The following is a 72,089-nucleotide window of genomic DNA, read 5'->3' as shown; positions in this document are numbered from 1 at the left end:
CACGAATGTTCGATTGAATTGGATCAAGGGTAGGCATGAAATGGACCTAGTTACTTTCGTAACAGATGCTGGCAGCAGCAGTGTCATGAGATTGAAAAATCACTAAAAATAGTGGGAGTGGAATTAATTGATGAATAAATTATGTAATCGAAGCTCGATGAGTCTGCTTTCATGAGGAAGTAACGAAAAGATCATATGGGCAGTATATTAAGAGATAATCAGATTTTAGTGGGACAGGGCCAGAACGGTTTCTGGATTCCCTGCTCCGACTTTGGAAATTCATTATAAATTAACCAGAGATAATTAGGGGTCTTACCATATATGTGCAGATTCCTCTCTGAGTCTAGTTTTCATAGAAACAAACGGAAACAGTATTGAAGCGCCGTGCAGGGAGATATCCCAGTCGTAATGGGCAAAGGTCAGTGTAGTCGGCCCCTGCAACTTGGGGGACTTTGACTAATAAACTGTACTAATTGGCCAAACCAAAAATTCTAGAAAAAAATACATAGATGGGCACTTGAGTCTAGTTTCTGGGAAAAATTACGAAACTGATTTTCGAGTTACGAAACTCAAGATATGATTTTTAAAGCGGCTAGTACACAGATTGGGCAGTGTCTGGAAAATAAATTTTGTAAGGGGTTAAAGCCAGTTAACACCTCGTGTTCGACTCCGGTGTCGGTTTCGGGTTCGGGGTGTTACATTTTATTGGTATCAGAGCTATGGTTTAGTCGGTTCTAGGACTACCATAGCACGTATGAGTCTAGCTATACATGCCATAATGTTAATGTTTAAAAGGGTGATGACTTCTGACGGTTGAAATGTTTTTGTCTTGATTAGTAAATGGATCCCGGTGAAGAAAGAACCCTAGCGGATGACGTTGAGAGCGTAGCGGCTGCTCCTGCACAAGGGACGCCGCCTGTTGAACCTCAGTCATCTGCGAATAATCAAGGTGAGGGGGCTAAACAAGCCTTCTTTACCATGATGAATGAGTGGGTCGCGCAATATGCCCGAGCCAACCCGGCTGTCCAACAATTCCCAAATTTGAATAATCCACCCCAAGAGCCTGTAAGGCCATCAGTCACTGATCCTGTGAGGCTGAGTAAGCCACCTGTAGACTTGATTAGGAAGCGTGGGGCCGAGGAGTTCAAGGCCATAGTAACTGATGATGCCGAAAGGGCCGAGTTCTGGCTTGATAACACCATTCGGGTGTTCGATGAATTGTCATGCACACCCGATGAATGTCTAAAATGTGCTGTATCTTTGTTGCGAGACTCAGCCTACTATTGGTGGAGGACCTTGATTTCCATAGTCCCGAACGAGCGAGTAACTTGGGACTTCTTTCAAACGGAATTCGGGAAGAAATTTATTAGCCAACGGTTCATTGACCAGAAGCGTAAGGAGTTCTTGGAACTCAAGCAAGGCCGTATGACGGTATCTGAATACGAACATGAATTCGTAAGACTTAGTAGGTATGCCCGGGAGTGTGTAGCTGATGAGGTTGCTATGTGCAAAAGATTCGAGGAAGGATTGAATGAAGATTTAAAGCTACTAACGGGTATTTTGGAAATAAAGGAATTCGTAACACTAGTCGAACGAGCCTGCAAGGCGGAGGAACTTGGAAAGGAGAAGAGGAAGGCTGAATTTGAAGCTAGAGATTATCGTAAAAGATCGACGGGTAAAGCTCCGTTCTCAGCTGTAAAGAAGTTCAGGGAGGACATTAATAAGTCGAGGGAGACTGCGGGAATTTCCATCAGGGCAAGACCATCGATGGGCTCCCGAGCTACTTCGGTAGCTAGTGTGGGCAATAATCGTCACGAGAAACCTGAATGTCCCCAATGTGGAAGACGACACCTAGGTGAATGTTGGGGCAAGTCTACTAACAGGGCCTGTTACGGATGTGGTTCGAAGGACCACTTCATTAGAGATTGCACGGAGCTGGATGAGAAGAATAAGATTCAAGGTGCAAGACCTAGTGGAGTGACATCTAGAGGTAGACCACCGAGAATATTAGGAGGCAGGGGTGGTAGTCAGAGGGGGGCCTCTGATACGGCCGATCGCGCCGAGAACCGTACTCCTGCTAGAGCATATGCCATTCGCGCACGAGAGGAGGCATCCTCCCCCGACGTCATCACTGGTACCTTCACTCTCTTTGATACTAATGTGATTGCATTGATTGACCCTGGTTCTACTCATTCATATGTATGCGAAACCTTAGCAACCAGTAAGACTCTACCTGTTGAGTCTACTGAGCTCGTAATTCGAGTATCAAACCCTTTGGGTCAATGCGTACTTGTTGATAAAGTGTGTAAGAGATGCCCTCTAATAATCCGAGAATCCTGTTTTCCGGCTGATTTGATGCTTTTGCCGTTCGACGAGTTTGATGTTATTCTTGGTTTGGATTGGTTAACCGCGCATGATGCGGTTGTGAATTGCAAAAGCAAGACTATCGATTTGAGGTGCGCAAATAACGAAATAATCCGAGTTAAGTCTGCGGACTTAAGGGGGTTGCCAGCTGTAATATCAGCAATGTTGGCCCAGAAATATGTAAGGAAAGGGTACGAAGCATACCTCGCGTATGTACTTGATGACAAGGAGTTAGAAAAGAAACCCGAATCGGTGCCGGTGGTCTGTGAATACCCGGATGTTTTTCCTGAAGAGTTACCGGGTTTGCCACCTGTTCGGGAGGTAGAGTTTGGTATTGAGCTTGTACCTGGAACTACGCCTATTTCGATCGCTCCGTATCGTATGGCACTAACCGAGTTAAAAGAGTTGAAAGCTCAGTTGCAAGAATTGACGGATAGAGGTTTCGCTCGACCGAGTTTCTCACCTTGGGGTGCACCAGTATTGTTCGTGAAAAAGAAGGACGGAACCATGAGGTTGTGCATTGATTATCGTCAACTGAATAAAGTGACGATAAAGAATAAATATCCGTTGCCGCGTATTGATGATCTGTTCGATCAATTAAAGGGGGCATCGGTGTTTTCAAAGATAGATTTGAGATCGGGTTATTATCAGTTGCGGATTCGAGATTCGGACGTACCCAAAACTGCTTTCAGAACGAGGTACGGTCACTATGAGTTCTTAGTGATGCCGTTTGGGCTCACTAATGCCCCTGCGGTGTTTATGGATTTGATGAATCGGATCTTTAGGCCGTATTTGGATCGGTTCGTAGTTGTGTTTATTGATGACATCTTGGTCTATTCAAGAGATGAGGCCGAACATGCTGAGCATCTGAGGCTAGTGTTGCAAATTTTGCGGGATAAGCAGTTATATGCTAAGTTCAGTAAGTGTGAGTTCTGGCTAAGAGAGGTTAGCTTCTTGGGTCATGAGGTATCCGCATCGGGTATTCGGGTTGACCCGAGCAAAATTTCAGCCATACTTAACTGGAAGCCTCCGAGAAATGTTACCGAAGTCTGGAGCTTTCTAGGGCTCGCCGGGTATTACCGACGATTTGTCAAAGGGTTCTCGATGATAGCCACACCAATGACGAAGCTACTTCAGAAGGATGTTAAGTTCGAATGGACGGAGAAATGTCAGAAAAGCTTCGATCAACTGAAAACTCATCTGACTGAAGCTCCAATTTTGGTGCAACCCGAATCGGGTAAGGAGTTTGTCGTTTATAGTGACGCATCCCTACTCGGGTTGGGTTGCGTATTGATGCAAGAAGGTCGAGTTGTGGCCTATGCGTCGAGACAATTGAAGCCACACGAGAGAAATTATCCGACCCATGATCTCGAACTAGCCGCCATTGTGTTTGCATTGAAAATATGGCGACATTATTTGTTTGGTGAGAAGTGCCATGTGTTTTCGGATCACAAAAGTCTCAAATATTTGATGACTCAACGGGACTTGAATCTGCGACAAAGACGTTGGCTTGAATTGTTGAAAGATTACGAGCTTGTCATTGATTACCACCCGGGAAAGGCTAATGTGGTTGCGGACGCCTTAAGCCGGAAATCACTGTTTGCTTTGCGAGCGATGAATGTACACTTGTCTGTTCTACCTGACAATGTGTTAGTAGCTGAATTAAAAGCCAAACCATTATTGACTCATCAAATTCGTGAAGCTCAGAAAGTCGATGATGAATTGGTTGCAAAACGAGCTGAGTGTGTTCCGAACAAGGAATCGGAGTTTCAGATTGATGATGATGGTTGTTTGAGGTTTAGAATTCGTTTGTGCGTTCCAAGGAATTCGGAACTCATTCCGATGATCCTGAACGAAGCCCATTGTAGCCGAATGTCAATTCACCCAGGGAGCACGAAAATGTACAACGACTTGAAACGTCGGTTTTGGTGGCATGGTATGAAGCGAGACATCTCCGACTTTGTTTCGAGATGTTTAATATGTCAACAAGTGAAAGCGGAACATCAAGTGCCTTCAGGGTTACTTCAGCCGATCATGATACCCGAGTGGAAATGGGACCGAGTCACAATGGACTTTGTGTCCGGATTGCCATTGTCCGCAAGTAAGAAGGATGCGATTTGGGTTGTTGTTGATAGGCTGACTAAGTCGGCTCACTTTATCCCCGTGCGTACGGATTTTTCATTGGATAAACTAGCCGAATTGTATGTTTCTCAGATTGTGAGATTACATGGAGTACCTATTTCTATCGTGTCGGATAGAGATCCGAGATTCACCTCGCGATTTTGGAAGAAATTGCAAGAAGCTTTGGGTACCCAGCTGCATTTTAGCACCGCTTTTCATCCCCAAACCGATGGTCAATCCGAGCGGATAATTCAGATACTCGAGGATATGCTGAGATGCTGCATCCTTGAGTTTAGTGGTTCATGGGAACGGTATGTACCTTTGATTGAATTCGCTTACAACAATAGTTTTCAATCAAGTATTAAGATGGCACCTTACGAGGCTTTGTACGGTCGTAAATGCCGTACACCATTGTTTTGGACCGAGCTCGGTGAAAGTAAAATTTTCGGAGTTGATTTGATTAAAGATGCCGAACAGAAAGTAAAAGTAATCTGTGAAAGTCTGAAGGTAGCCACAGATCGTCAGAAATCGTATGCGGATCTGAAACGGAAGGACATTGAATATCAGGTGGGAGATAAAGTGTTCCTTAAAGTTTCGCCTTGGAAAAAGGTACTTAGGTTTGGCCGTAAAGGCAAGTTGAGCCCGAGATTCATTGGGCCGTACGAAATCTCTGAACGAGTGGGGCCGGTTGCATATAGATTGATTTTGCCCCCTGAACTTGAAAGGATACACGATGTCTTTCATGTTTCGATGCTTCGACGCTATAGGTCTGATCCTTCGCACATAATTAGTCCGTCGGAGGTTGAAATTCAGGCTGATATGAGCTATGAAGAAGAACCGATTCATATCCTAACTCGTGAAGTGAAGGAGTTGCGAAACAAAAGGGTTCCGTTAGTGAAGGTGTTATGGCTCAAACATGGGATTGAGGAAGCTACTTGGGAAACTGAGAGCTCGATGAAAGAACGATACCCAAACCTATTTACCGGTAAGATTTTCGGGGACGAAAATTTCTTAAGTGGGGGAGAGTTGTAACAGCCCAAAATTTACCCTAGTCGGGAAGTGGTTTCGGGACCACAAAACCGAGTTACAAGAAAATTTATTTTTTTTTAATTTTAATTGCATAGATTAAATGTGGTAGTGTATGTGTGGAAATAACAAAGGCCTAAAATTAGCCTTAGGAATGTGGATTTTCATGAAAGGACTTAGTTGAGAAATTTAGAAAAGATGATAGATAAATTGAAAGGATTAAATAATAACAAGGTGAGAAAGTTTGGGTTTGCATGTCAAGGTGCCCAATTCTTGATAGGTGGCCGGCCAAGCATGGTTCCCTTCCTCCAAGTTTATGATGATTATTATTTAATATTGGTAAGTGGAGTAGGAAATAAAAGAAATGAATTAAAAAGAAAAGAAAGGATGAATAAAATAAGGGAGGAAGGAGGAGTGTTCATCCTTTTCCTTACCACAATAGCCGAACCTAAAGAAAGAAAAGAAGAGAAGAAGGTGAAGCAAAGGCATTCGGCCTTTTGAATGAAAAGGAGGTTAGTAAATTTTGTTAAATTTTCTTTGGAGATAATAGTTGTTTGGGTTAATCATCACGTTTTTCTTACCTAGCCATACTAAAATTTCGAACTTAGAGTGTTGGATGGAGCTTTCGGTTATGGTATGTGTGAGAAGAACTTGATTCTTTCTTACCTTTAAGTTTTGATGGATCAAGAAAACAAAAGGTTGTTGATGAAAGAAATTAATGTGTTAAGAGATTATATGAAACTTATTCATGTTTATATATGTTATATGCAACGAAAATGGTTGATGATTTTGGAGGTGATTAGCTTGAATCGGCCACGGTATATCCATAAACACGATCTATGCTTGTTATGTTACTCATGGTTAAAACAATTCGGCTATGACATTCGGCCATGGATGGTTGTATTTCTTTGATGTTGTTTTTGATGCTTTAGGGCATTGAGGGTTGATTATAGATGAGGTGAGTTTCTTGATTTAAAATTTGATGGATGTTAAGCTAATTGGGCAACCAAAGGTTCAATATTTTTGTTATGAGGTCATATGTGCATTTCGGCCATGGTCTTTGCTTGAATATGAGATTTGTAATGTGATTTTCCTAAATTGTCTATGAATTTGGTTGTTGATTTCATGGTAATGGTATATTGAATCCATGAGAATTTAGTAAGGTTGCATTCGGCAACTTACTTGAAATTAAAAATCGATGTCTAAGCTTAGGTGATTTCGATGATGATATATGTGTATATACATAAGTATATTTAGTTGATTCGGCTTTGGTAGTTGCATGAGATTATTAGCCGAATATACTAACATACATATACAAGTGAGATTGGATTGTAAATATTTAGCAAGGTGGTTAAACTAGTTAAATTATTGATATAGCTCAAGGAGCTAAAGGAGGTGAATCGAGCAAAGGCAAAGAAAAGGTTATCGAGTAGCCGAGTTGGAACCGTCTTACCCAACACGAGGTAAGTCATTAAGCATGTAGTGGGTAGTATTTCAAATGGTCATAATGTGTATGTATTGATGCTGATTGGAATGAATAAATATACATATATATATGCATGTACGTATGTGATGATGAAATTGTTGAATGAAAGAGAAGAGGTAAGATGTAATGAGTTGTTGATCTCGGCACTAAACGTGCGGGATAACCATTTATGACCATGAGATTGGCGCTAAGTGCGCGGGATTAAATTGTACAGCACTAAGTGTGCGATTTGACTATGTTGCACTAAGTGTGCGAAATGAATATGATGCACTAAGTGTGCGAATTGACCATGCGGCACTAAGTGTGCGAGTTTGACTATGTAGCACTAAGTGTGCGATTTGATTATGTAGCACTAAGTGTGCGAGTTGATTATATAGCACTGAGTGTGCGGACTCGATATACATTCGTGAATCATTATGGACACTATGTGTGCGACATTATTGAGTCGATCGCGGACAGCGGATCGGGTAAGTGTCTCGAGTACGTGGCTAATAGGTGCTATGCTTATACTTGGTGTTGAGCTCGGTAAGTTCGAACCTATGTGACAAATATACTTGAAGTCACGTACATAAAATTTATCGTAGGATGGGTGAAAGGCCGTATAGTCGTTTGGTTGTAACGAAAATAAATCGATTTATGAAATTGCTTCAATGTCCTATTGATGAGTATATAGAATGTGAATGCATGAATTGATATGAAATTGAATTGATAAGTTGGAGGAACTATGGTATGGTTCGGTATGGATGGAGTAAATTGTCTCGCTCCATTTTGTTTCCTCTTGTGATAATGTTGTTGATAGATGGTAGTGCATTGCTTATGACTTACTGAGTTATAAACTCACTCGATGTTTCCTTGTCACCCACTATAGGTTGCTTGGACTCATCTATTTTTGCGGGGTCGGGCCGTCGTTGAAGTCATCACACCGGATAGCAAGTTTTGGTACTTTCTTCTTAGTGTGTTTAGAAGATCATTTTGGCATGTATAAGCTAGTACGTTGTGTTTGAATTATGGCATGTAAACTTTAAGCCATGCGAAAATGGCACGAATGTTCGATTGAATTGGATCAAGGGTAGGCATGAAATGGACCTAGTTACTTTCGTAACAGATGCTGGCAGCAGCAGTGTCATGAGATTGAAAAATCACTAAAAATAGTGGGAGTGGAATTAATTGATGAATAAATTATGTAATCGAAGCTCGATGAGTCTGCTTTCATGAGGAAGTAACGAAAAGATCATATGGGCAGTATATTAAGAGATAATCAGATTTTAGTGGGACAGGGCCAGAACGGTTTCTGGATTCCCTGCTCCGACTTTGGAAATTCATTATAAATTAACCAGAGGTAATTAGGGGTCGTACCATATATGTGCAGATTCCTCTCTGAGTCTAGTTTTCATAGAAACAAACAGAAACAGTATTGAAGCCCCGTGCAGGGAGATATCCGAGTCGTAATGGGCAAAGGTCAGTGTAGTCGACCCCTGCAACTTGGGGGACTTTGACTAATAAACTGTACTAATTGGCCCAACCAAAAATTCTAGAAAAAAATACATAGATGGGAACATGAGTCTAGTTTCTGGGAAAAATTACGAAACTGATTTTCGAGTTACGAAACTCAAGATATGATTTTTAAAGCGGCTAGTACACAGATTGGGCAGTGTCTGGAAAATAAATTTTGTAAGGGGTTAAAGCCAGTTAACACCTCGTGTTCGACTCCGGTGTCGGTTTCGGGTTCGGGGTGTTACAAACCCTTTCCCGACCATCCTAGCCGAGACCTTCAGGTCCCTGAATAGTTGTCGAAGAAAAGGGGAGGGACGATTTATCGGATGCGCGCAGTTGCTCAATGTTTGGATTTTGAGTCACTTCTGGAAGGTAGAGCGCACTCCGTTCCACATGTTTTCTAAAACATTCTCCCCGCTAGAAGCTTACCTCAAGAAAGAATGGCCGAAGGAAGTCACCGAGCAACATTGGGTATCAGTTTTTCAGAATCTTCGCGCCAAGAATATAACATGGAGAGCACCCTGGATCCGTCCTTCAGTTCTGCTATACAAATGTGGAAGCCAAGATTGGGTACCTCTACTCGGGTTATGGGGAGGAGTTGGATATGCCCCGCTGTTAGTCCAAAGGTAGTTTTATTCGCGATAATTCCTCCCCGCAACTGGAGGATTAGCACAGTTCGAGTTCGCTTTCGCGGGTGAAGGATATATGAAGAGAGTCCGAGACACTGCAAAGTATTGGAAGGAAATTCATTTCATGGAATTAGCTTTGTATGCTGATACCCTTACCCAAGATTACGACATATGGAGGAAGCAACGGGTAAATAGTCAGCAAATCTCATCAACAAACTACACCATCCAGAATCCTTTATCGGAGGAAACGCCGTCTGAGCTAGAAATGGCAAGACAAGAATTCAAACGAGAAAAGGCCAAGATGTCTCGGGACCTTAGTGCCCTTCAAGAAGAAAACTATCAACTGAAGATTGAAATTCAGGTTGAAAGGTCCAGGACTGAAAAAGTACAAAAAGAAGCCGAGATTGTGAGAAACGACTTGAGGGACCTTCATTTGGAAAACAAGAAATTAAGAAACACTATAAAGAATAGCGGGTTGGGCAAGTCGACAGCAGAATGGAAGGAAGAAATTAGCAATATCAAGGGAGGAATGGAGTTTTGGAAGGGAAAAGCAAAGAAAGAGGAAGAAAAGGCTGCGCGCGCTGTAATAGAGTTAAGAATGAAGAACGCCGAGTATGAAATAGTGGCTGCAAAATTGGCAAATAGTCAGTCTGAACATCAAGAATTAAAAAGGAAAACACGAGATCTAGAAAATGTGCTGCAATCTCGTCAACAACAATTAGATAACCTCTTGAAGGCTCTAGAAGAAAAGAGTGAGCAGTACGATAGGGACATTCACGCGTATGAAGGAACTCTCAAAGAAAAAGAAATGCAACTTGACTTTTTGATCAATGAAATTCGTAAAGCGGCTATGCAAGTTGTTCAATTATCAGATGAAGCCGAAGTTCTCAGTTGCCAATTCCCTCCGAGCCAAAGATCGAGCATATCAGAGTTTTTAGAGCAAGTGAAGAAGCAAGGCAATGTGGCTAGGAAATTTGTGTAACTGTTTGAAAAATGAGAACTTTGTGTAATAGACTATGTTGATAAATGAAATACCTAAATATGGGGCTATCTTGAAATCTACACCAATTTCTTGCATTTCATTCATAACTAACATTCATTTGACATTCATGCATCAATTCATTCATTGCATATCCCATACTCGTTCGCTGAGGTTAAAACGTACAATTCGCAGTTGCAAGACTTCAAGACTGGAACCACGTCATCCGTATAAAACGCACCGACAAGCTTGAGTAATGGAGAATGAATTCAATGAGAGAATTGAAAGGATGGAAAGGGCTCAAAAGGAATTACAAGAGCAACTGGCCAAATCGCAACAAGAGACGAGAGACCTAATGGTGAGAACTCGAGAGGAATCTCTCGAGCAAAGAGATCAGATGGCTAAAATGATGGAGATGATGACCACTTTGGTCAAAGGAAAGGGACCTATGCAGAGTCCCGAAGTCGTAGAGCCACCTCATACAAGAGCTAATCAAGACCCACTTTATCCCCCGGGATTTACTCCACCTCATGTCCACGCAATGCAACGAGGATACCCCCAAAGGGAACCTACAGGCCTAGAACAACATCCTGCTCCACCCACTAATTTGGGGCAAGGAATGTTAGCATCGAACCCAGAGGCTAGTCCTGCCAATCCACTAGTTCCAGATCTGGATGACCCAGCAGAGGTAGCCAAGTTGAAATTGGATAACCATAATGCAAAATATAGAAGTCTAGAGGAAAGACTCAAAGCAATAGAAGGCACTGAAGTCTTCTCCGCACTAGGTGCCAAGGAACTCAGTTTGGTACCTGATCTAATTTTGCCCCCGAAGTTCAAAGTGCCTGATTTTGAGAAGTATGATGGGACAAGGTGCCCAAAAGCACATCTCATTATGTTCTGTCGAAAAATGACCGGTTATGTGAACGAGGATAAACTACTCATACATTGCTTTCAAGATAGTCTAACAGGGACAGCTCTTCGGTGGTACAATCAACTTAGTAGAGAAAAGATTCGATCCTGGAAGGACTTGGCGTCAGCATTTTGCGAACAGTACAAGCATGTATCGGATATGGTGCCAGACCGTATGACCTTGCAAATGATGGAGAAAAAGCCATCAGAGACCTTTAGACAGTATGCGCAGAGATGGAGAGACGTCTCAGCTCAAGTGGAACCCCCACTAGCAAAAACGGAGATAACCGTTCTCTTTATCAATACTTTGAAGGCACCGTTTTATGACAAATTGGTGGGAAGTGCCACGAAAGATTTCGCGGATATTGTAATATCCGGTGAACTCATAGAGAATGCCGTCAAGAGCGGTAGAATGGAAGGACCAGAAGGCTCAAGAAAAGCAGCACCCTTAAGGAAGAAAGAGCCAGAAGCCCACATGGTGGGAACTAGGAGTCGTTACATTCCCAATTCGTATCCTAACCAACCCCGACCTCGAAATTATCCACCCCCGAATTCCTATTATCCCCCTCAAACCCCTTACTACCAAGCACCACATCCGTCCTACCCCGTATACGCCACGAACAACCAAAGACCCGTCACCACTTTCCCACAAAACACGGTACCCGCCCAAAGCCAATCAAGGCATAATCCCGAATGACCGCAATTTACCCCCATCCCTGTGTCGTATGGGGAATTGTACCCAAAACTTTTAGAAAAACAGCTAATTTCTCCCCATTACATGGCACCCCTTAAACCTCCATACCAAAGTGGTACGATCCAAACGCTAGTTATGCATACCACGCAGGGAACCAAGGGCACTCTACTGAGAACTGTCTCGCTTTCAAAAGGAGAGTTCAAGGACTCATTGACGCGGGTATCCTACGATTCGATAGTGCTAGTAACGCCACGGGGAACCCGTTCCCTAACCATACCGAAGGGAATGTGAGCACAGTGGGGAAAGAGGATGAATGGAAGGTCAGAAGATGTGTATCAGAAATAAGGACGCCTCTACAGAAAATCTGGGAGGTATTGGTTAAGAAAGGATTGCTCTGTCACTCTGATAGAATTTTTGGAGAAGAAGGTCAAAGTTTTTGCAATTTTCATAGGATTGTTGGACATGACATTCAGTCATGTGAGGACTTTAAAAGGTTACTTCAAGACCGGATGGATAATAAGGAGATCAAGGTCCTTAACAAGAGTGAAGATGCCAACGAAAGAGAAGTATGCGTCTCTGATAGCCAATCATCAGGGCCCCCTTATAGTGCTGATCGACCGTTGGTAATTTATTACGACGCGATGAGAGAGCCATTGAAACCACAGATGGTAATTGAAGTACCATCTCCTTTCCCGTATAAGGACAACAAAACAGTACCGTGGAAATATGATGTTAATATCGTTACACCGAAAGTTGAAAAGTCCAAAGCCATAACTGAAGATGTTGGGGAGGTAGGTCATTTTACTCGAAGTGGACGATGCTATTCTAAAGAAGTTGAACCGGTAAAGAAAAGTAGTGACTCGAAGCAAAAAGGGAAAGCAGTGATGTACGAGGTCGAAGTCGAGCAAGAAATTCCACCCGTGCAAGAAACTAAAAAGCCTGTGAATGAGGAAGAAGCTCAAGAATTCTTGAAATTTATTAAGCACAGCGAATATAGTGTGGTGGAACAATTGAGCAAGTAGCCAGCACGAATCTCAGTTCTATCTCTACTGTTAAATTCAGAGCCACATCGAAATGCTTTATTGAAAGTGTTAAATCAAGCTTACGTGGCCAACAACATATCTGTCAAAAAGCTTGATAGGTGGGTAAACAATCTGAATGCGGACAACTTCATCTCTTTTAGTGATGATGAGATACCGCCAAATGGTAGGGCTCGGAGAAAGCGCTGCATATCACGACCCGCTGCAAGGGCTACATAATACCGAACGTACTCATCGATAATGGGTTAGCAATAAATCTTATGCCATTGGCTACACTTTCCAGAATACCTATGGATTTTTCCTACTTAAAGCCCTATCATTCCATGGTAAGGGCATTCGACGGGACGAAGCGCGAAGTCATGGGAAAGATCGAAATCCCTTTGGAAGTGGGCCCCTACATCTATGAGATTGAATTCTAAGTCATGGACATTACACCCTCTTATAACTGCCTTTTGGGAAGACCTTGGATTCATTCCGCTGGAGCAGTCCCATCATCCCTCCATCAAAAGGTGAAATTCATCATGGATGGCTGTTTGGTCACAGTCGAGGGCGAAGAAGACATCGTCGCATCTATCTCTGCTGATGCGCCATACCTGGAAGTAAGCAAGGGCGCAGTGGAATGTTCCTTTCGATCCCTTGAATTCATCAATGCCACTTTCGTCGCTGAGGGAAATAGAATTCCGATGCCAAAACTGTCGAGAAATACCAGAATGGGTGTCAAGATGACCGTAGGAAGGGGAGCTCGTGCGAGAAGAGGTTTAGGGAGACATCTGCAAGGAATAGTGAGGGCTTTAAAGCTAGTGCACCACAAGGCCCGATACGGTTTGGGGTTCCAGCCTGACATGAGCCAAAGAAGAAGACAGTGGAAGAAGGATCAAAAGAGAAGAATTGCAAGAACTTTGGGCCGAGAACCAGAATGGGAACCAATAGAGTATCCTCCTTTGTCAAAAACATTTACATCTGCGGGAATGATGTACCCTGGACAAGATGATCCACAAAACATGCTGGGATTAATTGAAAGGGATTTTCAGAATGTCAGTATAAATGTCATTGACAAAGAAGCTGGTGCAAGTAAAGATGTCTCGAGGATACGCCCTTGCCCTCCTGGTTTCATGTTGAACAATTGGATTGCTGAGGAGCTTCTTGTAGTTTATAAGCCTTCAGAGTAATGCTAAACATCAACCTTCTATTGTGTCCTTAGATATAATAGAATTCTTTTGTAAAAGTTTGCATTCACTCTTTATCGTTTAAATGAATATCAATGAAGATGCATTTTGTCACGATTTTTCGCATTATCACTAATTTCATAATCATTTTCTCATCCTTACATTTGCCTCATTGCCATGACATAACATTTGTTTGTTGTTCCCAATACTTGGATGTCCCCCTATAGCTTCCTTTTCCATTCAACTTTCAGGTGCTCAGATATTGACGACATGAATAAGCCCGTTACGAATCTTGAAATTGATTTTGAGAAGGCTGTTTGCTTAAGAGAATTTGAAGCCGAAGAAAATGCTGAAGATTATGTCTCGTCTCCTGAATTGTTAAGGATGGTGGAACAAGAGGATAAACAGATTCTGCCTCATGAAGAATCTGTGGAAATAATAAATTTGGGCACTGAAGAGAGGAAACAAGAAGTGAAGATTGGGACTTCTATTTCAGAAAGTACCAGGCATAGTTTGATCACTTTACTCCGCGAATACAAAGATATTTTCGCGTGGTCATGCCAGGACATGCCAGGGCTAGATGAAGATTTAGTGGTCCATAAGCTCCCATTAAAGCCAGAATGCAAGCCCATCCAGCAAAAATTAAGACGGATGAGGCCCGAAATGCTGTTGAAAATAAAAGAGGAAGTCAAGAAGCAATTTGACGCTGGCTTCCTACAAGCCTCCAAATATCCAGAATGGGTGGCTAACATAGTCCCGGTACCAAAGAAAGATGGAAAAGTACGAATGTGCGTGGATTACCGTGACCTGAATTGAGCAAGCCCAAAAGATAATTTTCCCTTGCCACATATTGACACGTTGGTGGACAACACAGCAAAACATTCATTGTTTTCTTTCATGGATGGATTCTCAGGGTATAATCAGATCAAGATGGCCCCTGAGGATATGGAGAAAACTACCTTCATAACAATGTGGGGAACGTTCTGCTACAAGGTGATGCCATTCGGGTTAAAGAATGCTGGGGCAACATATCAGAGGGCTATGGTGACATTATTCCATGACATGATGCATAAGGAAATAGAGGTCCACGTCGATGATATGATTGCTAAATCTCGAGGAGAAGAAGAACATGTAATGAATCTCAAGAAGTTGTTCGAAAGGCTGAGAAAGTTTCAGCTAAAGCTTAATCCAGCCAAATGTACATTCGGGGCTACCTCGGGAAAATTGCTAGGCTTCATTGTTAGTGAAAGAGGTATCGAAGTTGATCTAGATAAAATAAAAGCCATCCAAGAATTACCTCCCCCGCGCACACAAAAGGAAGTCAGGGGATTTTTAGGGAGGTTGAATTACATTGCTCGATTCATTGCTCAACTTACCAACCAATGCGACCCAATTTTTCGACTCCTTCGAAAACATAACCCGGGAGAATGGAACGAGGAGTGCCAAGTGGCCTTCGATAAGATAAAATGGTATCTGTCTAATCCTCCTGTACTAGTACCACCGACCCCTGAAAAACCCTTAATTTTGTACCTGACCGTGTTTGAAAACTCAATGGGTTGCGTACTGGGGCAACATGATGAGTCAGGGAGAAAAGAAAAGGCGATCTACTACCTCAGCAAAAAGTTCACTGAATATGAGGCAAAATATTCGTCCATTGAGAAATATTGTTGCGCTCTGGTTTGGGTAGCTCGGAGACTCAGACAATATATGTTGTATCACACGACATGGCTAATTTCAAAGCTGGACCCAATAAAATACATGATGGAATCGCCGGCACTATCAGGAAGAATGGCACGATGGCAGATCCTCCTTTCGGAATATGACATTGCCTATGTAAGTCAGAAGTCGATAAAAGGGAGCGCAATAGCTGACTTCTTAGCAACTCGAACGATAGAGGAATATGAGCCTTTAAGATTCGATTTCCCAGACGAAGACTTAATGTGCATCACAAAAATAGAATCCGAGTCATCAAAAGAGAAGTCATGGAAGATGTGCTTTGATGGTGCGTCAAATGCTTTAGGGCATGGAATTGGAGCAATCCTGGTATCACCAGACGGGAATCATTATCCGTTCACTGCAAGACTGAACTTCTTCTGTACCAATAATATCGCAGAATATGAGGCCTGTATCATGGGGCTTCGTGTAGCTATCGAACGAAACATCGAGATCTTGGAGGTGTACGGGGACTCAGCTCTAGTGATTTACCAAATTCGTGGAGAATGGGAAGTGAGGGACTCAAAATTGATTAAGTACAGCGATTTAGTGGCTGGATTGATCAAGGAATTTAAAGAAATAACTTTTCATTACTTCCCACGAGAAGAGAACCAACTGGCTGATGCCCTAGCCACTTTGGCTTCAATGTTCAAAGCAAGTAGAGAAGCAGAAATAATACCCCTCAAAATGAGCATATACGAGGTCCCTGCACACTGCTGTAGCATTGAGAAAGAAGTAGACGGACGGCCTTGGTTCCATGATATCTTAGAATATATCAAGAATCAAAGGTATCCCGAACAAGCGAATGAGAACGATAAAAGAACAATTAGAAGAATGGCAGCGGGATTTGTTCTTGATGGGGATATCCTGTATAAAAGAGGAAAGGATCAGATGCTTTTGAGATGTGTGGATGATGTTGAAGCCAGAAAAATACTTGAAGAGGTCCATGAGGGAATTTGCGGAACGCATGCCAATGGTTTCAATATGGCCAGAAAGATCATGAGACTCGGTTATTATTGGCTGACAATGGAAAGTGACTGCATCAATTTTGCCAGAAAATGCCACAAATGTCAAATCTACGGTGATAAAATTCATGTAGCCCCTTCACCCCTTCATGTAATAACTTCTCCGTGGCCTTTTTCTATGTGGGGCATAGATGTCATAGGGCCAATTTCTCCAAAAGCTTCAAATGGACATCGATTCATTTTTGTGGTTATCGATTACTTCACAAAATAGATTGAAGCCGCTTCGTTTGCCAACGTGACGAAGACTGCAGTGTGCAAGTTTTTGAAAAAGGAAATCATTTGCCGATATGGTTTGCCTGAAAGAATCATCTCAGATAATGCCACGAATCTGAACAATAAGATGATGAAAGAAGTGTGCGAGCAGTTCCAAATAAAGCATCATAATTCCTCACCCTATCGCCCAAAGATGAACGGGGCTGTTGAAGCAGCTAACAAGAACATTAAGAGGATCATGGGGAAAATGACTGAGACATATAAAGATTGGCACGAGAAACTTCCATTTGCTTTGTTTGCATATCGCACATCTGTGCGAACATCTACGGGAGCAACTCCTTTCTCTCTAGTCTATGGAATGGAAGCTGTGCTACCTATCGAGGTTGAGATCCCCTCTCTGCGAGTATTGATGGAATCAAAGTTAGAAGAATCAGAATGGGTTCGAGCTCGATATGATCAGTTGAACCTCATTGAAGAAAAACGTCTAAGGGCAATTTGTCATGGGCAAATGTACCAAAAGAGAATGATCGCAGCCCATGACAAGAAGGTACGACCAAGAGAGTTCCATGAAGGAGAACTCGTTCTGAGAAAGATTCTCCCAATACAAAAAGACCTGCGAGGAAAATGGGCACCAAATTGGGAAGGACCATACGTTGTAAAAAAGGCATTCTCAGGAGGAGCTTTAATCCTTACCGAGATGGATGGGAAGGAGTTACCGAATTCGGTGAATTCAGATGCGGTGAAGAAATATCATGCTTAAGATGAAAACCCGAAAAGGGCATCTTAAAAAAAACACATAAAAAAGGTTGAATTTAAAAAAAAAAGAAAGAACAAAAAAAAAGAAAAAGGGGGATCAGGGCGAAAACCCGAAAAGGGCGTCTTGATTAGTACAAAAAGATTAGGATGAAAACCCGAGAGGGCGTCCTAATGAAACAAACCTGGCGGTCGAACGATAGGTCAAGTAGTGAGACTACAGTATTTGAAGCACTTCTGAAAGCTCGAAATTTTCTACGCAAGAAGCCATGCTCGAAAAGATTATTGATTGAGGAACGTGGAAGAGTTCATGTGTTGAATATCTAGAGCATTTGTATCCGTTGAATACGACCTTTTCTTTCTTTTTGACATTTTTACTCTCATTGGTTAACTTTCTTTGTTTGCCACATTTGAAATAAAGGAATATGAGATATCCTTTTTGTCCCTACCTGACCATTTTCATGCATCTAATTATGTGTTTATTTAATGATAAATGGTGAAATGACATACTCTAAACAAAAGAAATGTCAAGCATTACCCGGATAAGAATTTGATAAGTGCAAGATCTTCAAAGCAAGAACAAAGTTTAACCAAGGGCAAAAGGGTGATATCTGAGAAACGTCGATTACTCGTAAAGCTCGAAGACAGGTATGAGGCCTGAAGAGAAGGTTGAGAATCAAAGCGATGAACGCAGATCCTCAACAATCATGGCGAAAATGACATACGACCAATATGCTTAAGGAGCACTGCATAATCATGTAGGCATAAAGGCATTTAAGACAAACATGTGCATATCATGATGACATCATGCATGGCATATACAGGTAATCCAGTAAAGCAAGAAATCTTGAATGAGAGTCGTACTGAATCAAAGGAAAAGACACCCGAGTTCTACCAAAGGACTGGTTTTGGTATTTTGATGTTTAATATTCATGCTTTCCAAGGAAAATCAACTCATATTGCGAGAAATGAGTTGAGCCTCAAGACACGTTGAGGTAATTTCAATTTCTGTTTTCAAAATTCAACTCATATTGCGAGAAATGAGTTGAGCCTCAAGACACGTTGAGGTATTTTCAATTTTTGCTTTTCAAAATTCAACTCATATTGCGAGAAATGAGTTGAGCCTCAAGACACGTTGAGGTATTTTCAATTTCTACTTTTCAAAATTCAACTCATATTACGAGAAATGAGTTGAGCCTCAAGACACGTTGAGGTAATTTCAATTTCTGTTTTCAAAACTCAACTCATATTGCGAGAAATGAGTTGAGCCTCAAGACACGTTGAGGTATTTTCAATTTCTGTTTTTCAAAATTCAACTCATATTGCGAGAAATGAGTTGAGCCTCAAGACACGTTGAGATAATTTCAATTTCTGTTTTCAAAACTCAACTCTTATTGCGAGAAATGAGTTGAGCCTCAAGACACGTTGAGGTATTTTCAATTTCTGCTTTTCAAAATTCAATTCATATTACGAGAAATGAGTTGAGCCTCAAGACACATTGAGGTAATTTCAATTTCTGTTTTCAAAATTCAACCCATATTACGAGAAATGAGTTGAGCCTCAAGACACATTGAGGTATTTTCAATTTCTGCTTTTCAAAATTCAACTCATATTGCGAGACATGAGTTGAGCCTCGGGACACGCTGAGGTAATTTCAATTTCTGTTGTCAAAACAATCAACTCATATTGCGAAAAGTGAGTTGAGCCTCAGTTCACATGTTGAGGTATCTTTAGTTTTTGTTTTTAAAGAGTCAATTCATATTGCGAGAAATGAGTTGGGCTCAAGATCACATGCCAAGTAAGAATAAAGAATTGAAGTTGATGAAAGACACCAGACTTGGTCTCCCTAAAACTATAGTGGAACCGGTCAAAAATTGCAAGTCTTGTCTCCCTGAGGTCGCAGTGGAACTGATCGAGGATATCAAGTCTTGTCTCGCTAGAGTTACAAAAGAGAAGATCACGAATCTCATCTCACTGAAGTGATGAAAGAGCAGATTGAAGCTGCAGATCTTATCTTTATGAAGCTACATGGAAGCAGATCAAAGCCACAAATCACATATCTTTGAAGTTACATTGGAATAGATCGAAGCTACAAGGCATATGTCAGAGGATGTAGTGGATTGAATCTAAAGCTACAAGATGCAGTGGACTGGAAGAAGATTATCTGAACTAGAAGAGCACCAATGAAGTCAAGACCCAGCAAGACCAGGCAAAATTGGCCTTTCATTATGTCTTTGCTCCATTCTCGTTACACGACAATGAGCAAAGAGGGGCAGCTGTACAGGCCAATTTTGGGCCACCCCCAAAACCCAACAACTAAACCCAAAACCCAACTAACCTAGCCCAATACCCTAAACCAACCTAGCCCAATCCTAAAACTACCTGAGCCCAATTTACAAACCCTAACAACCCAAGCCCACTATCTAAAATTTTCAGCAGCAAACCCTAGCCACCAAAGTCTTCAGCCGCTCTCCCCTCTTCAGCCTCCTCTACTCCTCTGACACCAGCACCATCCCTGGTCACCCCATACCTAGCCATCGCCCATGCTTCTGCCAACACCATCACACACTCCCACCAACCCCTCCATACCCTGCAAAGACAGAAGCAGACCAAACAGAATGGGACAAAAGATAAATAATATTTTCCTAGTTTTATAGTCGGCTATAAAGCTGAGAAATAAACATTTGTAAAGGGGGGGATTCAATATACAAAAATTGTATCACGAATTTTGGCAAATCAAAAGCAAAAAAAAGCACATAAAAAAGGTTGAATTTTATTTCCTTTTTTTTGTTTCTTTATTTTTTATTTTCATTTTTTTGTTCAAAAAATCAGTTTTAAAACAAAAAAAATAAAAAAGGTAAAAAGGGGACTTACCTGAACTTCGGAGCCGCGACATCGGAGCCCTACTCCGTCGTTGAAATCGGCTCTCAAAAAGGAAAATGGGGGTCTCTCCCTTCAGATTTTCGGGCTAAGAAAATAGGGCCTTCAGGCGCCCCCAAAATCGGGGTCAAAAGCCCCCATTCAAGCAACCCCGACCACCACTTACGGTGGCTCCATGGCGGCGGCAATGATGGGTATAAACCCTAGCAAAAGGGGAAATGAGGGAGAGAGAGCCAAGAAACTCTCTGTTTTTTTTTGCTTTTCAAAATGGGGGCTGGAAACACAAAATAAAAAAAGGGTTTTAAGTTATTTGAAAAAAAAGGCCTGCACTTTAACCCGTTTAACAGGCCTAATATGTGCTTTTTAATTGAAAATGAGGGAATTGTACATTAGGTCCTTCTCATTTGCGCAAACATTCAATCATGCCACATTTATTTCACTTCCTTTTTAATTTGGCTTTAAAACTTACGCATATTAGCAATTCGGTCCCATTTCTTTTTATTTTATTATTTTCACCCCGAATTTCTGTCTAGAGTTCAAATTAGCCCCTTTTCGTCCTTTTCTTTTATATTTTATTTTATTATTTGATATTATGGTATTATAATTGTATTTTATTTTCTTGCATATTATTTGATATTATTATTATCACCTTCATTCCATTATTATTATTGCTATTGCTATGTTTTTGTTGTTCATATTTTTATTATTAGTATATTGTTATTCCTTAGTTTATTATTATTATATCATTTTTTATGTATCTATCTACATTATTATTATTATTATTATTATTATTATTATTATTATTATTATTATTATTATTATTATTATTATTTTTGAACACATCATGCATTTTAAATTATTACCAATTTTAAATATTTTATATATATCATTTCATTTAATCATCATATGTAGTATTTATTTTTAGATTCTTATACGTATCTTGGTATTTTAGATTATTACATGTATACCTATATATATATCTTTTATTTAAACATTTTTCTATGCATTATCTTACATCAAATTTCTTTTTTCTTACGTTATTCTTTCTAAATATTTTATATGTCATTTGAACTAAATTCTCTTTTTAAAATTTTTATATATTACTTAGTTATATTATTTTATATGAAAATTATTTTGAACTCTTTTATTATTTATTGTAAACCTTTATTATTATTAATTTTAAGACTATATAGGTATTTATTAAAAAAAATTCATAAATATTATTTTGGATTTATATATATTTTTATTTTTGAACAATATTTTAAATTTTTCTTTTACACATTTTAAGCTCTTTGGTAAATTATTTTAAAGTGTTCTTGTTATTTATTTTTTTGTATTATTCATCTTATTTCATTTAACATATTGTTTATTTGAAGTTTGCTTTATATAGGTTACTTTATTTTATGCCCGAAATATTATATATATTATTATTACTAAATGTACTTTATATTTATTCATGTTTGGTTTTATTTCTCTTTCAAATATTATTATTACTGTTTTGCTACTGCTCTAGTATTATGTTAACATTTTTCATTGATAATGTCATTGTTTGCTTCTTTGATTTATTCTTATTTCATGAATATCTTTTATGTTTTAATTACTAATCAAGGCAATATATTGATTTAACATTAAGTCATTGAGTTCATCGCTATGTTGGGTGAACATCAATTGACTCGTGTTAAAACGATATACCCTTCTCAAAAACCGGAGTAAACTAAAATTTCTCGTTTTTTTCGGATCATAACTAAACTTTACATTGAATTCGCATTTTTGAAAATTAAGACAACATGTGTTTATGATATGCCAATTTTTGGGCGTCGCGAGGGTGCTAATACCTTCCTCGCGCGTAACCGACTCCCGAACCCTAATTTTCCTCTGGCTTTTAACGTAGACCTAAATCCAGCCTTCCTTTTGTTTTAAAAAAAATGAATCTAATAGGTGTCCGATCACACCTAGGAAAAGGATCGGTGGCGACTCCCTCTTTATTTTAAAATCAAACTTCAGTTTTCAAACTTTTTCACTAGATTGCCACAATTAGCGACCCCAAACCAAAATTTTTACGTCGCTACATAAGGTATGAGTTTATGTCATTTTTTTTTTGAAAACTTGTGAAATTGAGTTTGTATCTTAGTTCTATCTTAAACCATGAGTTATTCTCTTAGATTTTTTTTTATGGAAGCATGTACGGTTTTGTATAGAAAATCCTATGTTTGAAATTTGTTGTTAGAAAAGGGATTAAGAGTACTTAATAGACTCCATGAGGTTAAATTTCATATGAATAGGAAATTGTGAACTTAATTTATGAGCTAGATGCAATCCCTTATAAACCCCACATTGAATTTCGATTTTGGTCAAAGAATGTGTATTCGGCCAAGTTCTTGATGAGTTAAATTTGATTGCTTGAAGCTTTAATTTGTAATTAGTCATTAGGTGAGTTTTAAACATGTCAAAGTTGATAAATTGGGGGTTTAAATGGCTTGTTTATATTGTTAAGTTGGTTATGGTGATTTCATCAAATGATGGTTATTAATGATTTTGATAAATTGACCAAAGTGTAATGATAAGTGTGAATTATATTTGACACGTTGCTCATGATTTTGTTGATTCGGTTATGTCATGTATTTAATGGTGGTGGTATAATGTTTGTGCATTATATGCTAAAATGACTTTAGGCTAAAGTGGTTATTGTGTAACTATTTATATATTTTTATTATGATAGCCGAATGTAACATAAATAAGGATGTGAATAAATTGTAGTTTCAGAGGTTGTTAATGAAGACATGAGTGTGGAAGCATTCGGTCAAAGAAGAATGGTTGTATGAAAGTAAGATTATAAATGTAGTAGTGCCTTGTAAAGTGCGTAAATTACATGACTTTGATAAGTGTTGCTTGTGTTTTGAGACTTATCAATGTTTTTTTTAAATGTGCCGAATGTGATTTTTTTTGAATAATAGAGATGTGATAAGTTGAATTTGTTTAATTAAGCTCAAGGACAAAAAGGGGCACAAATTTCGGATAAGGGAAAGAGAAAGTAGCTGAATAGTCGATTCGTGATAATTCGATAACATCCGAGGTAAGTTTTAAGTGATTAAACGTTGAGTAAATTCAATTATAATAGGACATGATGAGTTGATTTAATAAGATATGATGTGGCCATGATATGTTCTAAGCTCAAATGGTAAGTTCTTAAGTGTTTGAGCTTGGGAATTTAAGGGTAATTTGAAATAGTCTGCTTAGGACAGCAGCAGTAACGTGACTTTAGAAAATCACCATAAATTTATGGATTTGAATTAGAGGCTGAATGAGACATGAAATTAAAGATTAATGAGTCTAGTTTCTTATAAAAGAAACCGTGAAAGCAAAGGAATTTTCGATAATGAGATACTTAAAGTTGTGTGAGACAGCGCAGAATGACACTGTAATCCTCTGTTCTGTTTTTAGAAAATCATTATAAATTGTACAAAAATGGTTATAAGATAAAATTTATATGCTTAGACTCCTTAATGAGTCTAGTTTCAAATGAAATCAAATACAACACATTTTGAATTCTGAAAAATGAGAAATTTGATTCGTAGTGAAGAGTGGTCAGATTAGTCAAACAGTGAAACAGGGGAAACTTTAAGAAAAATCTGGTATTGATTGGCCAAACCTAAAATTCTGGAAATTTTATGGATGGAAGATATACGAGTCTATATTCAGGAAAAATTAACGGAAAGTGATTTGGAGTTTTGTGGCTCCAGTTATAAATAATTTAGTGACTATTGCTCAGGAAAAACAGCTTGTGCTGAATTTGAGATTGTGTTGTAAACCTTGATAAACTTGTTTTAGTTGCTCATAAGCTATTGATTAAACCCATACGTGAATTCTAAATTGTGATATTGGAAAATGATAGATGTAGATTCAGCCAAGACAGTATGTATACGTGAAAGTATATGTGGTATGTGAAGTATATTTGGATAATTGTGATGTGAATACATGAAAATCTATATTTTGATTTAGGATTCTATGTGATGGATGTGAACATGCATATATGAGATAAGGCCTAATGGCCGATGTGATGAATGTGAAAGTGTATATACATGTGATAAGGCCTAATGGCCGATGTGATGAATGTGAAAGTGTATATATGTGATAAGGCCTAATGGCCGATGTGATGAATGTGAAAGTGTATATATGTGACAGGGCCGAGTGGCCAACGTGATGGATGTGAAAGTGTATAAATGTGATAAGTCCCGAAGGGCATTTGTGTCAGTACTATATCCGGGTTAAAACCCCGCAGGCTTTATGCGAGAATATTATCACTGATTAATGTCCGTAAGCTTCGTGCTCGTACTATATCCGAGCTCTAAAGACCCGATGACTACGTGTGGGGATTTTGTCCGGGTAAGACCCGATGACTACGTGTGGGGATTTTATCCGGGTAAGACCCGATGACTACGTGTGGGGATTTTGTCCGGGTAAGACCCGATAACTTCGTGTGGAGATTATGTCCGGGTAAGACTTCGTAATAAGAATTGCTTATAAATATATTCAATGCGAAAGGTTAAACAGGTATGTACTCCAAGTTTATATGTGAGCTTGATTTGCACTAAATCATAAGGTAGTTATGTGATGCATACGAGAGCAATCTATGAGACTATTCCTATGATTATGTGACATCGGATCAGTGTGAGAGGTTATGTGAAATCATACGATATATCTATGTCACATGAGCTTACTTTTATGTGAAAGTTTATCTGCCTATTGTATATGATGAGATGTGCATATTCGGTAAAGGGATGGTATGCCCGAAGGAAGAGTGAAATAAAAATACGAACAACTATGTTATAATTTGATTGTTATCTGTTGACACTGCTTAAAACTTACTAAGCATTGTAATGCTTACTCCGTTTACTCTATTTCCTCTGTTTTATAGATCTCATTTGGAAGCTACAGGCTCGGGGATCATCAGCAACTAGTCACACTATCACTATCCATTGTTTGGTACTGCTACGTTTTGGATTATCTTATGGCATGTATAGAATAGACTAGTGGCGGAAGAATATTTTTGGTTAATGTATATAAGCCATGCGAAATTGGCATCTTTCGAATGTTTACTTAGAGAAGTTTAAATTTTATCCCTGGTTGTGCTTAGTACTTATTTAAATGAATGATCTTTATTTCCAGAAAAAGTTCAAAATTTTACTGTTCTGACATGAGTTACAAGTCCGGTAATGCCCCTTACCTATTCCGGCGACGGTTACGGGATAGGGGTGTTACATAAGTTCTAACTTTTTGTCAATTAATTATAAATTTATTTAGTCACAAAGTCATTCCACTAAAGTATCGCGACAGCTCTCCCTAATTATATAACATTACGAAAGTTATTTAATAAGTGTTCATCCAATAACCTTGTCAAAAGTGTATTACTTTCATAGGATATCCTTAATCTCTTTGAGATAAATCTGTTCTCCCAATATGATCCTAATTTACCTCATGGTAACCATTACATCTTCCTTCATGAAAAGTCAATGACTATCAAAAAGTAATTAAGTCATTTATCACAAAGACAAACAACTCATGACCTCATTTGTTTTTCATTTATCATGTACCCATTTGCTGGGCTATGGACTCCACTATTTTGAATGATGCTACATACTACAGAAGTCGTATACTCAACGCACAAAGTTTAGGTTCATCTACTAATACAAGTTGTATTTTCATATTACGATCCGATCACATAATACCGCTTATTATTAGTTAAACATTAGATAACTAGTGAGTCAATATTTGCTTTAATTTTTCTTTGCATGCAAAAACATTGAAGACAATATACAGAGGGTATTAATGTAATTAATGGATGTTATTATTAAACTAATTTGTTTGAAAAATATAAGTATACAAAATGAATATACTACACTTAGGCACTAGATCCAACATTCCTCACATCACTTATGGAATCCTCAAGTTGGGAAACCCTACCTTCTAAAGTTGATAACATATCTCTCGATCTGCTCGCTTTCCTGCCCCCTCGGGTCTCTCTAGGCTCAATCTGATTATTTACTCTCGTTATCTCAACCAGCGCCTTACCGAACACTAGCTCCTGGTACCAATTGTCACAAGGGTAGAACTTTAATCTCGTAAATTGCATGACCTTGGGCAGAAACTTATCTTCAAATCCGCCTAAGTCAACTTAACTCTTGAAAGTGAGAATTCACAAAGGAAATTCTCTAAAGCATCGGAGTAAAGCGGAAGCAAACTCAAAGCGGCAAAACAACGAAAGAACTAAAACAGCCATAAGAAAGCAATGCACATTATCTGTTTAAGTAAATGCTATCAAATATATTCAGTAAATCTGAATTGAATAAATACAAATGAGGAGGGAGGCCTCAATTTATAGTTGAGCTCCCCTAGATCCATTGGTATAGATTAAATTACATCAACAACTGAGATTCATGCCTATCTACAACATGAGAGTTCTAAGGGATTTAAACACTATACAATCTTATTCCTTAGGATTACAAAATATTCTCTATGGTAGCTCTAGTTTTACTGGACCTACTAAAGCTTCAAGTAGATAGGCTTTGTCATATATTCTACGAAATGAATCAGTTTAAGTGGGTCAAATGAGCCCCAATTAATCAATTGACTTCTATAAGACGATCTGTATACATTCATCATGGGCTTTGATTCGCTGCTCATGACACTTTGACATGAGATTAAGGAGAGAATATAAATTGCCTTGCCTTGCCTTAGTATTGTTTCATTTAACTTAAAATTGTTATTAAACTTTATTACGTGGATTTTGTTTTTAACTATATAAGTTTCATTCAGGCTTTTAAAACATTAACTTTACTTGAATTTATTTTTTAAAATTAAAATTAAAATTAATATAAAAGAAGTCTTAAATAGTAAATAAGTCGAATAGGATGTTGAAAAAAATACATTTTCTTTATTGAAGTTTGACCTCTAACCCTTAAACAAGTATAAATATTATATAAAATATTATGATTATAAACCTATAAAACTTTTTCCAAATAATATTATTAACGTTGCATATGTAAAAAAAATTATTATTTCAAAAAATTATATATGTTTGGAGAAAAGTAAATCATGTTGAAATATAATTTTATTAAATATTGTAATTATTTAATTTTTTTTCTTTCATAAGAATAAAAATATTAATTCAAAAATGAATGTAAATATGTACTTCACTAATTAAAAAGGTAATTTGATAAAATCAAGCTAATAATAAGATTAGACTTTTAAAATGAGAATCACGAGAGTTAAAATGATCTTAATCATTAGATCAAAATAAATAGTTCTAAGCCTTAGATTAATCAATTTGGGTATTAAGGATATTTTTTTTATTGAAAAAATTGGCCAACCATTTCATTTTAAAAATTTTGGAATGTTTCTTTTATTTGATTTCAAGTACTCAAAGAATTTCAAGCATATTCCCAAAAATTATAGAATGAAATGGTTGACAAAATTTTTAATTAAAAATAAGTACCAAATACTTAAATTGATTAATCTGAATAACCCTAATCTGATCTCGTACTTTCCATTCTAATATTTTTGCTCCCAAAAAGAAATTAAATCTAAAATCCTAACATAAACTATGAAAAGAAAAAAAAGAATTAATTTTATTTTAATAAGGTAAGATAAATACAAAATCTAATGTTTAAAACCATTTATTTTGATCTAATAGTTAAGTTAATTTTGGTTCTTATTTTAAAAGTTTTTACTATAGTTATCATCATAATTAACTAATGAAATTAACAATTAACTTTCATCAAATTAATCTTAAAACTCAAAAACAAAATCATAACTGTCTAACAAATTAAACAAATTCACAATTTATATTAAATAAATTTTATTAACAAAATAATAAAATTTAAATTTAATAATATTAACAATTATTTTCCATCAACCCCAATCAATTAAACTCTAAAATGTTAACAGCATTATCTCACCGTACTAATATGTAAAACTTTTGTGCTATCAGTGAATAAAAAAAATACAAATACCATATTAAATAAAAATGTAAAACTCAAATACGAAATAACCTATTAATCCTACCATAAAAATAATTATCTTTTACTGGATTTCGCCGACAATAAATAAAATAAAAAAGGCACACGTGGCTGTTTTTTGTTGGACATTGACATGTAAAATATGACTATGTAGTTTCTGATTTGACATATTTCTGGCTGATTCCTGCCCCTAAAATTGGCCCAACAAGGTTCTCACACGTTTAGTTCTTTTGCCCTCACGAAACGGCGTAGCTTTTGTATATATCTTCAAACCATGCGTACACTGAAATAGCTTCCTCTCCACTTCAATAAAAAAGTTCAATTTCTTTATACAGGAGTGAGTAATACGCTTTTAATCAAATTAATTTGTTTTATTTTATAAGAAATTTCAACAAGAAAAAGTGAAAAAAAAAACTTTATTCAGCCTTAAATAAAGTAGCAACAACTTTTATTAAAATAAAATCATTGTAATCTTTAGCTAGTTTGAAATATTTTTGTCATTTTATAAAATATTTTTTAACTAACAAAGATTAAAGTCAATAAACCTCAATAATTTTTAAAAAAAATATGTCGTCATTATTTCAATTGCATCATTTTTTATAGTAATAATATTTTTTTTAAAAATATATGTCGTCATTATTTCATATATTTGTAGTGATAATATTTTATTAAAAATATGTCGTCATTATTTCACAATGTCCTTGAAATTAAAGTGATGTAAGGTAAATGTAATTTTTATGGTATTTTAGTTGTATTGGAGTGGAAATTTCGTTAAAAGAAAAGGAAATTCAAAAATTTCATTTTAAAAATAAGAAAATTATTTAATACGGAGTTTTTGAATTTTGCTAACAAAGTTTAAAGGACCATATATTTCTATAATAAAAAATACATGTGACCATAAAGCCAGAAGTGAAGATATTTCACTAAAAAAATATCGAATATGGTTGTCTATTATTTAGATAAAACTTTGGTTGAATAAGAAATACTTGCCATAAATTCTAAATCATTAATTATATATATAAATATTATAACAACTTTATTTTTCAAATTTTCTTCCAATATAAATTATATTCATAATATTACAAATATATTATATTTAAAAATTTTAAAATATATCTTTTAAATATTGTCTCATTGATAATTTTAATTAATATGTTATTATTTAAATAATAATTTTATAAAATACACCAATAAATTATACATCGAAATAGAAAACTAATATATATAATATGAAAAAGGCATAAACGTGCGTACTGATGACAAGTGGCGCATCTCCTTTTTCTATTTAATTTCTATAGTTTTTCATTATTAATTAAATTAGTTTGTATTCTCGTACAGTGCACACGGGTCAATTGTATATATTAAATTTATAATATTTTTATAATATTAGTTTTTCAAATTTTTTTAATAAATTTCTTCAAAATATCGTTAATAAATTAAAAAATTAATATAATTACAAATTATATTTAAAAATATTTAACTAATTTAACATAATTTATATTAATGTTATTTAATTTTAAAAATATCTAATATTAAAATAATATCAAATTTCATCATGATCTGAATATTAATACTAATATATTTTAATTTAAATAATATTATTAATAATTTCTGGTACATTATTTATTTATATATTATTAAATTAAATTGTTTGAATCTCAAAATTGTTAATATTCTATTTTTTTTCGTAATTTTATATTTATCTTTACCCTATTCAAGAATGTAATTAGGTTTTATTTTTTTTATAATTTTATATTTATCTTTGCTAAGAATCATAAAAAAAATTCAACATTTAGTATTATTTTATAAGTTTTGTTTTCATCACCAAAAAGTTTAATTTTCACTATTATTTGATATGCTAAATTTTTATTATTCGATTTTTTAATTTATTATTATATTTTTATTATTTGATATTAGTAGTATTCTTCTTTTGTGAAGTTGGGAGAAGGAACGGAAGTCAAAATGCTTCTATCTGTATTATTAATAAAATTTTTGATTAAGTTGATATCACGAGTCAATCGAACACTAATTCAATGATAAATTTATAAAAAAAGACTTTTCGTATTTAAAATAAGTTATATTATTCAATAGTACTTTAGTTAATTTAATTAAAAAATAAAAATATATGTATTATGAGATTTGAACCCATGTCAATTACATTGAAAAAATATACAAGTCAATCAGGCACCAGCTCAATTACGAATTTGCAAAAAAGACCTTTCGTATTTAAAATAAGTTATATTATTCGAAGGTTCTTTAGTCACTTTAATTAAAAAATAAAAATATATGTATTATGAGATTTGAACTATGCCAATTACATTAAAAAAAAAACTCAACCAAAACTTTATTTTAATTTATGTTTGCATTTTAATTTAATTATGCACACTCTATTGCCTCCATCAATTGTACCTATACTGGCTATTAATAAAATCCTTGATTAAGTTGGTGTCATGAGTCAATCGAGCACCAACTCAATTTGGAAATTACAAAAATGACCTTACAAATTTAACATAAATTATATTATTTGAAGACACTTTAGTCCTTTTAATTAAAAATAAAAATGCGTGTATTGTGGAATTTGAACTCATGCTAATTACATTAGAAAAGTTTTAAATTTATCATTTAACCAAGACTTGATTTTGGCTTACTTATACATTTTAATTTCATTATGCACATTTTAATGGTATATTTATACTATTAATAAAATTCCCAAGTTGGTATCACGAGTCAATCAAGCACTAACTCGAACAAAAAATGACCTTCTGAATTTAAAATAAGCTAAATTGTTCGGGGGACTTTAATATTTTTAATAAAAAAATAAAAATGTGTATTGTGGGATTTAAACCAATGCTAATTATATTAAAAAAAAACTTTAAATTTATCATCTAACCTAGACTTTATTTTAGTTTACTTATACCTTTTAATTTTATTATGTACATTTTAATTGTATATCTATATTATTAATAAAATCCCTAAGTTGGTGTGGTGAGTCAATTGGGCATCAACTCAATTAGAAAATTATAAAAATAACATTTCATATTAAAATAAGTTATATTAATAGAGGGCATTTTACTTTTTCTTTTATAAAAATATAATTTGAACTCATTCTAATTTCATTTGAAAAAACTTTAAAATTATAATAAGTTATAGTTTTTAATTAGGACTCCATTTATTGTAACTTTTATTAAAAATTTAAGCCAAAGTAGAAGATAATTTTTTAGGGAAAAGTATAAGAATTGAGTATAATACACGAAAACTTTGAAATTAAAAAGGAAAAAGAAAAAGAAATTGTTACTCTATAATATTTATTTATTTATTAGAGCAATATAAATTATTCAATGAAATTTACCTGGGATAGTTAAAAACTGTAATGTAACAGTTTGTTACCCTTTTAACCGTCCTTCCATTCCCAAACAAAGCATCCTTTTCCTCTCAAAATCTTCCCCTCACCCTCACTGATTTTCTCTTTTACAAATTACATATAAAAATCAAAATCAATAGGAAACAACAACAATATACATCGTCCTCAATACTTCAAACCCCATCCTTTTTAATTTTGAATTTCCTCAAATTTAATTCGATTTGGATCATCATCTCCTTATCTCCGATTCATTCTTTTTTGAATTTTATTTCGTTAATTCCGATTCAGTTTTATCGAACCGGTTGTTCCTTTTAGGATCGGTAACGTAAAACGGATTTCTAGTGCGGGAATGGAAAGATTGGTAAACGATTGCAAAGCAAAGAGAGTTTGAGAAATCAAAGGATGCCAGGATTAGCGCAAAGGAATGAGCAATATAATAATGCCTCATTTGGGTTTTGGTCTAAGCAAAATGACGTTGTTAGCTACAATCAGCTCCAGAAGGTATCCGATTTTAATTTTCTTCGCTTTATTATCTTTTTTTCGGGTTGTATTTTTTTTTGTTTTTATTGAATTGGGATTGGATTGTATCAAATTTTTTGGATTGGGTTTTTGTTTATGTTGGACGGGTAGTTTAAGTTTTGATTGGATCTTAGTTGGTTGGATTTTTAATTCTTTTTTATTGTTTACTAGATCCAGTTTATGGAATTAATTTAATTTTGTTTATGTGCCAATTTTCATTCTAGTAATCTATTTGTTGTTTCATGAAATCTGTCTTTTGCTTAGAAACGCTGTCCATTAGTTACCTAATTTTGTTTAGAGCCGAGGCACTTAAATTTTAGTGCTGTTCCTGGTTTTGAATTGAGTAATGGAAGAAATAGAATCTAGAAGTTTGATTATTAACTTCATCACTGTGGATTTTCTTTTTACGCTTTGTTGAGCTCAATGTGGCTTCCGGCTGCTGTCAATGTTCGATTTTATCTTTTTGGCTGTAAAACGAAAGTGATTGAAGAATTGGGAATTCCAGAAACGGTGCTTTTTTTTTTCCTATTAGCAAATTAGGATGGAGCACCCAAATGGTTAGAATGTGAAACTTCAATTCTGAATCACAGGTTGAGTCCTTGTGCCTGGTGGAGGCATGGTCTATGGCATAAGTTAGAGCTACCTCTTTGTGTAACCCAATACCTAGCCTTGTCTGCACTATGCTCTCCACGGTCCATATTTTGCAGAAAAAAGAGGGGTAGTATTGATTATGCAATTTAATAATGGATATGATTTATAAATATGTGATTTATTGATTTTATTTTCTGATATATTACTAAGAGCTTTGATTTTGTTTTGTAGTTCTGGAGTGAGCTGTCAATGCAAGCTCGGCAGAAGCTCCTTAGAATTGATAAACAAACACTCTTTGAGCGAGCTCGCAAGAACATTTACTGCTCCAGATGTAATGGGCTGTTGCTTGAAGGTTTTTTGCAGATTGTCATGTATGGAAAATCCTTGCAGCAGGAGGGAGTAGCTGGTAACCTTCATTACAACAGGTCAGGAGCCTCAAAAAAGGGAACTGGTGGCGGATTGAATTTGACAAACGGGACACAAGATGAAATTCAAGATCCATCTGTCCATCCTTGGGGAGGTTTGACAACGACTCGCAATGGTTCACTGACACTTCTTGACTGCTATTTGTGCCCAAAGTCATTTAAGGGTCTACAAAATGTTTGTATTGATCAGATTGTTTTCTCTGACTATTTTTTCCCCTTTCTTCTAGTTTTTGATGTTTTAATTGAATCAGGTGTTTGATAGTGCACGTGCAAGGGAGCGGGAGCGTGAATTGCTTTATCCTGATGCTTGTGGTGGGGGAGGTCGGGGTTGGATAAGCCAAGGAATTGCTAGTTATGGAAGAGGACATGGAACAAGAGAAACATGTGCACTGCACACTGCCAGGCTTTCTTGTGACACCTTGGTGGATTTCTGGTCAGCTCTTGGAGAAGAAACTCGGCAATCTCTTTTAAGAATGAAGGAAGAAGATTTTATTGAGAGGCTTATGTACAGGTGTGTTTATGGCTCTTCTTTACGGTTGAATGTGTTTCATTTTCTATATTGTTCAGCTGGCAAACGGTATGAAGTCAGATGATAATTGATGAAGAGGTTCTCATTGGAGCTAGAAAAATAAGACTGATGGTGGGAATGTCAGAACTATAGAGGACAAAATTTTTGTTTGATGATCTTAAAGACATGAAAGTTTCAGTTGTGAGCCATTCAAGCTTTTGATATTCTGTGTTCTCCTAATTGATGACTGGAGCACTGTGAAGTAAATTCAATTTTGGAGCCTCTGATTTCCTAGATAAGAGAGTTAAGTTTTTAAACGTGTATAATTATTGAAATAAAACTAGTACTCCTCGAAGCATGTGTTGAGCTTTAGCAGTTCGGTTTTATGCATTCTTAATGGCTTTTGTGCACTATACGAAACCTTTCAAGGTCCAGAAAGCACAACCTTGACGATTCATCCATTCGTTTTGCTAACTTTGGAGGATGGTTAATCCTATTTTTTAAATCAAGATACTAAGTCGGCCAAAAATTTTATATATTGAAGGAGATCAAAGAAAATTCTACGATCTTTCAGAGAATAAAACATCTTGATCTTAGAACCAAGATTTATGAACAGTTGATCTGTCTTTGTTTTTGCCCCCAATCTAGTTATCATTTTTCCTTCCTTCTTCTGAATAGTCAACTGTAGGCTGTCCAGTTCTTTATCAGAGGAGAATTAAGGATTTGATGAAATTGATGGACTCTTTTCCTTGTTAAAATAAATTCAAAATAGAACCTTGCTATCTAGAGATTGTGAGAAGACATGGAGACTGTTTTTTTATTTTGAAGTTATCCCAAATATGTCTGATTTGTTTCAATGTTGGTGTTTCCAAGTGATTCTTATGGAAGATGAACGGGGAGGGTGAGTTGGAGTTTGAAATCCCTGAAACGATGGGTAGTGGAAGATGTGCATACACTGTTTGCATCAGTTATCTCCAGTGGATTGCTGGCATGCTTATTACCCCTCTTGTTACTTCTTCAATTCAGTAAATATTTGCTGTTAGGATGGAGTCAAATATTTCTGTCTTCTTGTCAGGTTTGACAGCAAGAGGTTTTGCAGAGATTGCAGAAGAAACGTTATCCGTGAGTTCAAGGAGCTGAAGGAGCTAAAACGCATGCGTAGAGAACCTCGATGCACTAGTTGGTTTTGTGTTGCAGATACAGCTTTTCTGTATGAGGTGCTTCATTCATATCTTTAACCTTTTAGTGCACTGACTACTATATTATACTACAATATGTTCATCTTTTGATTTACTTGTTCATAATGATGTATGACTAAACTTTTTCTTTACTACTACCCAGGTATCTCATGACACAGTCAAGGCTGATTGGCGCCAAACTTTTGCTGACACTATTGGAACTTACCATCATTTTGAATGGGCAGTTGGAACTGGGGAAGGAAAATCAGATATTAGGGAATTTGAAAATGTTGGCATGAATGGAAGTGTTCGAGTCCGTGGTTTGGATCTTGATGGCTTGAGTTCGTGTTATATTACCCTGAGGGCCTGGAAATTGGATGGCCGCTGCTCTGAACTTTCTGTAAAAGCCCATGCACTTAAGGGCCAACAATGTGTGCATTGCAGGCTTGTAGTTGGAGATGGTTATGTCACAATCACAAGAGGTGAAAATATTAGAAGGTTTTTTGAGCATGCTGAAGAGGTCGAGGAAGAAGAGGTATTTCAAACTTTGTTAGGCTTAGGAAAAAAATTGTTTGGATATTAGAGATGTTGAAACTTTGACTCATTTCTTCAGGATGATGATTCCATGGACAAGGATGGAAATGAGATCGATGGTGAATGCTTCCGTCCTCAAAAGCATGCGAAGAGTCCTGAACTTGCTCGAGAGTTTCTTCTTGATGCTGCTACTGTTATATTTAAGGAACAGGCATGTTCCGAACCATTCTCCTTTCTTATGCCTTAAAGTCTTGCAATATTGCTGCTCTTCTTTTCAAATATTAACATAAAAACATTGTCTGTTTAGAAGAATGTAATAGTGAGGAAGTTAACAAAAATCTGGTTCATATAAATAAGCTAATGTTGTCAATTAGGGCTAGCTATCAATCATAATTCATCCAATTGTTTCTCAAAAGAATATTGTTTGAAATATTTTCTGTTGGCTCTTGCTTTTTAGAGGAGCAGGGCTAATGATAGATGAAAAATTGTCTTCAGTTAAACTTCATGATTGATAAGCAAATGCTTTGAACTTGATGTTCAGAAAGCACCTATATGAGTGATAAATAAAGTTGGGAAGATTGTAATTACTTTGAAAAGTATTACCATCGGATGTTCATCACAGTATAGCTACTCTACTGGAGTGAAGAATGCAATTAGTTTGTTGTGTAAGCAATGATATCATAAAAAAAGTATGATTGTATTAAGCCAAACTTGCTCCATGTTGTTAAGCTTGCTTGGGGACAAATTCTAATATGATATCTTGTTAGTTTTGTTGAATTGTAAAACAAGTCCCATGCAGGTGTTCAACCTTATTCTTGTTTGCTCACATTCATGTTAATACAGAGGTGGTAGCACACTTATTACTTGTGGAAATCAAATTTTCTGGGAATAATTAATAGAGATTCCTCTTTCTAAGGAATTATAAGCAATTGTTGTCTAAAGGAGCAAATGCACACTAGAGGTTTTGATCATTTGGAAAAACACCATGGGATGCATGGTGTGGAAGTGCGAGTTGATCCTAGTTTCACAGTGAACTGCTAATTTTAAGTGAGGTCATCTTCAATCAAGGATAATGAATTTAGATTTAAGGCTACATATTTTGGTCATTTATTTTGATATAGGTGATTGCCATATTTCACAAACTTTAAAGAAATGGTTTGCTTATATATGTGATTAAGAAGAGTTTTGAAAGACCTTTAAAATAACTGAATCAAAGAGTCAAAATGAGTTTATGTTGAACATTCTAAAGCTTGGTAGGAATAAACTTGGATTTTTTTTGGTGGTTCTTGTGGGTAGTGGCACAGCAATCATACAGGTCAAATTGCTTCAGTTGTTTGCCTTTTGCATATTTGCTAAATTTATGTTACAAATTTTAACAACGATTTACCCATTTTGATTTTCAGGTTGAAAAGGCTTTTAGGGAAGGAACAGCACGCCAGAATGCACACAGTATCTTTGTTTGCCTTGCAATAAAGCTGCTGGAAGAACGAATTCATGTTGCATGCAAGGAAATTATTACGTTGGAAAAGCAGGTCAGAATAATTGGGATATGCTTTCCTTTCTGCATATTAGTAGATATAGGGGACTATTCTTTTGATATTGATAAGTATTACCAACACTAAATGATTCTACAGATGAAGCTTCTCGAAGAAGAAGAGAAGGAAAAGCGTGAAGAAGAAGAACAAAGGGAGAGGAAAAGAACAAAAGAACGAGAGAAAAAGCTCAGGAGAAAGGAGAGACTGAAAGGAAAAGAAAGAGAGAGAGAGAAAAAATGTGCGGACTCAAGCGTTACTCCTGATTTCTCAAAGGAAGTATCTTCACCCAATACTAAGGTTGAAGAAAATATTTCTATTAATTGCAGAGACTCGGTGTGCGAGACGAGTGATATAATTGTGTCTACACTTGGTTCTCCAGATGATCAAGGAGAACAGTTTTTAGATGGGCATTTGGCATCAAGTTTGCAAAATCACTCATTTGATGGTCCTGATGGAGAAGGTACAAAGGTAAAAGATGGGAATGGCTCTTTTCCAACAGAACAATCAAAATTTTCTCGACGGAGATTGAAATTTTGCAAGGATGGTCAATTTGATACATCTCTGAAATGGTCCGATCGGCGTCGATTTCCTGTTGTGTCAGAAAGTGCTCCTGTTAATAGATCTGAAGCTAGATATAAAAGTGAAAACTTTGAGGCTCCTTCAAGGAGCATCAATGGACCAAATAAGCAATTAAGGATAAACAGTGCAAAGTCCAATGGTCGGAATTGTGATGTTAAGTATCCTGAAAAGTTTCAGTGTCCAAACAGCCGGAGTGACAGATATGACATCTACTCTTGCAGCTGCGGCCAACACAACGAGTACAGAGCCAAAATTGAGCCATATGTTTCTGTGACAGGAGTAGGCCAAGAAGCCAAGGCTGTAAGCAAGTCAAAATCTGCATTAGATATGTCCAAGCAAGTCTATCGTGGTAACAAGTATAATCAACAAGAGTACATGCATGAAGACTGTGGAAGGCTAAAAAATAAAATTATTGCAGGAAACAATCCTTCCAGTCGAGATTCACTTAATTCCAATAAAGTTTGGGAGCCCACAGAAGTCCAGAGAAATTACCCCCGGACCAACTCTGATACGGATATTACTCTGAGGTCATCTACTTACAACAAAGGAGCTGGACTTGATAATGACTTTGTTAAGTCATCCGGTGAGACATGCACAAGTGAAGCTAGTGTAAATTTTGGTGAAATCGGTCATGAGCATAGCAAGGTTAACACATCAAGCACCAGCCTTGCAACAAATGAGAACTGTGATGTTGAAGCACAGGATAAATGCTCTTCACTGAATGCTGCATCCGAGGATGTTGAAGTTCGTCCTAATAGAAACTCTACCTTGAATGAAATTTCTCATTCTATGATAAGCAGCAGTTCTAGTTCTGATAACTGCTATTCATGCTTTAGTGAAGGAGATAGCAATACCTGCTCTTCAAATAATGGAAACTTAGAATCTTCATCATCAGATTCTGAAGAGGCCAGTCAACAATCAGATGGGAGAGATACTTCAATCTGCGTTCAAAATGGTTTCTCTGAGTGTCAGGTGAAGGGAATTGATAAAAAAGAGGATGTCAATGGAAGCGTTGCTTTGGAAAGCGAGGCATTGTTTGGACATTCACCTGATGGGAGAGATTCTTCAGTCTGCATTCAAGATGGCTTCTCCGAGTGTCAGGTTAAAGGAATCGAAAAAAAACAGGATGTCAATGGGGAGGTTGCTTTGGAATACCAGGCATTGTTTGGGCATTCACCAGACTGTAGAGGTAACAAAGTTTCTGGAAATCCACTGACAACTGTTGCAATTTCAGATAATGAAAAATCGACTGCTGTTATGAGTTCTCAACATCAAGGCACGTTTACATCAGTCCATAACCAACCTATACAGTTCCCAGTATATCAAGCTCCTTCAACCATGGGTTACTACCATCAGAACCCCGTTTCTTGGTCAGCAACACCAGCCAATGGATTAATGCCTTTCCCTCCAAACCCCTATTTTTATACTGGCCCTCTTGGCTATGATTTAAATGGGAACTCACGTTTATGCATGCCATATGGCACTCTGCAGCATTTTGCTACCCCTCTGTTTAATCCTGGCCCCGTTCCGGTCTATCAGCCAGTTTCAAAGGCCAATGGTTTGTATGCAGAGGATCAACTACAGATTCCGAAGCCGGTTACAAGGAAAGAAGATGCTTTTACCGAAGTTAATTCTGAGATGTTTGCCCCTGGCAGGCTGCATACGACTGAACAAGCAGCAAATGGAGAAGGTAGGCAAAATGATGTCTCTACCAAACCACACACAGAGGACACTAGCTTTTCCTTGTTCCATTTCGGTGGGCCGGTGGCTCTTTCAACTGCATGCAAATCCAATCCTGCCCCCCTGAAAGAAGAGATCGCCGGGGAATTTTCTTCTCAATTTTCAGCTTATCATGTCGAAAACGACCATGCTTGCAATAAAAAGGAGACCACTATCGAAGAGTACAGTTTGTTTGCGGCAAGTAACGGAATAAGGTTTTCATTCTTCTAATATAAGTAGTTAGGTAGAGGTGACTGTTTGGCATTTCAGTCCCTACCCTATTTCCCAGAAAATGGAAGTTTGAGAGTACTTTGTAATTCAGTATACAATGGTTTTGCTGTGAAAGAAAATCCCAATTTTAGTTTATAGTTTCTTAGTAGATGGTTGCCCAATTTTTCTCATTTCCGTTTTTTTTTCCCTTAAATTTTTGATGTAGAGAATGAAAATGTTGGAAGAGTGCCTATAAGGTTTGAGGGCTTTCTATATTTTTGTTGAGGTTTGAGATTTTGTTTTTGTTTTTCGGAAATTATTTGGATTTATTTTCTTTTTAATTCTCGATTGTTTCAGATTTTAATCTATATCAAATATGGTTTGTCGTATATCATTATTGATAGCACCCTGATTCAAGTAACTTGATTTTAATTTCTTTTAAAAAAAATTAATTAGTATTGAATTTAAAAATGAACTCTGTACACAAATAATCAAAATTAAATTCATTTTTATTTAATGACGTTAATTGAATATAATTAAACCAGTTTAAATTTTTAAAAAATAAAACTCAATAAAATTTTTAAATTTTTAACTAATTTGCCTCGCTAAACTTCAAAACAGCTAGGTAAAATCCAGGCTCATCAACAAATTCAGTCATCTCAAAGGAATGGTCAGCTGCAACTTTCTGTAACGTGGTTTTGTCGGGCAAGTTTCCGTTTACAATGTCGGGAAACTCTTTCCGTTGCTGCTCTAGCACTTCCCTCCCTTGGGGATGGCTAATCACCACTCTTGCACCTATACAACAGTAACACTCACAATCTCATATTGCAGTCATGGCTTAAACAGCTCCTAAAAATACTAAATACAGTTCAGAGCCAGGGTGTTCAGATATGTAAGTAAAAATTGGGTCATGATCAAGGCAAACAAAAAACGACCCTTCCCATTGTTATCCCTAAGAAATATCCTCATACGCACACGAAAAATTGTGTAGGATACAAATTCTTTTAAGAAAAATGAAAAATAGAAGCAGCATTGCCTCCTTATTCTAGTAATTGCAAAATATACTAAGCCTTTGTTTCGTAAAAATACCATTGAGCCGATCAAATTGCATTTTACTTCTCTACTAAAAAATTAAGCAAATTAGTCCTTATATGTTAAATAAAAAATCAAATTGATCCTTTATGTTAAAAATTTCATCCAAATTAACGTGATTGATGAAATACAGTGGTATATGACATGTCAGATGTACCTCGGATCTTTATTTCTACGGTACTTTTAACACCTTTGTTTCTTGTTTGTTCCCATATGGTTGAAGTTTCCACTATGATATTCTAATGGTGAAAATGCCTTCTTTTCCCCTTCTGTTTTATTTGACACTTTCAATCACTTAACTCTGATAACTAAAACTAAGAGTCTGAACTCCGAACCCGACATTCTATCATTAGAACACACAGCTATTGGGTTCTAACCATGAAAATATATTATATGCAGAAATAGTTATAGCAAGCAAACAGTATCTGAACAAAAGTAAAAACTTAGAAATGGATTACCTGATGAACAACGTTTCGCCAGCGCCGCAAATATTTGGTCAAGTTCGAATGGCAAAGCAGGCAGAAAATAGAGAAATATGACATCAAATGGTGTCCATTTTTCCGGCACATAAATCAATTCTCCTTGCCAACACTTAACCTCATCGTATTGCTCCTTAATCCCAGCTAAGAAAAATATAGAATCATGGACTACAAGCAACAATTGGGTATTTGATGATTCAACTAAATGATCCACAAATCCTTCCGAACCGACCGAAACTAGAACCCTTGACGACTCCGATATTTCTCCGGCAGATGTAATGCGGTCGATATTTCGTTTAGCTTGCTCGGAATTTAACTCTTCCGAATCAAGAAATGACCAATCTTTTTCATTAAAATCTTCGATATTGATAACCGACACCGTCCCCTCGCTTGAAGTATTAAAAGCCCCTGCTAATGACCGATGACTGCATAGTGACTTACGAGGAAAACTGGATTGAAATGAAAGGCGAAAAGGGTATTGATTACATAGGGAAATGCGAGGGCTAATATGTTGAGGCTGAGATTGGAGTTTAGGAAGGAAGCTACGGGAAAGTGACGGAAGAAGTAGGGGGGAAGGTACTAGAAGTGACCCCATCGAAGCTAAGTATTGTATTCAATTATGGTTATAATCAAAAGCAAGCAGTTTCACTACACTTAACAATTTCCAATGAAGAAAAAGCTTAACCCCCTTAAGATTTAGGCTTCTTTACCCGGACTCGGCAATTTGGGGTGCCGTAACCGTGTCGACACGGGATACGGGTCAGATCCGCAGAAAACCAGCGGACACGGCGGTGGGTGAGAACTGAGATGAGAAGAGAAGAAAAAGAAAAGAAAAACTGATTCGTAGAGACGAGAGACAGAAGAGATAGACGATGGTGGGAGTAAGATGATGATAGAAGAAAGAGAAAAGACTTAGGGATATATTTAGCCGGGCCGATACAAGCTCCGTCCGAAAAGTGGGAAAATATGTCTGAACAAAATAATAAGGTTACTTCAGAAAACGGGTTAGGTATCTAGTAAAATTTTTTTGGTTCGAATCTAATTTGGCCCGACCTAAATTTGTAAAAGAAAATTTGGTTGTTTTGCTGTTTTTTTTAATTGTTTTCCGTTGTTTTATTGTTATTTCACTAATATTTTGCTACTATTTTATTATTATTATTTGAATATTATATAACTCTTGTTTTATTATTAGTTTTGCTACTATTTTATAGCTATTTGCTTGTTAAATTGTACCTATATTAGTGTTATTTAAGTATAAATATTTTTTAATTTATTTTTAATTTGTTGAGAAATATTTATTTTAATATTTTTAGTGTTTTTGATTAATTATATTTTTTTACATTTTTATATAAAAATAAAATAAAAAATTTTAATATGAATGAACCAGACTTAAGCAAAAATTTAGGCCTATTTTTTTGGGTCAAGTCAAGCCTAGGCCTATCAACCGGACCTAGAATTTTGTTAGGACTCTACCTTATACTATACCCTTTTTCTGTATTTAAACTTTTTTTTATTAATTTGATTATGTAAACTATATTTTTTTTCCATCTTCATACTTCAACCAGTCAATCGTCGTCAATAAGATGAAGCCCAATCATATAATTACATGTGGAAAAATATATTTTTTTATTCTTTCTTTTTCTTCCCTTTCATTATTTTTTTCCTTCTCCCCTTCAATTTTTTCATGTTCTCTCTCTCTCTCTCTCTCTCTCTCTCTCTCTCTCTCTCTCTCTCTCTCTCTTTTCCCTTCCCTTATTTTGTTTTTCTTTTATTCTTCTCTCCTTTCTTTGTTCTTCTCCCAAACTCCAACACCGCCGCTGCTACCATTATCACCAACCCTTCCTATTTCAATCATTACCTCTGGTTCTCATACTTGAAATCTTCAGACCACAAGGATTCAATGGAGGTTGAAGTGGTGGTGCTGCTCCTTATGACAGACTTAAACTTCGATAGTTCATGTTCATCGCCGTACATCACCGCTCTTTTAAGCACTTAAAACTCCTTTAACTTATTGTTATTCTTCTTTAGACGATGAGCTTAATGGTGTCTCTCACATCATTGGTTCTTCACTAGTAGTCTTTTTCGAGTGGGAGATAAAGTAGAGAAAAAGCTTTAATGGCAGAGTCACTTAACAAAGAATATCTGTAACACCCCTCACCCAGTCCAGTCACCGGACTTGAGCTATAGGATGCTACAACAGTTAATAAAGCATATCACATGCAAATCCAACATTTAACATTCAATTAAACAATAAAACATTTCATAAACCAAGCATAATATAATTTGTAAACAAATCTGAGTCCCAAATGAACTTACGAAAGCTCTAAAACAATATGGGAACAAATAAGGACTTAATTGAAATCTTAAAAAAATTGTTAAAAATTCTACAAATAGGCGTCACATGGCCATGTACCCAGGCCGTGTGGTAAGCTGTGACAGTGTGAAAAAAGAGTCGCAAGGCTGTGTAACTCACTGAAGCCGTGTGGGCCAAAATGCAAAAATTTATCAAAAGTCACATGGTTGTCTGCCTGGGCTGTGTAACAATTGAGACCATATGCAAAACTAAGTGACCATATCTACAGTACTCGCACGGGTGTGTGGCCAATCTATGTGACAATCGAGAATTGTATGGTACAAATGCTTACTAATTTCTAAAGAATACATGGTCGTGTCACCGGCCCGTGTGTGACACACGGCTGTGTGTCAGCTCATGTGGTGCAAAAATAAGTTATTAGAAGCATAACACAAACCAACCATTAAAAGGGACCTAAAATGCACATTCTAGCCAACGTATATACCTATTCAAACATGCACATTCTATGCCAAAATACAAGTTATAACATCTCCCTGAATACCTAACCAATATGCCACAACCGATATCACATCACAACAAAATTAATTCAAGTCATTCACTTTCAAGCATACTACAACATCAAGCCTATGCAATCACCACACCAATATCATTTCAAGGTGCTAAATCTCATCAAGTAGAGTATGCAAAATTATCCAAGGCATATATGCATCTTCATGATTCAAACCAACTAAAACAAAAACATTACTCATATGCATTACACTTATATTCACATAAAGAGAAGCCAATTCATAAATTCCAATCTCACATATACATGCCATTTATAACTGAGCAAAAATGTTCAAAAGTCTATTGAGTTGACAGGTGGATAGTGTGAGCTCCAATTTGATCCAACAGATAGCATGATTCCTAACAATATACAGAGAAGAAAACAAAACAAAGGTAAGCATACTTAATGCCTAGTAAGTTCGTATGAAAATTAACACAACTTACCCGAAAATTTCATAACTCAATAATTGAATATAAACATACAAGACGTGATGTTCCTTGACACCTTACACAATTCATGTCATAACCAAAATGGTTAGTACATTACCATATAATAAGTATAACATGTATATAAGTAACATAGTAAACATAATGACCATACTCAATTCATGAATACATCTATAAATATGAGCTTTTATTTCAATTCAATTTCATGATTTATTTTTTCCCGGAGAACTATAACAAATTAACCTCAAATACTCCAAATAGAATTGCTCAAATGAGCTATAAATCGGGATATTAACATTTACTTGGTGCCGCTCACACGAGCTGTGGAAATCCATAACGTATGCAGGAACCTTAACCATCGGTAAGGTATCCAACACCAGTACATGGTACCTGATACTCTTTAGACACCGGTACAAAGTACTTGCTGCATTTTAGACCATAATGACATGTCATTTGTATCCTAATCATTCACTAAGTTCACTCGGGCCTTAATTCCATATTCTATCTATTTCAATCCTTTAACATCATCATATACATGTAATACAACCATTTGCATTTACATATTACTTGCATTTATCAATTAAACCTCAATTTACAATTTAGTTCTCCAATACTAAACTAATTAGTTTAGGTAATTGCATCACAAATAACACACACAAATATATATACATACAATACAAACATATCAAATATTAAACGAAATAAGTATCATACGAAGGGCAAGTTTTCCTAATTTGCCTTAGACTTACCACGAGCGAAAATTACGAGGATAAAATTTTCTTTGAAGGTTAGAGAGTTGTCACACCTGGTTATCCTAAATACCCTAACTCGAGGAAGAGTTGGGGATCTAATTGAATAGGACTAGAAATTCACGGGCACTAATAAGACACTTAGAAACTTAAGTGACTGGTTAGGGAAAGTTAGATCTCAAATCCAGTTTAGTTAGATTAGAACCGACTGGTTCTATAGTGGATGACACAATAATTAGGACTGAGTGGTGGTAACAGCCCGTGGAGATTGTGCCAAGGGAATATAAATAGGATGAGTTGGAAACAAAATTCTTCATAATTCTATTTACCTACCTTCTCTTTCTCTAAACCAAGTATCATCTTCTTTAGAAAATCTGAAGAATAAGAAGAGGATGTAGCTGTAGAAGGTTTTGCATGTTGTTACCATCATGAGAAGCCAAGTTTGGTAGTAGAGAAATAAGGAACTACTGTCAGGACGAGGGAGGCTTTGGCGGGTTTGACAAGCTAAGCTACCAAGAATAAGGAAACAATGGGAGATTCTATAATCTAACATGACTAGTATGATCTCTGTTGGTTTAGTATGACATGTATGCATGATAACATGAATATTTTCCAATGCATATCAATTGCATGAAACAATACATAATTTAGGGGTTTGATGTACTCCATGTTATTATGTTGTATGAAAATACTTGCATGTATTGCATGATAATTTTAGGGAAAAACATTGAAGGGATAGATGAAGTTAGGAAGGGAAAAGGGAAGTGACCCTGTTAGATACCGCCATGGGTGAAGCTCTGGGCCTTAAGGAGGGAACACTGCCATGTTCGAGCTTCAATGTTAAGTAGTGTAAAGGAGGTAATGGGAAGAGGATTCGGGAAATGAGAATCATGGAAAGGTATTTACCGCGATGGTGGTATCAATTGGTCTTTCAGGGCAACATCGTGACGATGATATATGGCGTAAGACCATAGATGAAAGATGCTATGGCAGTCTAGTATGAGGTACGTAACATAAAACTATGGATGAAAGATGCCATGACAACATAGTACAAGGTATAATGTATATGGTGTAAGACCATAGATGAAAGATGCTACGACAACCAGGTATAATGAGTCAGACCATGGATGAAAAACTCCATGGCATCATATGATAGTATGCCAGGATGGCGGATCGGTATAAGATCATGGATGAAAAACTCTACGGCATCCATAAAGATAGTCCGCTGGGACAATAAACATAGAACAGGTAGTCCGCTGGGACAGTAAACATAGGATAGATAGTCTGTTGGGACAATAAACATAGAGTAAATAGTTTGTTGAGACAATAAACATAGAAAAAATAGTGTGCTAAGATAATAAACATAGAACAGATAGTTCGTTGAGATAGTAAACATGGGGTGATTCGCCAGGACCAAGGGAATACGTGGTGAGAAAGGTGTAAATCCTTAGCTTGGCTAAGGAAACTAAAAGAGTCTACCGGGACATAAGAACAGATAGCCCACCAGGACGTTAAACATGGGTTAAGTAGAGTAAGACCATAGCTATATGACACTAGGGTATCATGGGTAGTTCACAAGGACGTTAAAAGTGGAGACGTCCGTCAAGATGTAATTCATGGGAATCACAATAAGGAAGTTTTCCATTCTGGAGGTACATCGGGAATTGAATCAATAAGAGCAACGTGATTGGCGCAATAAATCACAAGTATAGATAAGTGAGGAGTGACCAAAAGGCATAGACCATCGGAATAATAAGAGAACTTGCCAAAGGTAATATGGAATAGGGCTATGAGCACGTCAATTGAGTTTGCCAACGAAAACCTAAGAAAGAGTTAGTTGTCGGGTTTACCTCAAAGGAAGATTATCGATGAGAATGATTGAAAAAGGGGTTTTACCTCGAAAGAAGGTTCAAGCATATGCCAGATTGCAAGAAAGACATAGTGAGGGTAACACGTAAGAATTTTCCAATTGGGATGGATCATCTGATAGACCACAACTATAGTACGAGGAATGCTAGGCGCTAGCTATGCTAGTAAATCTGTGTTGCTACTAACGGTACACAGGGAGTTTTAATTTTGTATTTCATTTTTTGTCTCCTGATCTAGAGAATCTATATGACATTACTGAATGGAATCTCACTAAGTTCGTTTGAACTTACATTTGAAATGTATGGTTGCAGGGTCAATGGTTGACTTGAGGATTGTAATGGGGGATCAAGCCAGACATAGCCAGACCCATGTAAATGGTGGTAGCTGCTTCATGCATATAGAAGGGCAACCTTTAATGTCACAACTCAAGGATTTATTGAGTATAACTGTAGCAAAGTCATAAGTCCTATTAAGCTATAATAACTTTTTGAGTCTCTTGAGTTGGAATGGCGACATGAGTCTAGTACATGTATGAAATAATAATTATTTAAATGTTTAAAATGAGAAGTTATTATTATTATAACAAATAAGGGTATATAATTTGTCTAGGGTTGCAAATAATTAGCTAGGAACTTATTAAGAAATTCGGGTAATTGTGGCATTCGATATCCAGATTTGGTGGTCGGGTCAGATATAAAGTATTACATGTCTGATGTATTTTCAGTCTAGAAAATCACATATTTCTCTGTATCTTTTGGAAGTCATCACTCTGATACCCAAGACAAGGTATCTCCTACATGGACTTGATAGAGGGCATAATAGTCTTTTAAATAATTTGCTCAATTCCGACTAGACTATGAACCATTTAGATTACCTATAATATAAGTTGTCTTCTCACATTATGATCCAACCACATAATTCCACTTTAATATTAGTTAAACATTAGGTAATCAGTGAGTTAATATTTGCTTTTTCATTTTGCTTTGTGTGCAAAAACTGTTGAGGAAAAATACAAACTATATTAATGTGAAAGATGGAATTTTATTAAATTAATCTGTTTGAAAAAAAATTAAAATTACATACGATGAAAAACTACACTTCTAACATTTTGAACTTTTAGGAGCCCATGTTATATCCTTAAGGATTGAGATCCTAAGGGAAAATTCGACACCAGAAGTGATAATGAGATACTTTTATGCTACTTAACAAATAACTGATCATATAGAGTGAATAATATTCACATCAAAACCATCATGGAGTCAATAAATGTGGTCATAGATAATTCTCCCTCTACTGAAGAAGACTACGTAGAAGATGATTATGTATATGTTCCAGATTTTGTTCAAACAATAGATTGGAAAATAATTGAAATAGATGCATATAGGGCTGCTAAAATAGGGTTAGAGGTTAAAGCCCTTCTCAAATTTTTAAAAATATCCTTCGAAAAATGTCATTGAAAATCTTACTAATGGAAGAAGAACTAGAGGAAAAAAGATCAACTTTAGAGAAATGGTCAAGTTGGCTTGCTATGTCTCAACCATTGAGCAAAAAATGGTTGAGGAAGCATTGTAAGATAAACATTGGTTGAATGCAATATAAGAAGAGCTACAACAGTTTATCCATAATGGTGTTTGGAAACTTTTTCCTCATCCTCAAGGCTGTAATGTCATAGGAACCAAGTGGGCTTTCAAAAACAAAAGTGATGAACATGGAAATATTACTTAAAATAGGGATTGATTTGTGGTACAAGTCTATACACTATTCGAAGGTGTTGACTTTAATGAAACCCTCACACTAGTGGCCATGTTAGAATCCCTTCATCTTTTACTTGCCATTGCATGTAACATTTAACTTTTACAAATGAATGTTCACTGTACAATTTTAAATGGATTTATCAACAAGAAAGTGTATGTGGAGCAACTAAAAGGTTTTATGGATCCTCATAAGGCTAATCATGTAAGACCCCACACTTGACTATGTTGTCAGATCCGAATGTATGATATCACATTATTTTGTCGAAGCAAATCAAACTATCTTACTAGATAATCACAAAGTTTTAAAAAAAATATCATATTAAACTTTTTATTCATCCAACATTTTCATGCATATCCATTCTTAATGTCTAAGACCATAATTTATCAAGTTACAAAATTATAGGAGGTTGAGTTAAGAGTTAGGACTCAAATCCAAATTCAAATTCCAATTTTTAACATTATGTCTTGAGGTAAGGATCTCCAAGTCTCGAGATAGACCATATTTATTAGTACTAATTTTCATTTTAAAAAATAACATGTTTTGAGACACTCAAATACATGTCTCAAGGTAAGGTTTCTTATGTCTCAAGACAAGCCTCCCCTATTTCCTTATTTTTTTTCTTCAATTTTTCCTTGTCCCATGACAATGGCTACTCTGTCTTGAGACATACATCCAATTGTCTCGAGACTTAAAAGAGTAGTCTTGAAACCTTGGCTATTTCCACTATTTCATTCTTGAGGTATCGAGACATGATCTTCTTGTCTCAAGACTTAATGGTAAAATGTCCTAAAATGCTTAATTTCAAATGTTCAAAACATACCAATTTGTATATTAAATATACCTAAACTTTACCTCAATCTCCAATTCTCAAATTGACATAAATACATAGAATCAAACACCACCAAATTATAAAAATTCATGTATTCATATTCAAGCAACCTATTACCACATTCAAACTCATATTAACTAACATAACTAGTTACTAATTAAATGATGAGATTCAAATTTACAAACCATTTAGAACAAATTATAAAACATACCAAAATGCAAAATCAATTACATGTCTTAAATGCCCTAGGTACATGTCATATAACTTGAACTCATATTCACATACAAAAGATGTAGTAAATAGATACTGAGCAACTGAACCGTTGAGTTGGATGCTTAATTCAAAATCTATGTCTACTCATGTCCGAGACTTGCACCCAGAAATAAACATAATCTTACGCTAATTATTGAATACTCAGTGGTGCTAATATAATTCAAATTGAATATGTGGAACGACGGAAATGTGCAAGTGTACACAATTGCAACAAGTAATAAAGTGACAAGTAAATGTCGAGTTATCGTACCCATAGGGACTGTGAAAAGAATTATTTATGAATGCTATTTAAAACACTTTGGTGAAGAAAAATATTTTGTTTGAAGAGGGTGATTAAAAACTAAGATTTTAAACTAAGTGAACTAAATAAATAAATCTCAAATGCACGATTTCAAAATATGATTTTAATCAAGATGACATAATTGTGTTAGATTTATTACATTTCTTAACTTAGAATTATTAAACTCATGTTTATATCGGCAACTCGGTAATTTGCTAACTTATGATCATACTCACCTACCAAAATCCATTTATCTCTTGACTATATCCCTATGTCAATTCAACCGATTAAACAAATCTTAATAAACAAATATGTTATTGCACATACATACTTATTAAATCGAAATAATCTCTTGTACATATCCCTATGTCAATTCAAACAATTAACTCGATTTAATAAGCACATAAAAGACTATGTGAGGTAACAAAGTATCCTTACCTTGAAACAGTTTAATCACAATAATCTTGCAAGTTATGCAAGGCAAATGTATCGTCAGATACCGTTGCTAATCTAACCCTCAGCTACCTTAGATGATTAAACATGCACTGATTAAGTACTGTGTCCATTAATTACAATTTCAATCCATTTAAATAATTAATTCATTAGTTACCTAAAAATTGTAATGCAAGAATAACTTAGTCATGATTTTACTTAATCAAACATCTTACCGAGGCCTATAACAACATAAACACAATTTCAATAATTTTAAAAAACGAAATGCAATCAACCTAACACGAATTAAATTCAAGCTAAATTGATTAAATTAACAATTCCAACAACATAAATATTCATAGATATGTTCAGCATAACAACAACAGAAATTAAAGAGATAAGGAACAATAATCAAATCCGGTGTTTTTCCGTGGCTTAACTAGTTGCTCCATTCTTCCTTCTCCATTGTCCTCGTCGACCAAGGCTGCTATGAACACTTAATTACTGCTCCAAATAGCTGATGAATGTCCCTTTCCCAAGAAGAGAAATCGGCAAGAGAGCAAGAGAATTTTGGAATGGAAAAGAAGAGAGAAAGTGGAAAGAAGAGAGGAAAGATGTGAATGCTTGAGGTGTGTTTCTAAAATGACCAGCTTAAGGGGGTTTTTATAGCTGAGGTGGGCTGCTAAAAATAGCTAAAATTATCAGCCAAAGAGCCCTCCCTTGGCCGGCCACACAAGTGGCAAGGTTGATAGTTTCAACTTTGCTAATTTAGGCTTGGGGCAAATCTGTAAAGCCACCAATTGTGGAGGGGTTTGAATGTAACTTGAACAAGTCTTCAAGGGTCTCTTTGCAAGCTTAAATAATCAGCTAATAAGCTGATTTTGGTCAGCTCTTGGGATGGTTTTTGGGCTGTCCATTTCTTGGTCGATTCGGTTCACTCGGTTCAGTTCAACTGGACCACTTTTTCATAATTAATTAATAATAATTTATTAACCCAAATTAAATTATATATAAATTAAAATTAATTATATTATAAATTAATACATACAATTTTGGACCGTCTTAGGCTGAAATTTAGTTCGCCTTGATACTTCAAATTGCTTCTCGATTTTGCGTTTCTAGCAGTGTCTGCCGAGCCATTTTTCGCCCTTTGTGCAAATTTGTCAAAAATAACCAAAATTCATCAAAATTAATTATAAAGTTAATTGAAATTCAACATGTTCATATTTTAAGTTCACTTTAATTATTTTGTAAAAGTTAATTATTTTTTCGACAAGAATTTATCGAAACTGTATGATTTTAAGTTAAAAAGGGTATGTAAAAATGTGTAAATTTCCGTGTTTCCAATATGCTAAATTAAACTAAAGAAAACATGAAAAATACAATATGAACTACATTAATTTACACTATTTCTACTTATCACCAAATCAAAAATCACATCATTCCCAAAGTTTCTCATTCAATATTCATCTTAATATGTCATAATCTCATATCACATTGTTTTAACATATTTCAACATGCTATGCAATATTATTCCAATACTTGTTTATTTCAGCCCTTATTAATCGAAGATAGACATTAGGTTGAATAAGCGGATTTGTTTAACAAATGATTCCTCCACTCTTTGGGAATTGGGACTGTTTTATTCTGTCACTCTGGTTGCCTGGAAACGATGGCTTCTAGTGTTTTTCCAACTTGTTTTATTCTACCATCCCGAGTTTCCCAACAACGATGGTTTAGTATGTGCTCACTGTAACAACTTGTTTTCCAGTAGTGTTAGAAATAGTGGTTTCAAGACCATAATTCCACGTGTCCGTCCATAAATATTAATTATTTAATACAAGTTCATTAGTATCGTATTAAATTTTGGTTAAGAAATTTTAATTTTTCGATAGTTAACTAATTAGAAATGATTAAATCGTAAAAGCTTGAAAAAGTTAGTCCTAATAGTTAAAGGTATTAATTGGTTAGTAAAATGTGAGTTGATGGATTTATGTGTTAATTAAACCATATAATAACTTGGTGGAAAATTATGGACTAAGTTTGATTAGTCATTAAGTTATATTTAAAAGGGTAAATGGTAAAATAATAATGGTTATCATAAACAAAAATAATAATAATGTAAAACTATCATCATCTCCATGCCATAGCTAAAAATAGGAGGAGAAAAACCACTATTTTTAAGCTTAAGTTTCGGCAAAGCTTGGAGTAGTGCATGTAAGTGATTTTAAATCCTATTTTTAGTAATTTTTGTGTTTTTGTAATCGTTTTAGCTTAATCTAGTTTAACCCGAGGGTTAACTTGTAAAATTATTAAAAGTTTTGAAATATGCCATTAATGAGTTTAATGTATTTTTGAAGTTTGATGGTAGAGTATGAAGCTTGGGTGTTAAATAGGAATATTTTGTTAAGTGATTTTGTATAATTTTTAAGTCTAAAGATTTCATTGAAAATAAATTAAATTAGACATGGTTTTCTTGTAAAATTTTAGCATGTGAGGACTGATTTAGGATATTTATAAATTCGATTTAATGGATAAAAAGTTTAATTATGGAAATAATCATGTTTTGGTCCTAGGGACCAAATTGAGTAAAATGTAAAAGTTTGGGGAAAATGTGTAAAATTGTAAATAAGAAATCATATGTATTAAATTTAACTAGTATATGAAATTGAGGCTAATAATTGAAATAAATCATATTATCGATCAAGAACAAGTAGATAACTGAGGAAAAAGGAAAGTTGCGAAATAGCCTTTGAACTTTGACTGTTTCTGAAGTTTAGCCCTGGTAAGTTCGTACAATTTAATTTTGTATAAATTTAAATGATATATTATTTGTGAATTGAATTGTTGAATACCCTGAAATTGTTGAATAGAAATAAAGAATATGAGTTGATGAAGTAATTAAATGGATCATTGATGTTCGATATATATATTTTGAGCAGATGAACATAGGATAGGATACAATTCGCATGCCAATAGGTTATATCGCTTGTTGTACGGGATTGATTGGTGGTGAGATGAGGTTTCTGATTTATTCTTGTTTACTGATTATACTGAAGTCCAACCTTTTTTGCGAACTATCATGCTATATTAAAGTGATTCAGGTGTGTTACTGGGGGAAAATGTAAAGCTTTCGGGCTTGGCACTTAGTGCCTAGGTGTGTTTTGGAGGGATGTTAGCTTATGCGCTTGGCATTCAGTGCCTAGGTGTATTTCAGAAGGATGTTAGCCCATGGGCTTGGCACCTAGTTGCCAAGTGCGTTCTCGGTTGGATAGCTCATTTGAGCATTCTGGTGTGTTCTGGATCGTTAACCGAGTATCTGAATCTGTTATATCGTTGAACAAGCAGACTTTCATTAGTTATCTGATTTATAATTCATGGTAGAAATGGATATAAGGTTTTCTAATTAATTAATTCATCAGCCTAAGTGTTTTCTGACCTTTTTTTAAGTCAAAATTATGCAAGCCTAAAAATTTCAGCTTAACTTGAGTTCGTTTACTATGTCTAATTCAAGTTTTATTAATAGGGACTAAATTGTAACAAATACAAAATATTAGGACCTATTTTGAATTATAAATTAAGTGTGTTTCTTTCGAATTTTATCCACTACGAGACTAATCCTAAAATTTTACCAAGTTTCCTTATCATCTAAGGCTCTAATTATACTAATCAATTTTCAGGACTAAATTGTAACTTAAACAAATTAGGATACCAATTTAAAAAGATAAAAATTCAAACCCCCAAAGCCCACACGGCCGTGTGTCATTAATCGACTGTGTTCGCGCTGTGATCGCACACGCCCAAGTGGAAATCTCACACGTCCATGTATGATAGCTCTAGTCTCCACACGCACGTGGCACTTACCCACATGCATGTGTGAAAACCACTAAACATATTTTTGCAAAAAACTCATTTAAAAACCCAATTTTGCATATTTTAATAGCCAATTAAACTCGATTTAACTATGATTCATTAACATACATACACATACACCTTTAATTGAATTTACTGACATCAATTAAGCCTTAATTATATAGAATTAGACAATCAATTTCATGCATAACAAACACAGAATAAATCAATCAAGTGGCATTCCTTAGTCGCTAGTAAAGCACTCCATGGAAGCTTCATTTAAAAAATTGTTAGTATAAATTTCATGTCTCACACACCGTGTTATCAATCACCGTGTTATCAAGTAACAATACATCGTAAATCATTCAATAATTAAACTCAATCATGCCTCCAAATTATTATAAAACCATCCAAAATAAAATGTCCAATGTCCAAAGTCCAATTACAATCAAAATTATATTAATTCCTGGGAGTTCCACAGTGCCCGATTACAGTTTCTAAAACGTGTAATAAAGTCTCTACCAAGCCTAAATTTTTTGGAACTCTTTTGCTCGGCTCCTCAGCTCCTCAAGCCCGACGATTATCTGCACGAATTATGAGGGTGTGAGCTTTAAAAAGCTCAGTGAATGTTAATAAAAACGACTAGTAAATCAACAACCAAATCATGCTTAAATCACATCCAATCAATCACCAATTACTAGCCATAGTAATGAAACATGTCAATTAAATTTCCATATGCTTTATCAATATCAAGAATCAATTATTCATGGCTTACAAACATCGAATGATATAACAATAATCACACATAAATATATTGGCATACACTTCTCATGGCTTAATCGGGTGATCATACATCGAATAACGGATCTCCAAACTCCCACAAATATCAAATACAATCCACTGAGTTGAGCGGGCCGAAGCATACGCTCTCTTATAGCGCCTCAAATAACCCCTTGAGTGGAGACTCATGTTCAACACTCCCTTATCTAATCCAAACAAATCAGTCCACCTAGAGCCATATGCTCACAATGTCATAAATAAAGTTGAATACTCACAAATCCTATGACATACCAACTATATCCAATGGATCCACCATACATGTTACCAATATATTCAGTCAAACATAGCATATAAATCAGTCTTTATTGTGCTCAATTTAATGTGACAAAATGCTTATGTGTAACATGTAACATAGCCATTTAACACCAATTAAATCAAACATTTCATTTGACATTTTCATATGTTCAATTATCAATTGTAACACCAATATATCATGATCAAAAACTATTGTAAACATGATTTAATCATCAATATAATTAGCCTAATTAAATCAGCAATTCAACCACAATTAATCAATTGAAATCATTAATTAAGCTACTAATTCAATATAAATGAGGGTCTATTTACCAAATTGCCATTAGAAACACTCACCACACAATTTATTCCACCACAAACAAGTGTCAACCAAGCAAATCCAAGCTTCAATTCTGGTTAGCTCGGCCTTCTTCAAGATTCAGAGCTTTAGCAGAGTTAAAGTAGACATTACCACCTTTCCAATGCTATAATAAACACAAATTTTAATTAATTATACTAATCGAAATCCTCTCACAAAGATACCTTACCGGATTTGTAACATCAAGTCAAAAACTCGATTCCTCACAAAATCGATCTCTTCAGCCCCTCTAAACACATTCAATCATCAATACTAGACCAAATACACTTATACTAAGCATCAATTTCATCTTTAAATCAATTTCATAAAATCTCGAAAAATCGGTTCATAAAGATGATGAAATTCAGATTTCTTTAAATTACCTCACAAATTATGTTTAATCTTGATAAATAAGGTAAAAAAGACTTTTAATAAAAATCTTTTAATAGATCTATTTTGAGTTGGAACATTCATTAATTTGTGGATTTCCTCTCAAAATTCAAGATCCACCATTAAAGAACTATGTGTTCATGAAAGAAGATGACATTGATAAAAATCCTTTAATTAACTCTCAAATCATGTAAAAATGTTTCTAATCATCATAAAAACAAGTTTAGAATTGAAGATTACCTTTGATTCGCTTTAAATTCGTTGATTGAAAATCTTGATTCAAGAAACTTGAGAAATTTTAGAATATTTTTGGATACTTTTGAGAATAATGTCGAGTGAATTGAGAGAGTATTTTGAGAAGGAAATTGGTTGGATCTATTCTCTGATGATAGAACTTTAAAATCATGCAAAGAAAATGAATTTTAAATCTCTCTAATCTGATGTAAAATGTGTGAAAAGTGGGCTAGATACATTAGTTTTAAAACTAAAACCACCCACTAGAAATTTAAAAATTGAGAAATTTGCCTAATGACCACTCCCACATTTCCCTTTCTTTATCAGTTAATCATTTCCCTCCAAAATTCTAAATTTTAAGGTTTATTTGCCATATGAGTTCTCTAAATATTTCCATGTTTTACAGTTAAATCCTATTTAGTTAATATTAAAATGTTACTCAAATTACCCCAAATAAAAATTATTTTAAAATTCTTTTTCAACCCAAATTGATTATTTTCACTAATAATCATTTAAAATCTTTAAAATTAATTTTTCAAAAATAATTTTTTTAATTATTGTTTAATCGATTTTAGATGAAATTAACCTCCTAAATTAAATTAAAAATTACTAAAAACCCTATAAATTCCTAGTTTCACACTTGGAACACAAAAAAGTATACCTAAAACTACTAAACCCGGTTTAGGGATATTACTTGAATAGATAGGATGAAATGGTAAGTGTTTTTATGTATGAATATATAAGTTTTAATGCAACTTATTTAGTATGAATTGTGGATAAATTTGGTTATTGAATTGTGGTGTTAATGAGGGCACATTGGTTAGGCACTTAGGTTGGATGTTTTGAGCATGTTTTGAGCATGTTTAATTGTGTTTTGAGTAGGTTTAAATGTTGGTAAATGGGTCACTTGATGTCCAGGTAAGCATGTTTTGTAAACTTACATTTGAAGGCATAATTAGGGGACACGGGCTACCACTCAGCCTTGTGCTGCACACGGTCTCTTTGCATAGTCGTGTGTTTCAAGTCAGTGAGCTACACGGTCTGAGACACAGCCTACAACACGATCATGTGACCCAAATTTAAATCAAATATGGTCTAGCACATGGCCTGTGACATGGTTGTGTGGGGGTATTTTGAATTTTCACACGACGATAGAGAGTTACATGACCTGGCAACACAGCTGTGTGACCAAACTTTGAATGCACACACGGTCGTGTGAAATTATTTCAAAAGTTACACGGGCTGACACATGGCCATATCCCTGTGCCACACGACTTGGGCTTTGTCACACAGCCTGGCCACTTGGCCATGTGACTCCTATTTTAAAAATTGTCAATTTTTCCAAACTTTTCTGATTTGTTTCAAAATGATCCCCGAACATTCCCAAACTATTTTTAGGGTTCCGTAGGCTCGGTTTAAGGCCCTTGATTAATAAAAATTATTGAATGTTGTTATTTAATTTGTATAATTGTTTCTATATGAAGTTAAATGCTCTAATTTGTTTTGTAATACTTCGTAACCCTGATTTGATGATGGAGATAAGTTAGGGGTGTTACACTCACGACTCGGGTTGCCTGGCAAGGATAGATTTTAATACCTACTCAACTAATAAAGGTGACCCTATGTCATGCGAACTATACTCAGACTACATCTAACACTGTTTAACAAGGCAATAACATCATAATCATTATTGTAACTCATATCATCATAGTATCAAAATCTCATTACTATATATAAATACATTTATATCATACATATATGTACACATGCATATAAACCACAATTCAATCATTCATAGCTTGACTTCGACATTTGCGATATCAATTCATCATCATAGTTTTAGGGAAAGATATGATTACCTCAACTTTTGTTTCATATTTGTTATCAACGACTTACTAGACCAGGAAAGAGTTATTGAAAGTGAATTATAAAAGCACAAAACGATTTCGCTATTTGTTGTTCACTTTTGTCTTTGACCCTAGACAATTTAACTTCATCGTTAGCTATGTACAATAATACAATTATAAAAAAAGATATTAGTTTATAATTATCAAATGTATGGCTAACAACCAAGCAAAATTACATCCTTTACAAATAAATACCTTTTTAATCTGAATATGCTAATGACTTGTATATCTTGATTCTAGTTATGAAATTAAAATTGGATTTCTTATTCTTTCATTAGAGACCCTTTACTTTTAATTTATAGCATAATTTCTTAATAGCTTTCAATTTATTCAATTTAGTCCTGAATGTCATAAAACTAATTAACAGTTTAGTTGAATTTGTAACCAAATCCAACACTTTTTAAAACTTTCTAACTTAGTCCTAACATGATCAAAGCTTATCATCCATAAATATATGTCTACTAAGCTTAAATTCATCAAATTGAAATAAAATTGATAATTGAAGAATTTAAGGCATGGGTCTACTTGATTAAGCTTGAAGGATAATGAAAATATAAAATATTCAAAAGAAAACCTTGTATACCTTAATGAACTAGAATTGCAATGGCTATGGAAATATGAAAGATTTTATTTCTTTCCTTCCTAAGTTTGGACGACAAAAATGGAGAATATGATAAACATTCTCTCTCCTAGTTTCTCATATAGTATATATACTTTAACTAATGTAAGATTAAGCTTAAGTAATTATGTCTAGTTAGTTAATCAAAGATTACTATACATTATAAATTATAAGATAATGTTAATGAATTTCATCATAATACCTTCTAACTAATGAAGACTTAATAGTCAAATAACCATTAGGTCCTCTACTAAATTGCCATTTAAGCCCTTTTGTATTTTCCAAATTAAAATTTAATAGTGATTGCATTTTTGCAATTTAGTCATTATATTAAAAATAATAATTTTCTCGATTTAATTGTTCGACTAACCTATAACATATTCATACTAGACACGTAGATATTTTTATCCATAATTTACTAAACTCAATTTACAACATTTGACTTCAAAATTGCCTTTTTCTATACCGGTTAAATTTGGGTCGTTAATAAGGCATGTTTATAAACTAAGGTCTTGTATGGGTTGAAGCAAGCTCTAAGAGCCTAGTATGAGCGCTTGTCATGATTTCTGTTACAATAGAAGTACGACCAAGAGGGTATGGACAAGACTTTGTATTTGAAGAAGACCAAGAGTAACATTACTATTTTCCAAATCTACATTGATGACATCATTTTTGGGTCTACAGCCAACAAGTCCAAAAATGAGTTTATCCAGCTTATGCATTCAGAGTTTGAAACAAGTATGGTTGGTAAGCTCACTTAATTTCTTGGCTTGTAAGTTAAGAAATTTGAATATGACATTTTTGTTAACCAAGAAAAATATGTGTTGGATATGGTTAATAAATTTGGGCTTGAATAAGCTAAAGTTGCTCGAACTCTTATAGGCTCAAGTGAAAAGTTGTGTCTTGACAAAGATAGTGTTCCAATAGATTGTTTGACTTATGAAAGAAGAATTAGGAGCTTACTTAATAGCTAGTAGATAAGATATTTGTTATTGTGTTTGAGTTTTTTTTCTCGTTACCAAGCCAAATAAAAAGAGTCTCATCTCAAGGCTACAAGCGGATTATCATATATGTAAAAGGTACATCTAATTTTGACTTATGGCTTTCTAAATATAGTAATTTAGCATTTGATGATTATAGTGATGCATTGGGCCAGTAATATCGATGAATGGAAGAGCATGCCCAATGCTTATTATTATGTGGGGAACAATCTTGTTTTATGGCAAAGCAATAAGTAGAATTCCATTTCATTATGACAATACTAGTGCAATTAAAATTTCTAAAAATCCAGTATTGCACTATCGTACGAATCATATCAATATCGATATCATTCTATTCTTGAACTTGTGGAGAGCAAAAATGTAGTAGTTTATTATGTTTCAATTGAAAATCAGCTTGCGGGCATTTTTACAAAGAGCTTTAATGCTAAAAGTTTGAAACTCTAAGGAGTTGATGTTTGTTGAATTTGAATTCTTCAGTTGGTGTGGAAGGGCACACAATATTGCTATATGAACGTCTACTCTTATGATTTTTATCTTTATTTGGTTGACATTTATTCTTTTTATTTTGGGTTGCCCTGTTCTTTGTTGAGTTATCACATATATGTTGGGAAGTGTTTGTTTTCTTAATGAGATAGAGAGGCAGCTATTGGAGTTTTTATAGGGTGACTAGGACTCTTTTATAGTTGAAATGAGTGGTTGTTATAGTGAAAATATGGAATTTATTAAAATACGTACAAATGAATTAGAAACTAATAAGATATGCAATAAGGTACCCAAAAAGTGAATATTGTTTATGAATTATAAGCAAATTTAGTTAAATGACTATTATATAAGCTAATACATTGATCTAATAAAAAAGTTCAAGAAAATCGATAACGAATATTAGAAAGAATTTGGGATATGTTCTCAAAATGATTAAATTGAAAATTAGAAATGAAAGCGTAACTAACATTGATAAATGTTATGCAAAGTGTAAGGAAATTTATAAAAGAAAATTTATGGAAAGTTATAGAGAGATCCACCAGCATAAAATTTAGTAACTCTTATCTGGGATCACTATGGTCCGGGTAAAGGGAGTTATAAGGTTTCTTGTCATGCGTGAGCTCTATTTTATTTATGAAAGTGTCTTCATATCTCTTCTCATAAAAAATGGTGGAAATTCTTGTGGAATTCGTTTGTGATTCGATAACTCTTGTGAAACTTGTGTGTGGCCTTAAAAGCAAAGTGTAGCACCTGAAGCACGAATTTATGAAACCTTAAAGGCAACGTATAAATACACATGGTGTTCTTGACAGTGCTTTTTCCTAAAAAAGAAAATGCTCCTAAAGAGGCTTCACTCTTGAAAGTTTAAGTGACCAAGAAGGCAGGATATGCTTAGAAAGGCTATACCATAATTGGTGCATAATAAGCCTTTGAAGAAGGTTGAGTGTTTGGTGAGGTTGTGTTTCCTCATTTAAAAGCTTTAGGATGCGAAACTTTTTTTTTTAAAGTAGAGATTCCTAGTGCTTGAGAAATTCAAGTATGCCTTGAAGGCTAAGTGTAGCAAAGCTAGTCTTGAAGGAAAAGTTTTTTGATGATTTGAGCTTGATTTGAATGAAAAGGTTTTTAATAATCTCAACTCACTGTTAGGGATCGACCCGATTAAACAACAAATAAAAAATAGCGGAAGAAATTGAGAAATTGAACACATAAATTTAACGTGAAAAAACTCCTCCAAAGAGGATAAAAATCACGGACAAATATAATTTTACTATAGTGGCAAAAAAACGAAGAGTACAAAAGATGGAGATAAAAGCTAAATCCCAAAAACCTGAAAACAAATAACCCTCAAAACGTAAACACAAAATTCTCTAAATGTGTTATGAGTTCTAATCTCTAATGGGTGTATTTTCTAAAGTTGTAAAAAAACCTATACATAGGCTAAATTCATAGGTCAAATAATAATAAAATAATCTAAACTAATCAGATTTTGATTGAAACAAATAAACAGAGTTTAACTAAAAGATTATTTCTTAAATTTGACTAAAATAGGAGTCTTACTTAATAAATTTCCACATTGACTCATATTTTCACAACGCTATCTTTGCCAAAGCCTACCACGAGCCTATCTTGAACTATGCAGGGAATTAACTAAGTCGAATCTGTGCTTAGAAACTGGAAGACTTCTAGCCTTTGACTTGTATACTGCCAAATCAAAACTAACTTGGATCTGATTTTCACGAACACAGTTCCCTAACTTTTCAAAACCTGCATCCAAAAGAGAACCTCTCTTTAACGAAACGGTCATACCTTTTTCCCTCCTAATACCAAGTTGCCTCTGCTCCAAACTAGTTGACTTCGACTCCGTAACAGACGAGGGATGTCCGATTTCATCGGTCACTGTAGAACATTCCAGAATATAAAGACTGTCGGTCCTTTTACCTTTTAAAAAAATGAGAGCTCCACGAGATACCCTAATGTTGCTCGAGTCGATGTTGATTTTGCATCCTTTCGAGTCAATACTCAAGGACATGTGATTCTTTCATAAATCAGGTGCATACCTAACATCTAAGAGTGTTCTAATCGTTCCATCGTTTATCCTAATTTTAACAATACCAATACCAATTACCTTACTGGATAAATCGTTTCCCATACGCACAACTCCAACTTCAACCGAACTGTATATGGAGAACCATTCTCTATTGGGACACATGTGGAAAGAACATCTCAAATCTAGGATCCACTCGGATGTAAGCTCGGAGTTTTCACTTGTTGACACTAACAAGAAATCATCACCGCTTTCGCCGGCCAAATTAGCACTAGCTACATCTTCCTCGTTACTCTTAGCAATCCTTTTATTTCACAATTTATAACAATCTACTTTGACGTAACTTAACTTTTTACAATAGCGACACCTTTTGTCTCGCTTTTTTGATGCTACCAAAATGGAAGTTTGCCTATCTGCCTTGCTATCCAAACCAAACTCATTGTTGAGTTTGTCTCTACTCAACAAATGACCCTTCACATCTTCAAACCAGAGTTTGTCTTTGCCATAAATTAGGGTCTCCCTAAAAGACTTGTATGAATGGGGTAAAGAGCACAATAATAGCATAGCCTGATCTTCATCGTCAATCTAAACCTTAACGTTCTTTAAATCATTTAAAAGAGTAATGAATTGACTGATGTGATATTTAAGAAGCTCACCTTTGTTCATGCAAAACGCAAATAGACGTTGTTTCAACACTAAATGGTTAGCCAAAGACTTAGTCGCATAAAGATTTTCTAACCTTTTCCACACGGCGAATGAGGTATTCTCCATCAATAACTCCTGCAATATCGTATTCGCGAGGCACAACAGGATTGCAGACAAAACCTTTTCATCAAGCTCTTCTCATTCTATTTTAGATTCTCAGGTTTTTTCTTGATAACAACCTTTTTCAAGCCGGACTAAATTAGAATTGCCATCATCCGAACTTGCCATAGATTGAAATTTATCTAACCATCTAACTTCTCAATTTCAAACCTTGTTACTGACATCTCTAAATGGGCTGATCTATAAAAATTGAATTAGCTCTGATACCACTTGTTGGGAATAAACCCGATTAGGAAACGAACAAGTAAAAATAGTGAAAGAAATTAAAAAATTGAACACACAAATTTAATGTGGAAAACCCCTCCAAAAAGGATAAAAAACCACGGACAAAGATAATTTTACTATAATGGCAAAAAAAGAGAGTACAAAAGATGGAGATAAAAAATAAACCCTGAAAACTCGAAAATAAAGAACCCTCAAAACGTAAACAAAAAATTCTCTAAATATGTTATGAGTTCTAATATCTAATGGGTGTATTTTCTAAGGTTGTAAAAGAGCCTATTTATTGGCTAAATTTATAGGTAAAATAATAATAAAATAATTTAGACTAATCAAAGTTTGATTGAAACAAATAAACAGAGTTTAACTGAAATAAATAAACAGAGTTTAACTAGAATATTATTTCTCATATTTAACTGAAATAGGAGTTATACTTAACATTCACCTAGAAGGTAAAGTTGTAATAGAATGCTTACCTTGAAGGCGAAGCTATAAACGAACGAAACTTGCATTAAACATAAAGTCGTAAAAGAGTGATGATCGCCTTCAATGTAGAGTTTTTTTTTTGATAATTCTATTATCTCCTTGAAGATAAAGTTGTAATATATTGAAGCTCGTCTTGATGGTAAAGCTTTTTGATAATATAAGCTTGTGTTGAAGGAAAAGGTATAAAAGAGCGAAGGTCGCAGCGAAGACAAAGCTTTTTGATATCTGATGTTATTTTGATAATTTGACTAATCAACTTAAAATAATTTATTTCAAGAGACTATTCTAAATTAATTGATAAAAAATAAATTTGAATTACCTCTTTTTTACTTAACTCAAGTAAAAAGAATTAGAGCAAGGAAGAAAATTAAATGCATTAATCGATCTGTTCAAGCTATATCAGATGTTATTCCAAGTTTAAAATAATCTAAATTATGAACATGCATTTACATTAAAATAAATGATAAACAAATGCATAATAATACTATCATTTAAGTGGTTGTATCTTGAAACACATCTTAAATTTCTCTTGATTAACATTAATATAATGACTAAATATAATTAGATTTGATAATTCTCAATTAAAATTTATATTGAAAAATAAATTATTTTAAATATAACATTTGTAAGTTCTTTTTTTCAGTAACTTTTATATTTAATTATTAGAAAATTTTGTTTTTCTAAACAAATGCCAAACTAATTAATTATATAAATAACCAGAAACTATACGAGACTTGCTTGGTTACAAACTTTTTATTACATATATTAACTTTTAACTTTTGGGTAAGAGTTGTTTGTAGCAAATAAATACATTCTTTTATGGGCCTTATCAACATATAATATGTGGAAGTTTGGGTTGAAGAGAGTGTTTAAAACTAATGTACATATAAATCAAATACATGCTTAAGAAGTGCTGTAGACAATATTATAGACGAGAGTCCGTATTTCCCATATTTTTACTAAGAGTAATTTGCAATTGGCTCTCAAATATCACCTAAATTTCTAAAATTCAATCCTTATGTGTGTATATATACACATAAAATATAAACAACATTAGTAACACTCATATATATATATCTTGCTAGTTGTTATATATGTTTCGAAAATCCCCTTACAAATTGCTTAGCCAAGTAACGATCAGTTGTCTCTGAACACCTACCTATCATATTATGTACCACTTAAAAGGATTTGAAAACATGGGAACACTTTTCTTCGATACTGGCAAGATTGGGATCTTTGGGGCAACAACGGATGGGTTCTATGGCAACTAAGGCTTCAGACTCTTCTTCGGCATCGTCCCAATACATTGCAAAAGTTCCCGAACGGGTGTTTATTCAAATAACTTACCGGGGGATCATAGTTGCAAATAACGTAAGTCCCTTTAATATTATTCCATTTAACGCTAGCACAACTGACTAGACCTGTCCATAGGCCGATCGGTCCGGCCCGGCCCGTTTAAAATATGGGAGGGTTCGGGTAAAAATATAGGCCCAAAATATGGGCTTGGGCAAAAAACCGAGGCCCGTTTAAAAAATAGGCCGGGCCTCGGGCACCACTTTTTTGGCTCAAGCCCGGCCCGAATATAATAAATATATATTTTTTATTTTTATTTTTTAATTTTTAATTTTTAATTTTAAAATATTTTTATTTTTAAAATAATTTTTTAATATTTATTAAAAAATGAGCCGGGCCGGACTGGGCTCGGGCTAATGATATTTTTTTGGGCCGGGCCGGGCCCGGGGCCTAGGAGGCGGGCCAAAAAATTTTTCCGGGCCTGGCCTAAACTCGGCCCATGGACAGGTCTACAATTGACCCTAAGCATATCTTTCCGAACAATTTGCATATAATGGCCGCACATGTGGTTCTTGGCACACGAGTTTGATTTCGGATCATAAAAGGCTTTCTCTGCCGCCCAAATTTTCACCACCGTGGTGGGGCTCCAATCAGTTGGGCTACCACCCCAAAACAAGTTCTCCCCATAAGGGCCACCTGAATGGATCAATCCGCAGTCGTTTACTCGCTTTCTAGCCCACTGTTCGGCAAAGTAGGCGATAGTCTCACGGCGTTATGGGTTGAAAGGAAATCGGCAACAAATTTAGAAGTACCACTTCTATTTATTGGAACAACATTCTGTTTTGTCTGCGATGAAGAGGTCATTGCTGGTGGCCGGCTTATTGCATTTGCTTTACCATTACTAGGATTGGAGTCTTGTCCAGGAACCACGCCAGACGAAATGACGACGTAAAGGGAAAAAAATGTGAAGATGGTGAGGGTTTTTGTCGACATTTATGATTGGTATGACAATCTCTTAATCAGTCGAGTCATTTATAAAGCTATGGAGAAAGCCAAACTGCATGTATGGATTATAGAGAAAACAGAAAAACCAAAAGCCATTTCTAACTTTTACTCGTATGCCAATGATTGTTGATTTAGTTATTATTTAAATGTATTTACTTCAATTCGAATTCAATTTTTAAATTTAAATTTCTTAATTGTTTGAATCAAATAAATGTTTTATATTTAAATAAGTACAAATAACTTAAAATTATTTTTTTTAAAATTAAAACAAAAAAAATCAATTTGAACAAATAAAATTTAAATATATTATCTTAATTTTAATTCAATTTTTGTTCCATTTTTTAAAAATAAAAATATTATGTAAGAATGTTTTTTTCTTCTTTCTGAAACTAGTCTCAACTTAACCCTTATTAAACAAATGAGGGAAAAAATGGTGTTTAAAATTTAGTTTTAAACTTAGTTAAAGTTAAACAATACCTTTTTTTTCTTGAGATAAGAAGTTTTTCATGGTTCGTTAAGAATTTAAAAAGTTGTTGAAACAACTTATTGTTTTAAATAAAAATCTATATCTATTGTAAAATCCTTAACCCGTATCCGTCGTCGAAATACGGTTACGAAGCATTACCGTAAAATCGTAACATAAAAACACACATTTTCATTCATTTCATTAAACATAGCATAATCAATTTATATTCATGCATTTCATTCCTTATTCGAGCCCTCAAGGCCTTAGAAACATTTTAGAAACAATTCGGGACTAAATTGGAAACAATTGAAATATTGAGGAAAAAGTTAGAAAAATTTAAACTACAAGGGTCACACGGCCGTGTGACTCACATGGCTAAGACACACGCCCATGTCTTAGGCCATGTAATAATTGAAATAGGGACACACAGTCGTGTTCTAGCCCATGTCCGTGCCCTTGTAACTCTCTGAGTTGGGTCACACGGCCAAGCCACACGCCCGTATGTCAGGCCGTGTAACACTAGAAATGGCCTCACACGCCTGTGTGCCAGGCCGTGTGCTAGGCCATGTAACTACCTAATTTGCAACCTTTAAAACCTATAGGGGACATACGACCGTGTCGTATGGCCGAGTGTAACACATGGCTGAGACACATGCTCGTGTCTTAGGCTGTGTAGACAAGAAATTGGCCAAAATCAAGCCATTTCTTTCACCCACCTAAACATGTACCTAAACACAATTCCACATAAGATCAGGGCATCAAAACCTACCCAAAACATGCATAAAAATGACCAATTCACTATATCATTAATCCATATAACCAATATGCCATTAAGGCACCTCAATCACAATTCGTCAAACATGTCTAAACATATGCATATTTGGCCATACATCAATCAAACACGTCTAACTTATTTCCATACCGAAACATACCACAATTGACCACGTTTCAAACATGCCATACTTGATCCATACCATGTCAAAATAAACTTACCATTTGGACCATTATTCACATGCATCAAAATCTTATAAGTGACACAAAAAACCACTTCTAAATAGTACCAAACAACCAACAAGTTTATACATACCAAATTCAACACTTAGCATTCAATCCAAACTTTAAACATAAGTTCCCTATACATGCCATTGTAACCTAGGTTAGAACATTAAAAACTACCGATATATTCGCTGGATAGTGTGATAGGTCTCCGATGAGCTTCCAAATCGAATGAGCTTCTGATTATCTATAAATCATAGGAAAGAATACTACGTAAGCACATAATGCTTAGTAAGTTCGTAAAACATAAAACATAACTTACCATTTCATTAATAAACATTAAGAATAAGCATTATAAAATCCAACCTCAAGCTTGGCACAAGCCTAAGCACCATCAACAACACATGTTAGCATAAGGTAAGCCATTATACATGAACATAATTGATTTGAATTCATCAATTTTCTTAACATAGCATACTTCCAATGAAACTTACCATTTCAATCCTTTTCATACATGTCATGGTTCATTTTGAACACTTAACATTTCTTTCTTTTCATGCCTGTTGAACCGTTTAGAATATCATCAGATATGAGGTATAACTCACACAAAGTGTGCTAAATATATAACCGTAACATTTCCTTTCCTTTACATCATTACTCACACGAGTTGTGAAATGGGCCTACTCGCACGAGCTATGGGTTAGAATGTAAGCTACACGACGCTGCTCACACGAGTTGTGGAGTATCTGCAACAAATACAGAACCTCAGCCATTGGTAGGACATTGAAAACCAACACTCGAAACATGAAAACCCTAATGACATGTCATTTGTATCCTACGAATTTCTAAGGTTCAAACGCGGCTCAATAATTGTCGACATTATTGGATTTACATCATTCAGTTACATAGCAATCGACAAACTAACATATAGATCAATACATAACATTAAAACGATATATAATCATACGAACTTACCTCAACGATTAAGGTGTAGAAATGGAGTCGACTAATTTGAAGCTTTAACTTTACCTCGATCTAAATTTGTACGAGGTCTATCTTGATCTAAATATACAAATTCAATCCATTTAATAATTCTATTATTAAATTCAGTCTACATTTCATATTATTACAAAATTAACTTTTCCCCTAACATTTTAACATTTGTACAATTTAGTCCTTAAGCTCAAAAATTGAAATTTAAACACTTTCATCTCTAATCCATGCTAGAAAAACTTATTATGAACCCATATCAACTCATACAAATCATCATTATAATTCCACCATGTACTTTTACTATTTTTACAAATAAGTCCCTAATTGACATTTTCATCAAAAATCACTTTGATTAAACTTTCATTAAAATTTAAAAATAATTCAAGAAAATTTATAGAAAAACCCTAAACCTTTAAAAATTTTGCAAATTAGTCCCTAGGCTATCTAGATTAAGCTACAACGACTTCAAAAACAAAAAAAAAATCATTAAGAATGGAATCAAAATACTTACTATGCAAGTAAAATAAGATAACCGAAACCTAGCTATTCTCCCATGGTGAAATTCAATTGAAGATGAAGGTAGGAAGATGATATCTCATTCATTTCTTTTGTTTTTATTATTTAAACCTTTATTTACTTAATTACATTTTTAACCTTTTAAAATATTCTTTATTTCAATAAAACCAATCCATGAATGTCCACTAACTATATAAATGGTTTATTCACCATCTAAGTCCTTTCACTTTAAAGTTCCATAGCTATTTGATACTTATAACTACTAGAACTCTACTTTTACACCTTTTTTGGTTTAGTTCTTTTCAATTAATTAAGCATGCAAACGTCAAAATTTCTTAACAAAATTTTTATATGGTCTTACTAATAAACCATAGAGATTAAAATAATAATAAAATAAATATTTACTCGTCGAATTTGTGGTCCCAAAACCACTGTTCTGATTTCACTAAAAACGAGCTGTTACATCTATCTATGTATTCAAAAATGTTGTGAGGAGGTTAGAGGTGATTCACTCAAAGGGTCGAGAGTAGCAAGTGATTGAATTGAGGGAGGAGAGGTTACATAGAGCTTCCATGAAGCCTAGCTGAGAAAGAGAGGTAAGAGAAAAAGTTCATCTCTTTCCATTATGAAAGGTTCGGGGAGTATTTAAGGGGAACGCTTAATTGCCACGTGTTCTCCTTTGATTGGTGGACTTGCCATTCTACGTGGGCGCAATATTAGGTTAGCTATGTGACTCGATATGATAAGGTTGGAAGTTATGGTGAGTGACAATAGTCACATCGGAGTGGTTGAACTTGGCTTTCTTATTAAAGGTGGAGTCTTGGTGGAGTCTCTAAATATGTGCAATAATTTTCCCCTCCATTCAAAGGGAAGGTTATAATGTGACCTTACTTGAGAAGAGAAGTAACGATGAAAACTACTGGTATCCTAATAAAGTGCAAGAAATCTCATACATCTAACATGTACAAGTATCTCCTATTTAAGCATTTTGGGACTTGTTGATATAAAGATCAATTACAATATTAATCCCCACTAAAGTACCTACTAAAATAGGACTACCAATATAATTTTCATGACATTCACCAAGCCATCTGATAAAAATATTTGTAAAAGAAAGGCTCCAATTTGCATGATTTAGATCGATCCAATCTTGAATGATTTGTTGATCCATTAGACAGATCTTCACATATGAGCCAACACACATCCACGAGATCATCTAAGTCATGACCCAATTATTTTGGTTCAAAAGATTGCCAACTTTAAATAGGTCAAGTTATGGATCATGTTGTGCAATTACGTGCACAACTGTAACTACTACTATAACAACTCCAACAATCTCCCCCTTTGACAATTGTTGAATAAAACCAAATCAATGAATCAAAACATAAAAAAAATTATTCTCCTTAATGACTCCCCTTTAATCAATCAAACCTAACTATAAATTTAATCAAGTAATTCAACCGTTAATGCTTTAGTAAGTAGGCATTAATAAAAAAAAAACTAAGATCATATTATAGAAAGTTTAATAAAAAGAAAGAGTTCATACAAAGCAATCTAAAAATTCATTAACATAACCAAAAGAAAAAAGTAGTCCAAACAAGAAACAACAATATCCACTAAAAAATATCTAAAAATAAAGCCATAAAGTAGTCCCAAGTAACTAAATCAGTAGCCACCATTACTCTCCCCCTTAGTAACCTTTAAAGCATAGGTAATATTGCACAATAAGTCCCACATGGTTTATGCCAATTGTTCTCCATTTCCCTCCTACATCGAAATAGCTTGAAAATCCACCAAATTGTTGTCCTCTTCACTGTTGGAAAAAAATTGGTTCAAAAAATGTTTTTCTTGAAAAACTAAAAATAAAAATTGTGAAAATTGACCTGGTTTGTGACGTTTATAATAATAACCCTAGACCAAAATCGTACATTTTTTTTTGGATAGATAGATCCTTGGTGTTCCTGGCTTTCGACCAAATGATCTTCTCCGCTTTTCTTGTACCACGAATTATTTCAAGTGTGGGCTCGAACAAAATGAATCAAACACAGAAACCATAAATAGTTTTCTTTTATTTTTAGGTGAAAACAAAAAATTCTCTCTTCAAAATAGAAATCGATAAAATCGTTATTCTGAAAAATATATTTAACTATTAGGGAATAAAAATTTCTTTATTTTTGGGCAGAATAACGATATCTGAAAGTTGTGTAAATAGCCTTACTAGTTCCATCTATTTATAAGGAGAGAATGTAGAACCCTTGTTGAATTAGAGAAGTTTATTTCAACTAGAAAAACTAAATCCTAGTTTAACTAGGATGTAGGGGGCGGCAACCCTAGTTAATTATACTAGGGTTTGTTGTCACCCATTATTACATAAGGGGCTTTTAGGCCTCTTCCATATTGGGTCCAATTACAAGTACTTCCTAAGCTTTTAACCTAATACTTTTGTAATTTGATCCAACCCAATATTTGTTTTTCTGTTTCCCAAAAATAAACCTCAAAATATTTCCTATTAAATAATTTTCTCAACCTAATTCTAAATTTGTTAAAATAATGACAACTTTACCGTAAAAGAATTTATGAGAAAATATATTTAATAT

At 35.0% G+C, this 72,089-nt stretch overlaps 2 protein-coding genes across 3 annotated transcripts; one reads left to right on the top strand and one right to left on the bottom strand.

Annotated features, from left to right (window-relative positions):
- Positions 1–31,906: 31,906 nt before the first annotated feature.
- On the top strand, positions 31,907–39,822 carry LOC107922030 (uncharacterized). Of its 2 annotated transcripts, none has more exons than XM_016851855.2 (8): positions 31,907–32,369; positions 33,210–33,578; positions 33,655–33,914; positions 35,011–35,128; positions 35,253–35,624; positions 35,703–35,834; positions 37,027–37,155; positions 37,258–39,822. In XM_016851855.2, exons 1-8 carry the CDS (start codon positions 32,271–32,273, stop codon positions 39,685–39,687), a joined length of 3,909 nt encoding a protein of 1,302 aa, XP_016707344.2. In that variant the 5' UTR covers positions 31,907–32,270; the 3' UTR covers positions 39,688–39,822. The 2 variants fall into 2 exon arrangements, with proteins under 2 accessions (XP_016707344.2, XP_016707343.2); XM_016851854.2 differs by having other exon boundaries at positions 34,987–35,128.
- Positions 39,823–40,155: 333 nt separating this feature from the next.
- LOC107922032 (uncharacterized) lies at positions 40,156–42,266 on the bottom strand. Its single transcript, XM_016851856.2, has 2 exons — positions 41,217–42,266; positions 40,156–40,461 (listed from the first exon to the last, which is right to left on the bottom strand). The coding sequence occupies exons 1-2, from the start codon at positions 41,830–41,832 to the stop codon at positions 40,259–40,261; spliced, it is 819 nt and encodes a 272-aa protein (XP_016707345.2). The 5' UTR covers positions 41,833–42,266; the 3' UTR covers positions 40,156–40,258.
- Positions 42,267–72,089: the final 29,823 nt, after the last annotated feature.

Source organism: Gossypium hirsutum, chromosome D01 (genome assembly GCF_007990345.1).
Source record: "Gossypium hirsutum isolate 1008001.06 chromosome D01, Gossypium_hirsutum_v2.1, whole genome shotgun sequence".
Lineage (NCBI taxonomy): Eukaryota > Viridiplantae > Streptophyta > Magnoliopsida > Malvales > Malvaceae > Gossypium > Gossypium hirsutum.
The sequence above is the reverse complement of the archived record's forward strand: the minus strand, read 5'-3'. Positions and strand labels throughout refer to the sequence as shown.

What these genes read in the sequence shown, in the direction of transcription:
- LOC107922030 (XM_016851854.2), top strand. Translation starts at nt 32,271, where the DNA reads ATGCCAGGATTAGCGCAAAGGAATGAGCAATATAATAATGCCTCATTT. An exon ending in AAGAGGTCGAGGAAGAAGAG is followed by an intron (nt 35,625 to 35,702) that starts GTATTTCAAACT and finishes TCATTTCTTCAG; the next exon opens with GATGATGATTCCATGGACAA. An exon ending in TTATTACGTTGGAAAAGCAG is followed by an intron (nt 37,156 to 37,257) that starts GTCAGAATAATT and finishes ATGATTCTACAG; the next exon opens with ATGAAGCTTCTCGAAGAAGA.
- LOC107922032 (XM_016851856.2), bottom strand. Translation starts at nt 41,832, where the DNA reads ATGGGGTCACTTCTAGTACCTTCCCCCCTACTTCTTCCGTCACTTTCC. An exon ending in GGCGAAACGTTGTTCATCAG is followed by an intron (nt 40,462 to 41,216) that starts GTAATCCATTTC and finishes ACTGTTGTATAG; the next exon opens with GTGCAAGAGTGGTGATTAGC.